Source organism: Chenopodium album, chromosome 8 (genome assembly GCF_948465745.1).
Source record: "Chenopodium album chromosome 8, dcCheAlbu1.1, whole genome shotgun sequence".
Taxonomy (NCBI): Eukaryota; Viridiplantae; Streptophyta; class Magnoliopsida; order Caryophyllales; family Amaranthaceae; genus Chenopodium; species Chenopodium album.
This window is the reverse complement of record NC_137841.1, coordinates 52,876,525-52,948,613: the sequence shown is the minus strand read 5'-3', so window position 1 is coordinate 52,948,613 and position 72,089 is coordinate 52,876,525. Positions and strand designations below refer to the sequence as shown.

The 72,089-nt window shown below is 37.4% G+C and overlaps 2 protein-coding genes and 1 non-coding gene across 3 annotated transcripts; 2 read left to right on the top strand and 1 right to left on the bottom strand.

Annotated features, from left to right (window-relative positions):
- The first annotated feature begins 32,818 nt into the window (after nucleotides 1-32,818).
- LOC145557026 (small nucleolar RNA R71) lies at nucleotides 32,819-32,925 on the top strand. The gene has a single exon (XR_014092108.1). It is a non-coding gene; the product is annotated as a small nucleolar RNA R71 (small nucleolar RNA).
- A 3,687-nt stretch (nucleotides 32,926-36,612) lies between these two features.
- On the top strand, nucleotides 36,613-51,810 carry LOC145556122 (ferredoxin-thioredoxin reductase catalytic chain, chloroplastic-like). Its single transcript, XM_081617787.1, has 6 exons — nucleotides 36,613-36,804; nucleotides 38,893-39,005; nucleotides 40,036-40,085; nucleotides 40,178-40,249; nucleotides 51,204-51,264; nucleotides 51,376-51,810. The coding sequence occupies exons 1-6, from the start codon at nucleotides 36,699-36,701 to the stop codon at nucleotides 51,418-51,420; spliced, it is 447 nt and encodes a 148-aa protein (XP_081473913.1). The 5' UTR covers nucleotides 36,613-36,698; the 3' UTR covers nucleotides 51,421-51,810.
- Nucleotides 51,811-52,801: 991 nt separating this feature from the next.
- On the bottom strand, nucleotides 52,802-53,903 carry LOC145556121 (zinc finger AN1 domain-containing stress-associated protein 12-like). The gene is made up of 2 exons (XM_081617786.1): nucleotides 53,701-53,903; nucleotides 52,802-53,320 (listed from the first exon to the last, which is right to left on the bottom strand). Exons 1-2 carry the CDS (start codon nucleotides 53,803-53,805, stop codon nucleotides 52,862-52,864), a joined length of 564 nt encoding a protein of 187 aa, XP_081473912.1. The 5' UTR covers nucleotides 53,806-53,903; the 3' UTR covers nucleotides 52,802-52,861.
- Nucleotides 53,904-72,089: the final 18,186 nt, after the last annotated feature.

Below are 72,089 nucleotides of genomic sequence, written 5' to 3'. Positions count from 1 at the left end.
TAAAGCCTCATAGGTCTTCGTCATCTTCGTCGTGTTCCACATTGATGATTGGATTTTCTATGGATTTGATTCTCATCGGCGAAGCGTCAATAGTGATTGGAATTCCTCCAACTATGGCTTTCACTTGTTGGTGGAGAGATGAAGGGACGGCCTTTAGATCATGGAGCCAAGGGCGTCCTAACAACAGATTGAATGAGGCTTTGATGTCTACCACTTGAAAAGTAGTAGCATGTTCTATTGCTCCTGCCGTCACATTTAGGGTTATTTTGCCAAGAGCTTGACGACGAGTATTATCATAAGCTCTTATTCCTTGTGTGGATGGAGTTAAATCCTCATCCCTTATGCCGAGCATCCTCGCAGTCCTAAGTGGACAGACATTGATAGCTGATCCATTGTCTACAAGGGTCATGGGAACATTCATCCTTTTGCAGACTACTGTGAGGTTTAACGCCTTGTAGTGTTTGTCACCTTCTGGGGGTTAATCTTTATCAGAGAAGGTGATTAGATTAATCGGACTAGGGAGGTCACTTGTGAGGAAGTTAGCTAGTCCCTCAGGAGTGGTGTTAGAATCTATCGCGATTTTATCCAAGGCATTCATTACAGCCAACCTATGTTCTCGAGATGTTGCCAGGAGCTTCCATACATTCATCTCAACTTTTGTCTTCTTAAACTATTTAACGATGTCGTTGTCTTCGATGATAGGTATGGGAACTTGTTGTATAGTAGGCATAGGTCGTGTTGAAACGGGAGGTTGCATTCTCCCGGATCTTGTGAGGACGTCTATTGATGAATCTTCTTCAGCCCAAATGTCGTCTGTGGTGTATGATACAGAAGGTGAAGGTCCTACCATGTCCTTTAAGTAGACATCTTCTTCATCACTGTCCCATACTCCATTAACAGTTATGTCCTCTTCTTGTTGAACTTGGATTAATTCCTTTTCATCAATCATTTTCTGCACCAAATCCTTGAATTTGAAACAGTTTTCTATGGTGTGCCCCCCTGACTGATGGTGCTGACAGTAATATCTATCCGTCCTTTTTAATGATTCAAATGGTCTCGGTTCAAGAGGTTTGACCTTGCCACTCTCGGATAGCATTTCGAACATTTGTGCATATGGGATCCCAATTGGAGTGTAAACTCTATTGCTCTTCTTGGGTTTTTCGGTGACTTGTAAGGGAAAGTACTTTGCCTCATAAGTCGTTCCCTTGCTAGCTAGAGGTAAAGAGATCTTATTAGCTTCCACAAGATCTTGAATGAGGTTTTGAAACCAGTAGCATTCATTTGTGGTATGACCGTTTCCTTGATGGTACTTGCAGTAGGATTTGGGATCCCATCTTGGAGATCGCTTTTCTGGTGTTGGATCCTCTGTTGGACCAAGAGGTTTAATTAGTCCTTGATCATAGAGGCGATCAAAAGTAGCATCGTAGGTCATTCCTATGGGTGTGAATTCTCTTTTAGGTTTATCCTTTGGACATGGAAGTTCATCATATTTCTTGTGAAGTTCGTTCACAACTTTGAGAGTTTCACGTAATAGTTGCAATGTCTCCCTCATAAACAGTGTGAGCAATTGTATGTCTTCCTTGTTTGCTGGTTCTGGAAGGTTATCTCTGATATCGAAAAAGATCTCTTCTTCTCCTTCTTCGACATTGGTTGCTTTGACAGGCTTAATGAGAGATGAGGGGTCAACTTCGCTTTCTTCATCGGAGATAGCCAAAGTATGAGCTAGAGGTGCATTGTCAATACTTGGCTTCTTATTGGCAGGGGGCAACGGCAAAATGTTACTGTCAATTAGGTCTTGGATAGCTTCCTTAAGCTTCCAACAGCTTTCAGTAGAATGGCCCCTACCTTGGTGATATTTGCAATGTGCGTTGGGGTTCCAGTTAGGCGACCTCTTCTCAACTGGTGAATCCCCGAATGGTCCAATGGGAGTTATAAGACCTTTTGCATTTAATCGATCAAATGCGGTGTCATAACTCATGCCAATAGGAGTGAAGTTCCTCCTAAATGGTTTCTTTTGTCCTTGGTTGTTCATGGCGAGGACTTCTCCTAGATTAAAGGTGCTAACATTATTTGAGTGGGCAGTTTTGGAAGAAGAAGGATTGTCGTTCTTCTTTCCTTTCCAGCCACTGTTGGAATTATTGTTGGCAGCTTTAGATTTAACCAAGTCATCTTCAATATTGATCCCAATATCATAAACAGCCTTAAAGGTATGAAGGTTATTTTGATATTTAAGATGTTTGGAATATTTTTCTTGGAGATTTTTAATGAACATTCTCACGGACTCTTTTTCACTTGGTACCTCGATCATTTTAGCTGAGGTTTCTCTCCACTTGTTAAAGAAAGCAGTGAAGCCTTCATTCTCTTTCTGTTTGAGGATTTCAAGTTCTCTATGGTCAGTTTCGACTTGAATGTTGCATTTGTACCTATCAACGAAAGCGTTTGCTATGGATTCCCAGGTAGAGGTCTTTTCTTTTTCGAGAGAAAAGAACCATTGTTGGCAAACGGTCTCCAGAGATAGTGAGAACAGAGAAGGGAAGACTTTCTTATTGATACCCTTGATACTCATTATTGTTTCAAATGCTCTTAAATGGAAGTAAGGGTTGTCAATTGCCCTAAATTTTGGGATGTCGTTGGCGCTGAACTTCTGCGGAAGAAGATCTTTATCAACCGAGACCCCTTGGGATATGAGTTCTTGAAACTTGTAGTCACTGGACAACTTGCTTAGGCTTTCTTGCATGAGGTCCATTTGTTGTTGTTTCACGGGATCATCGATCTTAAGTGCGAGAAGCTTCAGTGTCTCAGTTACAGTAGCCAGTTGGTTCTTGAGATCATTGACTTCTTCTTGAGTTGCCATTATAACTCTTGCTTTCCTCTTACGGGCTATAGGTTTGTCGAAAAGTTGGACTTGTACGAAGAGGTTATCTTTGATTAATCGTCCTTCCTTTCTTGACCACGCGCTGTAAATTAAGCCAATTTGCGTTTTAATTACTTGACTCGAATCAACTTGACTTTATGGTTTTTTTTTTAAAAAAAAAAATAAAATAAAATAAAAAATGTACATATTTTTAGGGAACTAAGTATTGTTATTTATTGGAGGATTAATATCCGACTTACCCCCCTTAAAAAAAATGACGAAAAAAGCGCGCACACAAGACTCTCTTAATCATGGTCAAAACATGTGTATTGGTGTGTGCATTGAGTGTAAGTGACATGTTTGGACTCTTGTGTAAGACAATGGGACTTAGTGCCTAAACTCGAACATTGATTCAATTAAGCATTATTGTCAGCAAAATTAACCGAATTAAACAGAAAACTGATTAATTAGACATTAAGTGATGACTCGACAAATAATCCGAACTGTCGGCCAAGCGACAGGACTGGCGTCGCATTATGGTGGTTGGCGCCAGATGATTTAGTAAATGTCTGGCGCTTCAAACTATAATGTGGCGCTACAGCTCAGACTTTGGCGCCAATATTGGAGTTTGGGTCTGGGACTGTTTTCGGTATTATTAGTCAACTGGGGTATGCCTAAATTCGTACTAGCTCAATTCCGATTAAAAAAAAAACTTTATTGACTCAAATTAATTAATTAATTGATTAATTAGGCAAAGTTCTTTAAGTCATTAATTTTAGTCTCAACACAAATCAACAAACGGTTAAAAGAAACATAGAATATATATGCACAACAAATAATGCACAATTCGTCAAGTAGGCACAATATGATGCAATGAGTTCGCAACCTAACCATGGCTCTAGTTCTCTAAAGTTCGGGATATGGTTTAGTCAATAGAGGGTCCATGGTTAAATGTCCGGATGCACCGCGCGGAAGCCTAACCGTGAAGGGTTGGCGCGAGTGGATGGGACACCGCGAGTTTTAGAAAAAACTCGCTTCCATGGTTTGGTGAATTCAACTTCTCGGATGTACCCTTTGTTGCCAGGAGCGTTCAATCGGGTAGATGGAGCATGAATTCCCAGAGGGTTATGTCCATATGTAGAACACATATGGGTTTCAGAAAAGTGAGAAAAAATTCAATCAGGAAATAGGATCGAGCAAACAATACGAAAAACCGGTCGAAATTAGAACGCATATTTCTGGCTCGGTATTGGGGGAAATTGGCGCCAGCAAACAGAGAATGGCGCCAACTTTTAACTGTAGCGCCTGACGCCAATACTGGCGTCTGGCGCTACGGCTATAAGTTGGCGCCAAGCTCTGGCCCCTGACGCTACTTCTCACATGCCTCAGCAGCTTTCTGTGCTCAATAAAATCTTCCAGTTTCACGCGGTGTTATTTCAGTCCTAGTTATGAAAGACATTTCCCAAATTTCCTACGTGTAAAATCCTATATTTTTTACTCATTACGGATGGTCTTTCCAATGAGAACCTTTTTATGCATATGACAATAATGTTAATCAAAATTACGCACATGAAATACTTAAAACTTTTCGAGTCTCATCCACTCATTCTAAATCATTGCCGAAACAAATTCAGGAATTAAAATAGAAATCCTCCCCAGTGGAGTCGCCAAAAACTGTAGGGAATAATTTCAAGCCTTTAAATCCCACTAGCTTGAACCCCGCTGTGATCATACACTAAAGTACGGTGGCGTCCAAAAGGGAAGAAGATAGAGCAAAAGAGTCGCCAACAAGTTTTTAAGGAACTTGTAAACCGTTCACGAGGATGAAGGTTACACCCCTTAACGATCCAAGAGATTGTCAACTCCATAAGGTCATGAACCAAATAAGGGTTCGGGGATGAAGGTACAAATTCAACCTAAAAGAGATTGAACCTGCCCTAATAATAGGCCTCTACTTTATTATGATCGTATTCATGTGCGCTTCCTGACTAACATGCAATCAATAGGTTAACCCTAAACCTGATTAATATATGTTGGTTGAATTTAATGCACAAATAAACTATTATTGGCGATCACTTGAATTATAATCACAATTAACCCTAACAAGATTATTAATTATCTTATTAAGCGTGATTGCAAGTACAAATTCCCTTTAACATGCAATAAAGGTGATCAAGCAATAAAGAATAAGCATCAAGCAACATAATCAATAATCAACATCATGAATAATAATTATAAATCATCATAAATAAAATAATCATCATCAAAATAATAATAAATTATAACAATAATATTCATGACCATGTTCATGTTAATATTAAAGCATAATAAAAATAGCAAGATCCTAGGCATGATACTAACAAGATTAATAACAAACCCTAGCATGTCACTAAGCGATAAAAATCAAATCTTTAATCCTAACATGATACTAACAATCATAAATATTAGGAAGAGCATAGGAAACATCACATGAATCATATTTAATATTAAAAATACCCTAGACATGATACTAGGAATATCATAATAACAATATAGACATGATGTCTACATCATAATATCAATAAATCAGTTAAAGTACTTACTTGGATGCCTCGCACCTCTTTCTAATAACAAAATACACACGTTAGTAACTTCAAGGAAAAATAATAATCAAAACAATTAAATTAAATAATTGAAAGAGATTTTTGGGACCAAACCCTCAGAAATTAAAACCTTTCACGTCTAGGGCGAAGGCAACTTCGAATATGGCTAGGTGTTTCTAGATCTAATGAATGCGGAATTTTGTATGTAAAAAGCAAGAAAGAATTGAATGCTAAAGAATACTTGAGAATGAGAGAATTGATGAATGATAGATGTAGATGATGAATGAATTGTAGATGAATCAAAACGGAGTTTTTGATACGATATTTATAGAGAAAATCAGCTAAAAAAGAAAATTTAACAAAACAGAGTCTGAAGATCGCAAAACAGGATTGGCGCCGACCCTAGCTAGCTGGCACCAGGCACCAGTGGCTAGCGCCTGGCGCCAAGCCTGGTTCCAGGCGCCAAGGCCTAGGGTTGGACGTCAGTCTTGATCTTAACGTGTTTTCGAAAATCCGATAAATTTCCCGTACTGGAAGATAAAATAATATAATTCCTTCGAAAAATGCTATTTGATCTTGATTAAAACTCTGAAAAGTCAACAAAGTCAACTTATCAATGCTAATTGAATAAGGAATGAAAAGAACCTTCTAGAAGATTCTAGAAGACTAAAACCATTCCTAATTGCATTAGGAATGATAAATTATATTAGGCCCTCCCCTAGATCATTGGGTCGTACATAAAGCTCAAACCGGGCCCAGTTTAGTAAATTGACCATAACTTCCTCAATATTCATCGGAATTGGGCTTATAATATATCGTTGGAAAGGTCTTTGCAAGCCCCATCCAAGTATACCACTATTGGACCCATATCATGGACCAACGAAACTGGATTGGCTGTTTTCTTAATATAAAGTTTTCCAAAACAGGGAGAAGAGAAAAGAAATAAAACTTTCCGCAACACTAGACCTTTCCACACTTTCATTTCATTCGATTATGATTCGACGTGAAAGGTACTCATCACCGGGTTTGGTTTTGGGGAGACACAAATGGGTGTCTACAATACCAAATCATAAATCTCCCCCAAGCTAGAATCAAACAATATCCTCATTGGCTCGGAAACTTGCCCAGCTAGCTAATCCTCATCCATGGAGCCGAATCCTCCACCGCTACCACCTTCACCTGAAGAGCTACCACCAAAATACTTAGGCTGAAACCCCCCCCCCCCAGCCGGTCCCCCAAAAGGTATGTCCTGGTCGTACCCGTGGAAAGATGAATAGTCAGTATAAATACCACGGGCAGTGGGATCTCTATCGTAGTCCTGTGGTGGGGGATGAAACCAATCAGGGTAAATAGCATCGTCGGTAATATTTCCCCGACGAGCATAATCATCATACATAGGATACAGGGCTCTACCCTGGTTCCTCTCAAGGTACCCTAAACGCTGGTCAAGGGAGCCTACCATCCTCCTAAGGTCGCTATGTGAATACTTTATGCGCCCTATGGCCTGACCTATACTCTGAAGATCCCAAACTGTCTCAAAGTCGCTGTGGGGAGGAGGTGATGCTGCATGAGACATGCGAGGTGGTGAAAGTGATCGCGGGTTAAAGTAGGTCGTTGGGACTACTAACCCTAACCAAATTAGAAATTTATAATACCTAAACTTACACTAAACTAGTTAGTGGTAAGTAAAGGGTCGAACCCAAAAGGACTAAGTGTATCAATTTGTGCTAACTAGACTAGTAGGAAAGCTTGTGAGATAGAGAGAGGTTCAACTAAACACAACAAAGAACAAATAACTAAAACTAGGGAAAGTGGAATCCAATTACATCAATACTTTCAATAACATCATACAATTAGATGAAAATGACCTTGATTAGGAACAATCAACACATTTAACTCACTCTCGCACAATTAAGCATGTTAATTATCCTACTAAACTAATTCACTCTCGTGCAATTAGCCTAGCAAAGGTATGGAAGAAATTAGGGCTCTCAACCAACTCACTCTCGCATAATCGATTGAAAGCACAATTAAGAACATAGAATCAATTAGCTAGAAATATTCTAATCCATAAAAGCATCATCCATACACACTAATCAAGAAACAATTCCATACTAATCACATTCAATCATTCAATTTATTAACATAACCTTCATCCATTTCCCTAGAACAAAATCTAAGCTAACATAATGAAGAAAGACATGGAAAACAAGGTAAAATAAGAATAAAAACAAGATTAAACAAATAAACTAATTAATCTACTCAAATCAATAAACAAAAGCAAAAACTAATTAAGCAAGAAATAAAGATGATCAAAAGTTAGAAAATGCTTATTGAATAGATGAGAAGAAGTTCCACAAAGTTGCTTCTTCAACCTCTCAAAAACTCCATTGAAATCCAAGCTTTCTGTCTCTACACTACTCCTAAACTAACCCAAAGAGAGAAAAAGTAAAGGCTAAACTAATCTAAAACTATCTAAAATAAAATTTTGATTGATAGTTATTGAAAATAACTCAAAGAGGGTATTTATAATACAAGTTAAAATAATATAAAAGAAATAAAAAAGAAATAAAACTAAACTAAAACAATTAAAATACTAAACTAAAAACCAAAAAAAAAAAAAAAACTAAACTAAAAATAAAATAAAATAAAAGGAAAATGAAAATAAAAATGAAAAGGAAAAGGAAAAAACCCCCAAAACCCCACTAAACCATCCAAACCCACGAAAAATACAATCAGACTTCCAAAACTCCCCTTTTGAAAATGGCTGCTTCCAAACTTTCATCACCAGCAATCATAATCACCACCGTAAATCAACATCATCATCATCTATCGTGGCCGTCCAATTTTCATTAAAAATCACGTGAAAAGCTCGTGATTGACCCACAATTGCGCGCCCGCACAGAAGATGCTCACAGGTCGCGCAAAGCTACTGCCTCGACTATGATTTTGGATTCCAATTGCGCGCTTTCTGACAGGGTTGCGCGGCCGCGGTGGTCTGGGTTGGGCGAATTTGGAGGTTCGATTGAAGCGGCTTCTCTGATTGGTGGGTGGTGTTTGCGTGGGTTTGGTTGGAGGTGAGGTGGTGAATTGGTTGCTGATTGTTGTTGTTGCGAGTGGAAACAGGGGAGAATTGATGGTGAAGGTTCGCAAGTGGTTGATGTTTTGTGTGGTGGTTGATTGGATTTGTTTCGGTGGTTTATTAATGGCGGTTTTGGCGGTGTCTGTGGAGGCTGTTGGGGTCTGCGTGAGGACACAGGGGAAGGTGATTGGAGGTGGTGGTTGATTGGTGGCTGACGGAGGTGGTTCTTGATTGGAGTGGAGTGTTGGTGCGGTTGTGGTGGGCTGATAGGTGGTGTTGGTTGCTGGCGGTTTTGGTGTTGTTGGGCTGATTGGAGTTGCGTGGTGGAGTAGGGGTTGCTGTTGTTGCGGTTCGTGGGCTGGTAACGGGGTTGAATTGGGTGTGGATTGGTGGTGGTTGATTGGTGGTGGTTGATTGGTGGTGGTTGATTGGTGGTGTTTTGGTGGTGGCTGATGCTGTTGTGGTGGGTTGCTGGGGCTGGTTTGGTATGGTGGCAGCAGCAAGGAGGTGATGAGCATTGAGCATTTGCCTCGAACCTCGGACCCCAAACACGATTTGAACTTGAAACCCGGAACACCTACAACCTAAAACACGAGGGTATTACCACGAAATAAAATAAAATAAAAATAAAATAAGATAAGACAAATAAAGTAAAATAAAAGGCTAAAACTCAATAAATAATAAAATAAAATGAAATAAAAGAAAATAAAATAAAACAAACTAGAAACTAAAAGAAAATAAATTAAATAAAATTAGAGAAGCGGGAAATTATTAACTAAAACTACAAAAATAAACTAAAAACTAATAAAAACTACTAAAATACTCAAAATAAAGATAAAAGGCGAGAATAAGCGAATAATAGAAATAAAGGATAAATAGGGTTAAATTATTGGAAAATAAGCCGGAAAACGACTCAATAAACACCCTAAAAGTGACATAAAAGTCACTTATCAAACTCCCCCAAGCTAAACTTTTGCTCGTCCTCGAGCAAATTGACATGAAACGCGAGAGAAGGAGAATGAATTATTCAAGCAAAACTAAGACACTAAAGGAGACAAGAATGTACACTAACTCACTTTCGTAGGAATCACGGTCAATTTTAGCAACTAAAGACAAGCCCTTTAAACCCCTAGATCGCCCTAGAGGACGAGTGTGCTCTCGTGAGGGTGTCTTAAGAGTTTAACCCACAACTCTAAATAAAAATCAAGGCAAGGCAATAAAAAGAAAAGAAAAGGAAACATAAAAGAGAAAGAAAACACAAATTCATATTTGGACGAGAGATAGGAACAAGCACCAATGAATGCAAATCTTTCTAAGTAGACAAATGTATGCACGTTCCAAGATGTCAATGGTTGAATGAAACATAACATATGGTAAGCATAGAGAACTAATGAGGACTCAATCCACTCTAGCCCCAACCAATCGGGCCGCGTTCTTTCCACTAGCTTCAAATCAACCCTTAAGCTAGCTTCTCATGATTCCACGAAGGAACCGGAAAAAGATAAAGAAATGAAAAACTTTGAGAAGGTAATCCCGACATCGCAACTATGCATACTCTCTCCATAGGTTTGAAGTCTATCTCCCTCCACCGTTCTTTGACCTAACCCCAAATGAAGTCTAAGGGTCTTTTATTGGGTTGTAACGTAAGGCTAAGGGTTAAGGCGAGGTAAAAATTTGAAAATTTTGGTGATATTTCCTAAGTGAAGCAAAAGAGTGGCCTACTCTCAAAAACAAACTCAAGAAGTCACAAAATATCAAACAAATATACCAATAATGCCATCTCCCCCAACCTTATTCAACACTAACACAATATATACCAAAAACGAAGTAACGCTCCCCCCCCCCCCAAGCTTGAACAAAGCATTGTCCTCAATGCTTAAACTAGGGAAGAAAACGAAGCCAAACTAAAATATTTTTGTGTTTTTGGTTTTCTTTTTTTTTTTTTTTTTTTTTGGAAAATGCTCTTATTTGATGTCCTTGCCTTTTTTTTACTATAGACGGCTTTTTCTTGAAACTTCATTTGATTTTCTTGAATTGCATCTTTTTTCTCAAACTTTTTTGCATTTTCTTTTCAAGCTCAATTTTCAATACCGTACTTAAACCAATTTACAAAATGTCTTGTTCAATTTCAACACTCACAAAACTCAAACCTCACATGCCAATGCTTCACTAACTAAAAGGGTTGGTAAACATATGTCATTGGGTTTGTAACGCGGTTTAAACAAGAGCGGGAAACATTAGTCTCAAATTGGTTAATAAGTAGGTCGATGCAAAATAGAAAACCAAATTTGTAACAAAACAAAAAGAAAATAAAGAAAAATGAGAAAAGGTTCCCTTTTCCTCCCCTAGAGTGGCTCGGTCACGATCTTGGGAGCTAAAGGTCAAAACAAGAATTAAGACATGCATAGTCAAGGATCCTAAATAGCTGCTCAACAAGGTGATGAAGGCTAGAACAAATTAAGCTCACAAGGTATTATAACCAAACAAATACCAACCAAGGGTTTCAAATCCACTATAGAGAGCAACTCCATCTTACCACATTCTCGTGAACTAAAGCTTCATGGACCCCTGTAGGCGTCGATCGAAGTGCGCATACATTAAAAACATGTGGTGAATATGCTTGGCACTCATAGGAAGTGGGAATTGACATAATACGATTAGGGACAAGGAAAGTAGGGAGCCGCCAACAAGTTTTTAAGGAACTTGTAAACAGTTCACGGATCATAAAAAGGCAACCACGATAAGAACAACGATAGGCAACAACGATTGACCCGTGAAGGTTACACCCCATTCATAATCCATGAGATTACTAACTCCATATGGTTCGGAACCACGAAAAGGAGGATCGGGGATGATGGTACGAAGTGAGTCATGGAGTCACATTTGCCCTTATTGGCCTCTACTCGATTCTTATGGTGAAAAGTGATTCCTGCGATCTCAAAGGCATGCAAACAAAGATTCAATTTGCTCAAAACTATTATTATGCTAAATTGGTTGAATATTAATGCAACATATTATTCTAAAATATTTGTGATCACTTGAATTAATTAACAAGATTAAAAAGGAACCTAAACCGGTTGTCCAAATTATCTTATTAGGCGTGATTTTCAATTACATATTCCCTTTAAACATGCAATATAGTGATCAATAAATAATATAGAACAAACATTAATATTGGAAGCAATTTAACCATAATTCCAACAATATAAAATCGTTAGAAAAATAATAGAAATAAAAGGAACATAATTCTTACTTTGATTCTGTTTTTTTGTAACTACAAAATAATAAACGAGTTAGTAACTTCAAGGAAATAATAATAAAATAACAATTAAATTAAATTAAATAAAGTAGAGTTGATTTGGGGCCAAACCCTCAAACAGTTCTACCTTTCACGCCTTGGCTTAAGGACAGAACCACGAGTAAAGTATGGACTCCTTTGAGCACTTGAAGAAGGAATTTTGAAATGAGAAGGGTAGGCTAGTGTTTAAGCTAAAGCATAGAAGAGAGAAAAATAAACTCGAGAATTAATTGATGCCCCGTACATCAGAAATGAGAGGGTATTTATAGGGAAAATATGCTGAGGGAGCACACGGAACCCTAAAATGATAAAAACCCTAAAAAAAAGTATCCCGCGACAAGGCAAACTGTACCGTGACACGGGAAATTTTCAGAAAACGGGGAAGAAAATGCGTTAAGGGTTTACGCGGAAAAGACACGGAAATTCCCGTGTCACGGGAAATTCCACCGTCAGACGGGAAGGATTCCCGTGACACGGTGGGTACCTGCCGTGGCGCGGGAATTCCAAGCCCACTTTTCCGTCTAAATACATTTTTAACCCTAATTTCATTCGGCATTTTAAGTGCCGATTGATAATTTCGGGCCTTTTCTGACTTATTATTATTTGGGCTAAAATAAGAAAATAATTAAATAAAAATAAATAAAAGGTTTGGGCCAAAAATAAAATAAAAAAAGGTTTTGGCTAAAATTAAATAATAAGTTTGGGCTGAAATAAAAACGATGCTTTTACCAAACATTAAGACTAATCCATGGACTGTTCAAAAATATGAATTTAATCAAATACGATTTTTTAAGTACTCTCGGGATTAAATACTGAACCCGACAAATAGTGGCGGTGAAAGGTTGTTCATCATCGGGTTTGGTTTTGAGGAGACATTTTTAGGTGTCTACAACCCCTAAAAGTTCTTAATCGATTACCTTAGCATATAGTATCCTAGAGTCAACCAATGACACTCTCAAACCGTGCACACATTTACCACTTAGGAAGAAAAACATTCAAGGATTCAAGTCCCAAAAAAAAATGTCAAAAATAAGAACAAACAAAACACATTTTGCCAAAATTACCTTGAAAGTAAACAAAAATCTTTTTGGACTTTTCAAAATAAAAGAAAAGACATGGAAATGCATATACTCAAGTGCGTGGCATAAATGAATCAACATCCCACCAAACATGATAGAATACCCTCCCCCAAGCTTGAATGAGAAAATATACTCAAACATAAACCAAATAATCCATGGGAGGGGAAAAGAAAGAAATCAATCCAACAAACCAACACACGTCCAACGAGTCACCAACCATTAGAGAAAGAGCTAAGAAATATATTACCGGATATAGGTGGGTGTAAATACCCGCAAATGTCCCAATTTAACCTTTCAAAGCCGATTTCCTCTTGAATTGAATCTCGATTTCCATATGCTAGCAAAAATAGGAGTCAAACTTCCTTGTTTCTTAATCCAAACCAATGCATAAGAGTATATCAAGTCATGTACCTAGCAAAAGGCACACAAACATTTCCATGAAAGAAAATCTAATCTAAAAAGAAAAGAAAATGAAAGCAATAAAAACCTCGGGTTACTTCCCGAGCAAGGCTTGTTTAACGTCCAAGCGAGACCGCTCTAGTAAATAATATTGCAACGAACGCAAGAGCTTATCAAATGCACTACTACACATTTCATAGGATAACAAGTAGGCAAATGAAGGAAGGATGACGTGCAACAAGATTATTGCACGTAAGTGAGGAGGAAGATGCCAAAAGAAAGAAGAAAAATCAAAAGAAAAATCAAGAAAATAAGAAGAGAAAGAAGAAGAAAAATAAGGAAAAGAATAAAAAGGCAAAACCTCCTCAAAATCTTTTTGGGTGGCACAATCACCCATTTCCTCAATAATAGGAGGATGAAAAGGGAGAGTCTCATCAAACAAGAGAAGGTCCTCAATAGGCTCTTTGACAAAAGAAGGGAGGAACATGGGATAGTAGAAGATGTGGTCAAATTTCCTTGAGAAAGGGACATGAGGAAGGGGAGGAGAAACAATGGTCTCACAAAGCCTCACATCGTCAACGAGGGCATGAAAATCAATCATAGAATCCTCAAAAGAACACTCATGACTCAAATCTCCCTCAAACAAAAACTTTCCAATAGAAATAACCTCATCTTCCTCTCAATCACAACGATGAACAACAACTCCCTCAAGATCCTCAAAGCCTAGAGTCTCTAAACCATGCATGAAAGGATAAAGGTTTCTCTCAAACTCATCCCTTTCCCATGAAGCATTGCCAATGAAATCTCTCAAAAGGCTATAGTGATTTGTTACACCTTCAATGAACATGCTAGCCATAACCTCAAATGAGTCCAAAGACTCAAGGATAGAAGGGTCACAAACATGCAAGGTAGACTCATCAAGATGGGGAAGGGGGTTGGAATCCTCAAAATCGACATTTTCTTCATTCACAACTCTTCCACCATCACTCAAGGGACTCTCAATCTCTCTTGATTTCTCAAACTCACCATCATCATCCTCGTGAACTCCCTCATTCAAACATGAAGATGGCTCACTCACATCCTCACCAAGGGAAGATCTCAAAGGGGGTGAATAAGGGGAAGGATGGCATTCAAGCTCAAATGGGGAATGAAAAGGATCAAAATCCTCAAAAATCCTCTCATCACAAGAAAATCTCCCTTCACCTTCACACCCTTTCCCTACATCATCCTCAACAACACTCTCACACTCCAAGTGAGGTGCCTCACTTCCATCTTGAAAGTGCAGCTGGTACTCAAGAAGGGGGGGTTGAATTGAGTACAGGGCAGTGTTAGGAATTATTGGATTTTCTTCTATTTATGTAGGGGGACCAGGTGATTAACTGGTCCTGCAGCGGAAACAGAAAATACAATAAATAATCAACACAAAGATTTAACGAGGTTCAGCTCAACTCTGAGCCTACGTCCTCCACTACCCTAATTACTTTTATTAATCAACTCTGAAAAACAAAAGCAATTACAAATGATCACACTCGTGATCCCCACACCTAACTCTAGGTGTCACTTCGCACTTGAACTCACAAGCACTTGCACTCACACTCGTAAATGCTACCCAATCACTAACCTCTTAGTGATTCAATACAAACCCTTTGTTTCCCTCTAAATGCTTCCACTCAAAGCTTACAAGAGATAATTACAAAACAATTCTTACTGTGTGCATAAATAGTTTGTAAGAGATGAACTAACTATTTCCCTTAGAGTGTATTTCGAGCTTTCAAAGATAGAGAATTTTTTTCAGAAAAGCTCACTCGAAATTCTGATCGAGTTTATGCTTTTATAAGGTTGGGAGATAAAATCTTTCGTGATCTTTTCAGATCATAACTTAGGTAAATAGAATATCTTTTATTTTGTAAATAAGAGATATTCTAAGATATTATTCTACTTTCCATAAATGGGTAGAATAATATATTCTAAGTTATATGCGAAATAATTCATCTCCAACTTTGCATAAACTGAATCAATTAGTTTAGTAAATATTCTCTAAGGATAGGAAATATATATTCCAGAAAATATTTACTGAACTAATGTCCAGGTTCATGAAACAAGCTACGAAGCAGCTGTTTCCTGACCTGTTAATGTCCTAGGGATCAGGTCAACTTTTCCTGATCTCTACAACACTAAATACTCTAAGTAAGGGATACAAATAGCTCACGTACAAACATCCATGCACACTTAACATTATAAAGACTACAAAGATCAACTATCCTAATCTAAGAGACTTCATAATCTTCAAGTCTTGACGGCCTTCCTTGATAGAACATTCTGATACAGATTTCTTGAATGCTTTGATTCAAAAGGACTTCATATTGCCTCAAGTACTTGGGATAGCTGTTCCTGTTCAAAATGTCAGTTGATATAATATAAAACCAACAAGAACCAGCTAGTCAGCTGTTTGTCATCACTCAAAACCTTAAGTGACTCAACAAATTCCCCCTTTTTGATGATGACAAACACTTTGAAGTTTCCTGCACCTGCACGTTAGTGAGAAACAGCAAAGTAAAGAAAGTTCTAATCTACACTTAAGAAGACAAGACTTTCTACACAAGGGATATCTTGTGTAAAAGACTTATGACACTGATGACTGACCAGGATAGCCATCTTTATTTAAAAGAAACAACTTGTTTTTGGATTTTTGTAAAAAGACACTGAAACAGTTAGTTAATCTAACTGTTCCCTCTATTTTAACTTGTTTTTGTGATTATCTGACTCAAGGAAATAAAAGACTCAATCTAATTGTCTAACAAGGCCTTTTCAGAAACTTCAACCTGCTTTTCCCCCTTTTGGCATCATTAAAAAGCATTCAAAAAATAGAATTGCACACCAAAATATCGCAAGTAAGCCAAAAATCAGTAGTTTCAACCACTGATCAATCTCAATGCTGCAGGTTAGCACAAACAGGTTATTCAATCACATAAAACTGAAAAAGCTTAAAACTGTTCAGGATTACACACCAGAAGGTTAGAAACATAATAGAAACCACACTGCATTAAAAACAGTCTAACAGTGTGGGGGAACAGCAAATATTATGGCAGTTAATGGAAGGGGAGGGGGAGACTGAAGTGATCATTCATCATCATCTTCATCCTCTTCTTCACCCTCTGGGTTGATCTCCTCCTCGAAGTCAGACCCTTCCTCATCTGTCTTTTCTTCTTCCTTCTTCTCCTTTTCTTCTGTTTCCTCTTTCTCTTCTTCTTCTTCCTCATCAGATTCATTTTCTTCTTCCTCAGAGCCTTCTCCTTCTTCAGCATCAGGACCCTTCTCACTGGAGGATTCCTCATCATCCGTCTCAATGATCCTACAGTGTGCAGGGTCAAACTGCATCCCAGACTCTGGGGGCAACAGGTGATCAATCACCCTGCAAATAGTGAGGAATTTCTTGTTGTTCATAAGCGTATCAAGCTTCCTTTCTTCTTCAGCCTGCACTAGACTGGCAGCCAACTTTGTTATCCTCTCATCCTGCCTTTCCAACTTGGCAAGAAGCATTGCCACATCCTCAGGAGTGATTTCCTCCTGGTTCCCTTCATCCCTTGGGCTACTTTCTTGACCTACAAAAGTCAGCCTCTTTCCAGAGTAGTCAATCTTCTTCTGAGTGAGTATTTTCTTGGAGAACAACTGAAGACTCACCACCTCACCAGAAAAAGAAAACTTGGGATTCTGCTCCTTGATGATTTTGCAGATAAAGAAACCATAGGGCAGGGAGTTGTGGGATGAAGCATGGCAGTACAGCATGTGCTCCATCATTAGAGCTGGCAGATTAACCTTAACCTTTTTCATGATCAGATAGATCAGGACCATGTCCATGATCCTAACAGTACCTCTGCCTTGACCCTTGGGCAGAAAGACCTTCAAACACATGGAGTGCAGAACCAACATAATTGCCTCCCTAAAGTCACTAGGGGAACCAGCTTCTTCCTTCTTTCCAAACAAAAACTGAGTAACCACCTCAGGTGTTACTCCTCCCATTAGGGGCCACCCATCACTGCTATATCTACCAAAACCATCTCTAGATATACCCAGCAACTCAGATAAAACAGACTCAGAAACATGTACAACACTACCAGAAACAGTTGATACCACAGACATATCAATGTTTTGCTTCAGATTAACAAAGAACTTACGAACAGGACCAACAAAAGCATCATTTAAATCATTAAACAGAGACATCCATCCTTGGAACTCAAGAAGTTCCTTAACTTGACTCAAAGCAAGAATATCAAAATATTCATTCTCAACACCACAACCAGATAACACAGTCCTAGAACTTAAAGAAGTTGCACCAGTACTGGGGGTAACAGGTTGTTTACCTTTAGCAGCCTTGGAGATACGGGAAACAGATGATGTTGCTTTCCTTTTCTCTCCTCTCTTAGGCTCAGATGGTGTAGTCTCCTTCTCATCTGAGCCCTTAATGACCTTTGAAGCAGCCCTAGTCTGCCTTTTCCTTACAGAACCAGTAGTGGTACCAGCAACCACCTTGGTCACCACTACATCTAGATCCTCCTCCATCTTCTTGTCCTCCTTCTCCTCATCCAATCCTTCATCAGCCACTTCCTCTAACTGTTTTTCAAGTTTCTTGGCTATCTTTTTATCAGGTTCCCCCTCAGATGGTGATTTGGGGTTTGAAGAAACGGTTTCAGTTATTTGAGTGAGGGTTTCGATGGATTTTTCTTTTGGGGCCTTTTTGGATTTGGATTTTTGTGGAGATGGGGTTAAAGTTTTAGTCTTTGATGGTGAAACAGGTTTTTCCTTCAAGACATTCTCTTTTGAAGGAGTTTGTCTCAAGGGAACGGCCTTGATGGGTTCAGTTTCAGAGGGGTTGATTTCTGGTGTTGCTTGTGAAGGTGTCTGCTCAGAGACGTTCATAAGAACATCCTTGATTGTTTCTTGAGATTTTGAAGAGGGGGAACTAGCCAAACTTCCTTTGGAACCTCCTTTCCTTCCTCCTTTCCTTCCAGTTCCAGCCTTTCTCACCATTGTTGCTAGTCTAAGCTTCGAAGAATTGATCTTGTGTAGAGAGAGAAGTTGAGAATTTTTGATGAATGATGAATAATCACGGAGCAAGGAAAGGGAAGCAAATATATAGAAAGAGAAATTATAGAGACAAACAGAAATAAAATCAGAGAATTAGAAGATATTTGGAAGTTATTTTGATTTGGAAATAACTTCCATAAATGAACAACTAGCCATAATTGCAACTGTCAGATCAAATTGCCGTCAGAGGAAAATAACTGCCATATTTGAAAGATTTTAAAATCAAATAAGAATATAAAAAAATATTTTCTCACGGTTTAATTTGAAATTAATTTCAAAATTAATCCGTTCGTATTTGCTGCTGTTTCCTCTACTGGTAGGGTTACTGAAACAGTTGCTTATCTGTTCAATATGACCTTCAATCCTGAAAGTGATTAGCTACAATATTGCTCACATAGAGATAAGCAATTAACATTGAGATAATAGACAGATTGCAAAGGTATGATGCACGCACACATTTAAAGAATACTTAATTAGCCAATCATTGGGGAAAACAGCTGAGAGAGGTCTCTTAGTTTGACCTAGTCAGACCTAACATGACTCTAAACTTGCAGAAAGACTCTTTACCCAATGGCTTAGTGAAGATATCTGCAATTTGTTCTTCACTGTTGCAAAAACTCAGCTCTACAAGACCTTTCTCAACATTATCTCTTAGGAAATGATGTCTTATCTCAATATGCTTTGTCCTGGAATGCTGCACAGGATTCTTAGAAATGTTAATAGCACTTGTATTATCACATAAAATAGGTACATTTTCATAGAAAATACCAAAATCTTTCAACTGGTTCCTTATCCACAACAGCTGGGAGCAGCAAGCTGCAGCAGCTATGTATTCAGATTCTGCTGTAGATAAAGCAACAGAATTTTGTTTCTTTGATCCCCATGAAATCAAGCAGGGACCTAAGAAATGTGCCATACCAGATGTGCTCTTTCTGTCTACTAGGAATCCAGCATAATCTGCATCTGTGTACCCTAATAGTTCAATTGAACCACCTTTGGGGTACCACAAGTACAGATCATCTGTTCCTACTAAGTATCTAAGTATTCTCTTGACAGCCTTTAGGTGAGATTCTTTGGGATTGCTTTGAAAACGTGCACACAATCCCACAGAAAACACTATATCTGGCCTACTAGCTGTCAAGTAGAGAAGAGAACCAATCATACCTCTAAACAGTGTAGCTTCCACACTCTCTCCTTTATCATCACTGTCTAGCTTTGCATTTGTAGGTATTGGAGTTGCATATGATTTACTGTCTTGCAATCCATACTTCTTGATTAGTTCCTTTAGATACTTCTGTTGATGTATCATGATCCCATCAACTGTTTGCTTGATCTGCAATCCTAGGAAGAATCCTAGTTCTCCCATCATGCTCATCTCAAATTCACTTTGCATCAGATCTGCAAACTCACTACACAAAATTTGATTAGTAGCACCAAATATTATATCATCTACATATATCTGTACTACAATCAAATCAAAATTCCTGGTTTTGATAAAGAGGGTCTTATCAACCGTTCCCCTTCTATAGTCATGTTCCATCAGAAAGTTGGACAGCCTTTCATACCAAGCTCTAGGAGCTTGTTTAAGACCATAGAGTGCCTTGTCCAGCTTATATACATGATTTGGGAATTGACTATCAGCAAAGCCAGGGGGCTGCTCAACATATACTTCTTCTTTCAAATAACCATTAAGAAATGCTGTCTTAACATCCATTTGAAAGAGCTTAATGTTCTTATGAGCAGCAAAGGCAATCAAGATCCTTATTGCCTCAAGTCTAGCTACTGGGGCAAAGGTTTCATCATAATCAATGCCTTCTTGCTGATTATAACCTTGCACGACCAGTCTAGCTTTGTTTCTGACTATAGTACCCAGATCATCCAATTTGTTTCTGAAGACCCACCTGGTACCTATGACTGACCTGTTCTCAGGTCTTGGCTCAAGATGCCACACTTTATTTCTTTCAAATTGATTTAATTCATCTTGCATAGCCAAAACCCAATCAGGATCTTTTAAAGCCATCTTGTAGTCAGTTGGTTCTATATTAGATAAAAATGAGAAAAATGCACAAAAGTTTTCATAAACAGCTCTCCTAGTCTGAATACCTCTACTGATATCACTCAGAATTTGTTCAGTAGGATGAGAAGATTTATATTTAAAAATGCTAGACCTAGGTGCATTCTCATTTAATCCATCAGAACCATCATGCATCCCTGGTTCATTTGTGCCATCGAATTGGTTTTGCACAGATGGACCAGTATGCTGAGATGTTCCCCCTACCTCCCTTACCTGGGTGGAAAACTTGTCCTGAAAGTTTTCTGTTCCCCCTGAGGTGTTGCTTTCTCCATTTACTTGGGGGCCTTCATCTCCATCCTCATGAGTATCTACTTGTTGAGGATCTCCTTCATTGTGACCAAGTCCTTCACCAGCAGCATCTGGTGAACCAGTAGGTGAACCTGGTTCTTCTAAGGAAACAGCAGTTGATTCTCCTGTAAAATACAAAAGTCCTATCTCATCTAAGTCATCAACCTGCACATTCTCACAACACATATTAAATTCATCAAAGACTACATGAACACTTTCTTCAACACACAAAGTTTTCTTATTGAATACTTTATATGCCTTACTGTGGGAAGAATAACCAAGGAAAACAGCTTCATCACTTCTTGGATCAAATTTATCCAAGCTGTTCTTACCATTATTATGCACATAACACTTACAACCAAAGGTTCTGAAGTATGCTATGTTTGGTTTCCTTCCTCTAAGTAGTTCATATGGAGTCTTCTTCATTTGAGGCCTTAACATCAACCTATTTAACATGTGACAAGCTGTATTTACAGCTTCTGCCCAAAAAGACTTGGGGAGACAACTCTCAATGAGCATTGTTCTTGCCATTTCTTCCAAAGTCTTGTTCTTCCTCTCAACTACTCCATTTTGTTGAGGAGTTCTTGGGGCAGAGAAATTGTGAGAAACTCCATGTTCCCTGCAGAACTCTATGAAGCTAGAGTTATCAAACTCTGATCCATGATCAGATCTTATGGCAGCCAGTTGATGATTGATCTTGTTCTGAACCTGCTTTACTAACACAATAAACTCATCAAAAGTTTCATCTTTAGAAGACAGAAATAGAGTCCATGTGTATCTGGAATAATCATCAACAATGACACACACATATCTTGAACCATTTCTACTTTGGACTCTCATGGGTCCACATAAATCAATATGAATAAGTTCTAGAGGTCTGCTGGTACTGATAGTTTTCTTTGGCTTAAAAAAGGATTTGACCTGTTTCCCTTTAGCACATTCTTCACAAACTCTATCTGCTTCAAACTTGATGTTAGGCAGGCCTATCACCAATTCTTGAGACCTGAGTTTGTTAAGAAGTCTAAAGCTGACATGTCCCATCCTTTTATGCCAAAGCCACTGGTCCCTATCAGAAACAGCATTCAAACAGATGGACTTGTTCTCAGGGATTTGGTTTAAATAAGTAATGTAAACGTTTTCATGTCTGAATCCCTGGCAGACAAGTTCATTTGTTTGCAAATTCACTATGTGACAAAGGTTGTCTTTGAACTCAACTTTATTACCTTTATCACATAATTGTGAAATACTCAAGAGATTATGTTGTAAACCATCAACATAATATACATCACTAATAGCATGGGAAAGTGACTTACCAACCTTACCAATTCCAAGAATGGTACCTTTGCTGTTATCACCAAAAGTCACCATTCCCCCTTCATGAGCTGTAAGTGAGAGAAACTGTTTCCTATCCCCTGACATGTGTCTTGAGCAGCCACTGTCCAAATACCAGTAGGTATTGTCTCTCACTTCAGCCTGCACAGGAAATTCAAACATTAGCTTTAGGAACCCAAATCTTTTTGGGTCCCTTTCCAACAACAGATTCAAGCAAGTCTTTTCTAACCCAAATCTGCTTAACATTTTTCTTATTTTTATCCAATCTACTTTTCCTGTCTTTACACTCATATTTCTTATGGCCATTCTTGCCACAATGATAGCACACATGCATGTCTTTTGCTAAGACATACTTACCTTTCTTATACTCCTGTAACCATGTAGTATCTCTGGGAGACCAGTTCCTCCTGTTCCCCTTCCCAGTATAACCAAGTCCCCTTCTACCACTGTTTCTAGCAGTTAAAGTTAACTGGTTCAATGAGTTCTGGGATTGGAGGACTTTATCCATTCTCTTCTTAAATTCTATGAACTCTCTGTCCTTTAAGTTCATTTTCTCATGCAGGGATAAATTCTGGTCAACAACTATCTCAAAGTCAAGCTTAGCTCTTTCAAGCTCAGCTTGCAATTTTGAAATATTTGAATCATGCAAAACTACAGAATCACATGAATTAGTCTTTCTAAGCTGGGCTAACTCAACCTGCAAGCTACAAATTTTAGCTTCACATTCATCATGCATATTACTAGAAACAGTTTCAGAACCAGTACTTTTGCTGTTCTTAACTAGGACATATGCTTTATATAGTTCCTCTACATCATCAACTAACAAGTTGAATCCTTCTAACAGTTTAGACCTATTTAGAGCACTTGCCCTAGATTTTATACTATCAAAGTCATACAAGTCATCACCACTATAATCAAGCACATTAATGACACAACTTGTAAACTGTTTCTCACATTCATCATCACTGTCATCACACAAACCCATATCAGATTTTATTCTCTGAATTTCAAGTTTGCTTTGATCTAAAGCAATCTCTAGTTCAGCTACTTCCTGCTTCAAGTTAGCACAGACACTTTCCAACAGATCACAACTTGAATTAGCAATATCATATTCTTTAGACTTTTCTTTAAACTTTCTCTTAAAATCATGATAAGCAATTCCAAGTTCTAAACATTGATCTAAAGCACTACTAGCACATTCCATCAAGTTTTCTCTATCATAAAAGAGCATATCCTTTTTGATCTGATCAATGTTTACCTGATGTTGATCCAAGGGGTGCTTCTTTGCCATGAGGCAATGGACATCTGAGCTGGTTCCTCTGCTATTCCTGGTACCTTCTTCTGAACTTTGATTCAGTATTGCTGTCATACATACATCTGACTGACTTGAATCATCTCCCTCTTCATCACTGTCTGTATCTCCCCAGACAGCAGCAACCATGGCTTTTTTGTAGGCCATCTTGTCTGCTTCCTTGGACTGGTTGTCCTTCCATTGAGGACAATTCTTCACAAGGTGTCCCTTCTCACCACACTTAAAGCATCCTGTTGCAGAGAAGTTGTTAGTTTTTTTATTTGATGCATTATTAAACTTACCCTTGATGAATTTTCCCTTCTGGTTTCTGAAACTTCTTTCAAACCTTCTAGCCATCATTCCTATCTCATCATTCTCATCTTCGACTGTTCCCTTTAGTGCAATTCCTTTTGCTGGTACCTTCTCTGACTTAGATCCAACCAGCATTTCATGGGTCATGAGGGAACCTATCAGCTGTTCAACTGATAGAATTGAAAGATCCTTTGCTTCATAAATGGCTGTAACCTTGGGAGTCCATTCACCTGTCAAACTTCTCAAAATCTTTCTAACAAGATCTTCATCAGTAAGGCTTTTACCAAGAGATTTTAAATCATTTACAATAGTCATGAATCTACCAAAACAAGTATTAATATCTTCATCCTTAAACATATTAAAAGATTCATATTTTGACATAAGTAAATCAATTTTAGACCTCTTTACCTCACTGGTACCCTCAAAGGCAAGTTCAAGGGTATCCCAGATCTCCTTGGCAGTGGTGCATGCTGAGATCCTGTTTGTCTCATTCTCAGCAATGGCCTGTTGCAGTATTGACATAGCCTTAGCATTTTTCTCCAGCTTTTTGTAATCAGTGGAGATGTATTCATCTTCAGTCTTTGGGACTAGCTTCCCTTCTGGATCAGACTTCTCAATGGTCAAGGGACCATTCTTAACAACCAACCAGCATTCATAATCAATGCCAATGATGATGTTCTTGATTCTGTTCTTCCACCATGCATAGTTCTTCCCATTGAACTTTGGTGTCTTGTTGTCATATCCCATAGCATTCATTTCCTGAGTACTCATGATCTACTTCTCTAGGTGTTACCCTTACAAGAAGCCGAGGCTCTGATACCAATTGAAAGTGCAGCTGGTACTCAAGAAGGGGGGGTTGAATTGAGTACAGGGCAGTGTTAGGAATTATTGGATTTTCTTCTATTTATGTAGGGGGACCAGGTGATTAACTGGTCCTGCAGCGGAAACAGAAAATACAATAAATAATCAACACAAAGATTTAACGAGGTTCAGCTCAACTCTGAGCCTACGTCCTCCACTACCCTAATTACTTTTATTAATCAACTCTGAAAAACAAAAGCAATTACAAATGATCACACTCGTGATCCCCACACCTAACTCTAGGTGTCACTTCGCACTTGAACTCACAAGCACTTGCACTCACACTCGTAAATGCTACCCAATCACTAACCTCTTAGTGATTCAATACAAACCCTTTGTTTCCCTCTAAATGCTTCCACTCAAAGCTTACAAGAGATAATTACAAAACAATTCTTACTGTGTGCATAAATAGTTTGTAAGAGATGAACTAACTATTTCCCTTAGAGTGTATTTCGAGCTTTCAAAGATAGAGAATTTTTTTCAGAAAAGCTCACTCGAAATTCTGATCGAGTTTATGCTTTTATAAGGTTGGGAGATAAAATCTTTCGTGATCTTTTCAGATCATAACTTAGGTAAATAGAATATCTTTTATTTTGTAAATAAGAGATATTCTAAGATATTATTCTACTTTCCATAAATGGGTAGAATAATATATTCTAAGTTATATGCGAAATAATTCATCTCCAACTTTGCATAAACTGAATCAATTAGTTTAGTAAATATTCTCTAAGGATAGGAAATATATATTCCAGAAAATATTTACTGAACTAATGTCCAGGTTCATGAAACAAGCTACGAAGCAGCTGTTTCCTGACCTGTTAATGTCCTAGGGATCAGGTCAACTTTTCCTGATCTCTACAACACTAAATACTCTAAGTAAGGGATACAAATAGCTCACGTACAAACATCCATGCACACTTAACATTATAAAGACTACAAAGATCAACTATCCTAATCTAAGAGACTTCATAATCTTCAAGTCTTGACGGCCTTCCTTGATAGAACATTCTGATACAGATTTCTTGAATGCTTTGATTCAAAAGGACTTCATATTGCCTCAAGTACTTGGGATAGCTGTTCCTGTTCAAAATGTCAGTTGATATAATATAAAACCAACAAGAACCAGCTAGTCAGCTGTTTGTCATCACTCAAAACCTTAAGTGACTCAACAAATCTAAATCAAACATAGCACTCATCAGTTGGGCAAGCCTCACTTCTCTCAATTTTTGTTCCTCTTTAAGCTCTTGGAGTTGTTGGGTGAGATATTGCATTTGAGAGAGAATTCGGGCATCAATGTTATTGGGTTGAGGTTCATGATCAAAGTCAAATTGCACATCATCAAAATTAGCACAAACCTCATCAAAATGAGCATAAGGGGGAAAGGTGTCAATTTTCATAATTGGATTATCACAAGGCACATAAGAAGTATCAAGAGAATTCATGCAAAAATTAGAAGAATCTTGGCATTGAGAATCAAAATAAGAAACATGAGATTCTCTATCTAAAGAATCCTTAGCAAGCCATGTGAAGAAATCCCACGCATCATGCATAGACAAATGACAAAATCTACCATTATTCATGTCCTCAACCATTCCCCTAGTATACTCATTCATGCCCCAATAAGCTATACCACAAGCATCACTAAGAGAACACCCATGGTAATTAAGGAAACCATCTAGTCTTTCAAAGTAAGCATGGTTCACCATCAAATTGAGGAAAAGATAAGCATGCCATTTTATACAAAGAACCAAAAAAAGCAAACAAAATCAAATAACATACAAGAACCTAGCTAATCTAATCAACACAAACTAATGAACGCCTTAGTCCTTGGCAACAGCGCCAAAATTTGATCGTGGGTTGAAGTAGGTCGTTGGGACTACTAACCCTAACCAAATTAGAAATTTATAATACCTAAACTTACACTAAACTAGTTAGTGGTAAGTAAAGGGTCGAACCCAAAAGGACTAAGTGTATCAATTTGTGCTAACTAGACTAGTAGGAAATCTTGTGAGATAGAGAGAGGTTCAACTAAACACAACTAAGAACAAATAACTAAAACTAGGGATAGTGGAATCCAATTACATCAATACTTTCAATAACATCATACAATTAGATGAAAATGACCTTGATTAGGAACAATCAACACATTTAACTCACTCTCGCACAATTAAGCATGTTAATTATCCTACTAAACTAATTCACTCTTGTGCAATTAGCCTAGCAAAGGTATGGAAGAAATTAGGGCTCTCAACCAACTCACTCTCGCACAATCGATTGAAAGCACAATTAAGAACATAGAATCAATTAGCTAGAAATATTCTAATCCATAAAAGCATCATCCATATACACTAATCAAGAAACAATTCCATACTAATCACATTCAATCATTCAATTTATTAACATAACCTTCATCCATTTCCCTAGAACAAAATCTAAGCTAACATAATGAAGAAAGACATGGAAAACAAGGTAAAATAAGAATAAAAACAAGATTAAACAAATAAACTAATTAATCTACTCAAATCAATAAACAAAAAGCAAAACCTAAGAATTAAGCAAGAAATAAAGATGAGAGAAAGTTAGAAAATTCTCATTGAATAAATGAGAAGAAGTTCCACAAAGTTGCTTCTTCAACCTCTCAAAAACTCCATGGAAATCCTAGCTTTCTCTCTCTACACTACTCCTAAACTAACCCTAAGAGAGAGAAAGTAAAGGCTAAACTAATCTAAAACTATCTAAAATAAAATGTTGATTGATAGTTATTGAAAATAACCCAAAGAGGGTATTTATAATACAAGTTAAAATAATATAAAAGAAATAAAAAAGAAATAAAACTAAACTAAAACAATTAAAATACTAAACTAAAAACCAAAAAAAAACAAAACTAAAAATAAAATAAAATAAAAGGAAAATGAAAAGGAAAATGAAAAGGAAAAATGAAAAGGAAAAGGAAAAACCCCCAAAACCCCACTAAACCGTCCAAACCCACGAAAAATACAATCAGACTTCCAAAACTCCCCTTTCGAAAATGGCTGCTTCCAAACTTTCATCACCAGCAATCATAATCACCACCGTAAATCAACATCATCATCATCTATCGTGGCCGTCCAATTTTCATTAAAAATCACGTGAAAAGCTCGTGATTGACCCACAATTGCGCGCTCGCACAGAAGACGTGCACAGGTCGCGCAAAGCTACTGCCTCGACTATGATTTTGGATTCCAATTGCGCGCTTTCTGACAGGGTTGCGCAGCCGCGGTAGTCTAGGTTGGGCGAATTTGGAGGTTCGATTGAAGCGGCTTCTCTGATTGGTGGGTGGTGTTTGCGTGGGATTGGTTGGAGGTGAGGTGGTGAATTGGTTGCTGATTGTTGTTGTTGCGAGTGGAAACAGGAGAGAATTGATGGTGGAGGTTCGCAGGTGGTTGATGTTTTATGTGGTGGTTGATTGGAGTTATTTTGGTGGTGTATTAATGGCGGTTTTGGCGGTGGCTATGAAGGCTGTTGGGGTCTGCGTGAGGAAACAGGGGAAGGTGATTGGAGGTGGTGGTTGATTGGTGGCTGACGGAGGTGGTTCTTGATTGGAGTGGAGTGTTGGTGCGGTTGTGGTGGGCTGATAGGTGGTGTTGGTTGCTGGCGGATTTGGTGTTGTTGGGTTGATTGGAGTTGCGTGGTGGAGCAGGGGCTGCTGTTGTTGCGGTTCGTGGGCTGGTAACGGGGTTAAATTGGGTGTGGATTGGTGGTGGTTGATTGGTGGTGTTTTGGTGGTGGCTGGTGCTGTTATGGTGGGTTGCTGGGGCTGGTTTGGTATGGTGGCAGCAACAAGGAGGTGATGAGCATTGTGCATTTTCCTCGAACCTCGGACCCCGAACACGATTTGAACTTGAAACCCGGAACACCTACAACCAAAAACACGAGGGTATTACCACGAAATAAAATAAAATAAAATAAAAATAAAATAAGATAAATAAAATAAAATAAGATAAGACAAATAAAGTAAAATAAAAAGCTAAAACTAAATAAATAATAAAATAAAATGAAATAAAATATAATAAAATAAAACAAACTAGAAAATAAAAGAAAATAAATTAAATAAAATGAGAGAAGCGGGAAATTATTAACTAAAACTACAAAAATAAACTAAAAACTAATAAAAACTACTAAAATACTCAAAATAAAGATAAAAGGCGAGAATAAGCGAAAAATAGAAATAAAGGATAAATAGGGTTAAATTATTGAAAAATAAGCCGGAAAACGACTCAATAAACACCCTAAAAGTGACATAAAAGTGACATAAAAGTCACTTATCAGAAAGCACTACCTCGGGCTCAGGCTGGGGTGGTGGAACTAGTGGTGCTTGCCCCCTAGCGTTGGCAACTAATAGGTCATACGTGTAAGACTCTTGCCCAAGGGGAAAAGCGGTCAACTCGGGATTAGGCAGGGGAAAGATAGGTAATGGTTGCTCCGACCCTGTCCTAATGGGAAAGATAGGTAATGGTTGCTCCGACCCTGTCCTAATGCACCAATGGGGAACTCTCTGGCTATCCAAACGTACCCAACCCAAGTCCTGTAGGTACCTAGCAATCATGTAGGTGTATGGTCCACAATTAGTGAGACCGTGAGGTCCACTCTCAAAAAACCCGGTCTTCTTAACTGCTATTCTAGTGATGAGGCCTCCTAGACGAATCGGTGTGGTAACATGGTGACTAGCCGAGGCATGTGTACTGAGGTGAAAGATAATGTATCTAGCAATGTTTAGCTTACCATACCCAAACATATAGTGTCCAATAACAGCTAATTCATTGGTTTGGGCATTGTGCGGCTCATTCCTACCCAAAAAACAAACACCTGCAAATCTTTGCCAGATTTTAGGTACAGGGTGATGGATGGGTCTGGCATTAGCATGTTGGGCGTTAAGCGCCGGTAAACCAATCAAAACATGATAAATATCTTCCATATTATAATTCTCATGCCATTGGTTGGGTAATTCAGAATTTAAATAAAAAATCTTACAAAAATCAACAAAGGTTGAAACAATATTTCTATTATTTAACCTAAACATTAATTTCGGACCATTTTTGCTATTTGCAACAGACAAAGAAGACAGGAATTCATTTGTTAATTCACAATAAGTAGGGTAGTGGCGTAGTGCATATCTACAAATATTCTCATCCCTATATCGTTCAAAAAACGTTTCATATAATCAAATAAACCATATGATTCAAGAGTAGGTCGGTGTAACCACCATGAAGGGATTACCTCACGCTCATAGATTCGTTCAAGCCGTTCTCTTTGATCCGGAGTAGCAATTCTGATGGTTGGCCTATGCGGAAGTTGCAATTCCGGATCGTATTGTTGACTTGAGCTAGAACTCCTCCCTAGAAATGTCCTCGACCTCTTTGATGCCATATTTCAAAAATGGTTAAGATTTTTTTCTGATTAGAATTTGGGGATTTTGGTATGGGAATGTAGAGTATGAAGAGAGGGTTACAAATATGTAAAAATTATTGAATTTGGATAAGAAATGGAGAAGAGATCTTAGAGAGAAGTTAGAGAGTTTAAGAATTTAGAGAGAGAAAAAATGGTGGAAAGAGAAAGAAATGAGAAAAGAAATAAGGAAGAAGAAGAAAAACCGAGCAGAGGTGTAGTCATGCCCGGTGGGGCGATCTGATTCTCAAATTTGGGGTCCTCTCGTGCCAGGTCGGGCGCCGTTCGCCCGGTCAGGCAAAAATTCGCTCGATTTTCCTTTGACTCTCGCGCCCGGTTGGGCGGGCTTTGCCCGATCGGGCGATCAAATGCTCCGTATTTCGTCGATTCTCGCGCCTGGTCAGGCGCTCTTCGCCCGGTCGGGAGAAAATTCTTGAATTTGAACCCTTAGTCTCGCGCCCGATCGGGCGGTGCTTTGCCCGGTCGGGCTCGAGACAACTTTAGTACGGGGGTATTTTTTTTCTCTTTTCTTCAAATTTTAACCAACTCTTTTCCTTAAAACCTATACAAAAACTCAATAAACTTATTAAACTCCCTCCTCTCTTTCCTCTCACAAGAAAAAGAAAGAAAAACTAGTCTTAAAAGCAAGAAAATACGGATTGTCTCCCGCAAAGCGCTGGTTTATCTAGGCCCCGCACGACCCTCTTACCAAGTATAAAAACTAGCACCCTTGGCCTACTGCTTGGTTGGGTGGTTTCTCACCCGGTCAAGCGGTGTTTAGAACACAACGCGGCTTCCTGAAATACCCTGTGGGACGCCAATTCACCTTATCCGGTGTATCCTCCTTGACTTGAACAGGGGGTTCTTTAATACTACACACTAGAGACCCCTTTTTGACCGATGGTTGCTTCAAATTATCACTAGATTGAGCAATTTCAACTCGATCCGGCGGAATACTTACTGTAAGCTCAATTGCTACAACTTGCTTATTTATTTCCACCTTCTCATCTTCAAAGCCAAGACCGACAGTGTAGAGGGCTCTTTCTATTGCATCAACTTCCTTTTTCCATTTGTCTATTTCATCTGTAGAAGATGCAACACAAAATACCGCCTCTAAGGGATCTTTTACAAGAGCTTGGGGCTTGTTAGAACAATTATGAACCACATTAACACTAAAACACTTCACCTCTGTCATGGGGCTTTTAGGGGTATTATTCAGATTGAAAGTAATTTTATCGTTCCCTACTAATAGCGTCAATTTGCCACATTTCACATCTATAATTGCTCCTGCAGTATTAAGGAATGGTCTACCCAAAATAATTGGGGTTTGCATATCCTCGGCCATATCAAGAACAACAAAATCAACAGGTATATAAAATTTACCTACTCTAATAGGACCATCCTCTAAAACACCTAAGGGATATTTAAAAGAACGGTCGGCCATTTGTAGAGTAATATTAGTAGCTTTTAATTTATCCATATTTAGCTTGGAACACACAGACAATGGCATAACACTAACGCTAGCACCCAAATCACATAATGCATTATCAATCATTAGATTGCCAATATGACAAGGGATAGAAAAACTATCGGATCTTTCAGTTTAGGTGGAGATTTATTTTGAAGTACGGCACTACATTCTGCAGTAAAAGCGATTGTCTCTACCTCACTAATAGACCTCTTTCTAGTCAATATTTCTTTCATGAATTTTGCATATGCAAGAATTTGTGTAATTAATTCAGTGAAGGGAACTATTACCTGCAAATCTTTAACCATCTCCAAAAACTTACCAAACTGCTTATTTAAATTTGTTTTCAAGTGACGATTGGGGAATGGAATTTTGGTAACTGTCTTTGGAGCATTACTGCTCTTATCTGGAGCTGCTACCTTCCCTGGAGTCATACCCTACAATGTATAATCAGAAATATTAGTACTACTCTTTAGCCCTGCAGGGTTATTAGCTACATTGTCAGGTTTAATGGAATCAAGATTAGCATTATTCATTAAAACAGGTTCATCATCTCTGGGAATAGGAGGCCCTTCATAGTGTGAACCACTCCTTAGAGTAATTGCAAAAACTTGATCTGTAGGCCTGGTTGGCTGTGCTGGCAGGGCTCCCTGTTGACGGGCTTGTAGAGTAGCAGAAATCTGCGCAATTTGATTATCTACAATTTTATTATGTGCTATGATCGAATCAATTTGGGCATCTCTACTCTCCATGTGCTTCTGCATACTAGCCAGCATCGCTCTAATTTCTGCCAAAGCAGGGTCGGAAGATGAGGAGGGTTGTTGTGGTTAGTTCTTCTGGCCATCATTGGGGTGGTAATATTTCTGCTGTATTTGTTGTGGCGCTTGTGATTGTTGTGGAGGTGGCGGATTTTGAACATTGGTGCTTCGGTAGGAAAGATATAGATGATTCCGGAACCCAGGATTGTAGGTGTTGGAGTATGGGTCATTCTGCCTATAAGCTTGAAAGGCATTGACTTGCTCCACGAAACTCCTGCAATCTTGCTCCCAATGACCTAAAATTCCAAAATTTTCACAGAAAGCCTCATTAACATTATTATTAATTGTAGAAACATTAGCTACATTTGCAGTACTAAGATTATCTAATTTTTGGCAAATAGAGGTTAATTGAGCTTGTAAAAAGGATACAGAGCCGACACTATGTTTCCCTTTGTTAGCAAAGCCTCTGGGATTCCCATATTGGGAATTATGTATTGCCATATCTTCAATAACTTGACCTGTATCATCAACATTAAGGTTCATAAACCTCCCATTAGCTGTAGAATCCAATATTATTCTAGATGAATTTCCAATCCCATTGTAAAAGGCTTGGATTAACTGCCACTGTGCCAGATTATGGTCGGGGCATTCTCTCTGTAGATCCTTGAACCTCTCCCAAGCCTCATATAGAGTTTCATCGGCCTCTTGGGAAAAGTACTGAATAGCACTCCTTAGTACATCTGTTCTCTCTACAGGATAATATTTATTATAAAAATTTTAAACAAGAGTCTCCCAGTTAGTTATACCAAGTTCAGTTCTATTTAATCCATTATACCATAATTTAGCTTTTCCACATAAAGAGAAAGGAAAGAGAATCTCCCTGATTTGGTCATGTGTGACCCCAGCTTGCCTGATGGTATTACAATACTGACAGTAGTCTGCAATATGATGATTTGGGTCTTCACCCTTAGCTCCACTACATTGCTTCCTTTCTATCATCGTGATAAATTGGGGTTTAATCTCGAATTGTACCCCATCAAGAGCCGGAGTGGGAGTAAGGTGTGGAAAATCTGTAAGCTTTGGTTGCGAATAATCACTGAGCTTCGTAGGTACCGCCATCTATGATTCTGGATCTGAAGATACCTCTGAATCGCTAGAATCAGTTGGAGGGTCTCGGCGATTATTGTTATCACCAGAACCCGCCAGGATTTGCCTGTAAAGATTCTTTTGTCTATGGAAAGACTGTTCGATCTCAGGATCGAATGGGATATAACCTGCTCTTGAACACCTGGGCATAAACAAAGATCTAAAAAGCAAATATGAGACTTGCCTCAAAGAACTACCGTTCTCAAAGATAAAAAGAAATAACCTAGACTACAGAAAACAAACAGAAATAAAAATAAAACCGTCTCCCCGGCAACGGCGCCAAAATTTTGACAGGCTAAAGTCGTAATCACCTAATAAAAAATAATACCTAAATCCACTAACTATGTAGATAGGGAAGTAGGGTCGAATCCACAGAGAAACAAGTCTTTCTATTCCTAATTAATTAATATAATCTAGACTATTAAGTAACCAAAATTGTTGTTGTTAAAAGGAACTAAACTAAGGAGATTAAGAGTAAGGAAAAATCAATAATAAAAGGCCTAGGGTCAAAGGTTCACCAATAATTAATATTTCGGGATAAAGCATAACAATCAATAATTAATATTGCACATATAACATGATTAACAGGATCTCACAATTTATTAATCAACATAGATCTAACAGGCTCTCACAATTTACTAGATCTAAGTTCCTATTGAAAATTGCCTTTAATTAAAATTAACATATGCTCGATTCATCAATTCAATATTGCTATACTTTTACAAGAAAATCACATCTGCTCGATTCATAATCTTGTTATAAAGCGTGAAAACAATTCAATAAGAAATTATCATGCAATATCAATAATCAATAATAACAAATTATCCCTTCATATTAATTATGGATTTCCCAAAACCCTAGAATTAAACTACTCACACATAATTAAATGTAAACTTAACAAAGTACTTAAAGAAGACATGGTTAAATTAATAAAGTAAATAACTGTGATTAAAGTAGAAGAAATCGTTACCAAAATAATCAGAATTAAGGAGTTGAATTAAGAACAAAGTTGTAGAGGGAGAGAAACTAATCTAAAGCTAAGTAGAGAGAGAAAGTCTAAGAGAAGAGGGGTCCTAATCGAAAGAATTAAAATTGTCTTTATATCTCAAAAACAATTACTCCTAATTAAAACTAAAATAAATCGCCGAATCAACACATCTAAAAAACTCGCGCCAGATCGGGCGAAGGGCCGCCCGATCGGGCCTGCCTTTTCTCTTATAAGTGCTTCTCTCGCGCCCGACCGGGCGCGAACTCCTCTTCCCCGCCCAGCCGGGCGCGCCTTCGGGCGGGAGCATACTAAGCCGGGCCCGGGCACTTGGGCATGTTTTGGACTTCGACTGGGCTCCGATTCTTTGGCCCAATCCGGATTTCCTCTTCGGGTCTTGAATACTCGATCCAAATGCCTCGGAATATCAAATGCTAAGCGCTTAATCACCGGTTATAATTAATGAAGAGATTGATAAAGAAGAACTTCGTGCCTTGGCTTAAGCTGAAAAGGCAGAAAAAGCCAAAGAGAAATTGGCCAAAAACGAAGCAAGACAGAAAGCAAATGAAAAGTAGTGTTACTTGTATATTACAATAGGTGGTACTTTTTACTGGGGTATTTGTTTTCACAGTAGGGGTTACTTGTGTTACTTTTATATGTAAGAGGATTACCTGCATGTGTAATAGAGGTTACTTGAATAGTATACTGGGTGATAGCCATTTTCTATTGGGGTTACTTGCATAGTATAGTATGTGTTACTTGTATTGTTACTAAGTGGTTAATTTCCCAGAAAAATAGAGTTTACTTTTATATATAATAAGAATTACTTGTATAGTATACTTGTTATTACTTGCATTCAATAGATGATTACTTATAAAAACAGATGATTGTTCCCTGGTAATTCATTATTCTTGTTTCTGTTATCTATACCGAGATTCATTAATGAATCACCTATTTCTTCTACCTCCATACTTTCTTGTGAATCTGGAAAAATTTCTAACATAGGTTGAAAATTTTCTGATTCTTCAGGTGGAAAATTTTCTGATGATTCAGCCATGGAAGCTTCGAGTTTGAAGATCTGGAAGAAAATGTTAGAATTTTCTGTAAATTTGTTTTGTAAATTTTTATATGTTAATGCGGCTGCTGTTTGTTTAGGGATTTGTGTAAATGTGGGCTTTTTTAACAAGTCAGCATTAGTTTTACTTTTGTCAAATGTATCCCGTTATTTTTGGGAAGTGAATCCCGTTATTTTTGGTATGGCAGCTGGCCACATGGTGAGGCCAGCCATGCCAGAGACCTGTCGAAAAATAAGATAAGGTGTGTTTTTACTTTTTAGGAAATTTTGTCTAGAACTACCCTAAACATAGGGTCATTTGTGAACAACTACCCAATTTTTTTTATTTGTTTAGAAATACCCACAAGTTACAAAACGTTTGGGTAACACTACCCATTAACGTTTTCCGTCCAATTAAGACGTTATTGGGCCCACTTTTTTATTTTTCCCACTTAATTAACTCCCCTAATTACCTTCTCTCTTCTTCCTAATTAACTTCGTTCCTCTAAATTCTCACTCAATAATCCAAAAGATTATACTCAATCAATTGAACACAAATTCTCAATTATTCAAGTAATGTTTCACACTTTCCTTTTAATTCATTGTTTATTGTATTTGTATACAAGTTTTAATTGAACGCAATTAACATAATTAGGGTGTAAATTAGGGATTCGGATTAGGGTTTATGGGTTCAAATAAATTTGGGGGTTTTGATTTCTAGGATTTAGGGGTTTAATTGAGTTCTAGGTTTCACTTATTTTGACTTTGAGAATGAATTCAATTGCACTTTAATTACTAATTGGCCATTGCAGTTGGTAGGATGTCTAATTGGCCATTGCAATTGATAGGATGCCTAAATTTGGGGGTTTTAATTTCTAGGGTTTAGGGGAAGTTAATTAGGGAAGAGGGAGAAGGTAATTAGGGGAGGTTAATTAGGGAAGAGGGAGAAGGTAATTAGGGGAAGTTAATTAAAGAAGAGAGAGAAGATAATTAGGGGAGTTAATAAGTGGAAAAAGTGGACCCCATTAACGTTTTTTTGGACGGAAAACGTTAATGGGTAGTGTTATCCAAACTTTTCTTAACTTGTGGGTAGTTCTTAACAAATAAAAAAAAAAACGGGTAATTGTTCACAAATGACCCTATCTTTAGGGTAGTTATTATAGACAAAATTTCCTAATTTATAGTATATAATTATTAATTATTGATCGATTGATTTTTCATCATTTTTTCAAGAGGGGAAAATAAAAACCCATTCGTGAGTTCATTAAAAATCCGGCAAGTCAAATTAGAAAAACTAAACAATTGTCGTCAATTTCGAAAATCACCATGAAAGCTCTTCAAGCTTCAACTTCTTACAGCTTTTTCAGTATTCCTTCTACCCAAATCCTCCGAACACGAATAACTCGTCCACAATGTGTCATTCTTTCAAAAGGTAATGCTCGTACTTCGTATTCATCATCAATCTTCTTCCTGATTCAATTGAATTTTGCCTTTTTTTTTTTTTTTTTTTAAATGTTAAATTGTCAATTAAAAGTATTTGATTTGACTTATAATTGCCTCAAATTCATGATTTAGGTATGAATTTCGGATTGTATTGATTTAAAATTTAATCATATGAAGCTATAGCTTGATGTTCTGCTGCATTTTTTTTACCAAGTCACAATCATTTATTTTTGTTGTTGATTGTTGTATGATTTCTTGTGTAAAACTGATAAATCATGATTAAATATGTTGAGAGCATATTTTGATTAATTGAAATTGGGTCTAATTTTGTAGTAGAGTGCTAATCTTTTTCAAAATATCTTCATCCATATATTTTCATACATAATTTTGAGAAAGAGGCTGTTTAGAAGTTAAGATTGAAATGGTGGTTTACTTAGTTGGAAGGCTACAATTATGGTGTCTAATGTTCACATTGTCTAGGATGGGCAGTGTATATAATTGCTACAAAAGGGACTTGAAGTTTCATTGACCTAATTTATTATAGTCTTGTGATTTTATATCCTCATTATCTTTGTCTGAGTATAGCTTTACGGAGTTTGCGTCTTGTAAATGTAGAATTGCAGTTGCCTATTCCCTTGTTGTTTAATTTAGCTTGCAGACTCAACAAACAAGTCATTTTGATATTTGGTTGGGTAAATCTTGAATAAACTTTGTCAATCAAGTTGGAATTACTTGCATGAATCAAATCTTGAGTGACAAGATTATTTGGACATCTGTGTAACTTAAACAGAGACCACCTTAAGTGGATTATACACACATTTATCTTTCGCTTAGAATTTTGTTTTGTACCATTTAAGCCAAAAAAATTATTTTAACTGTCTGCCTATTAAGAAACTTCAACTAACTCTTACATGGTGTTTTTTTTATAAAAAAAAAAAAATCTAACCCTGAGATAGGAATAGGAAGAAAAATAACTACATTTTCGTATTCAATTTTCGACAAGGGCCAATGTGCAAAATCACTAATGAATAATTTAAAAACATAAATGGAAATGGACGACACTTGTAGAACAGAAAAATGAAGAATCTCAATTCACACTCTCATTTTCTTGAAGGAGCTCTCCAAAAGAATTGCTTGATGTATCTCTCACTCTCTCATTCTCTAAAAAGAGTTTGTGAAAAGAAACTCTATTAACTCTTCCTCTCCCTAAACATTGATTGACTGGTAAAAACACATTAGATCATTTGGACATTTATGTAAAACTAACTTCGGTGGTGGTTAATAATGGAAGTTGAGGACATTTAGAAATAAATTTTCCCATATATAGATTAACATTGTAAAATTATGAACTTCTATTATTGTGGTGGATAACAAGTTGATCTTGTTCTTCATCCCGGGACTAGTTAGCAAGAGAATACTTTCCTACACTACTCACACACATCATTTGTCACTTGTTTTATGTAAAGTTAAAATTTCTTAGAGTGGTTGTCTTTTAAACTTGTAGTACACATTAGTTTTGAGATATATAGGAACATTAAGAGTAATGTGCTTGTATTTTAAGCATCTTGTATTGGAATATAGATCTATTTCCTTGTTATTTTACTTATATATTCTTCTCTTATCTCCTTTTAGTTGAATAATAAGAAGTATAATGTAACAATCATGTTATAAACTGTTATAAAATGACCAGCTAGGCTTTCAAAACAATTTTTAGATATGCTAGCAGACTCTAAGTCAACACAGTCATATTGGTTTATTGAACTTGATGAATTGTTTTTTTCTTAAATTACAAGGTACTCATACTTTTCGTTACAACTGATCAAGACTAATATGTAGCTGATGATAGGCTGATATACCTTTTATAACCAATATATAATTCATATGAGATTAATTACTATCCTTTATGCAAAACCTCTCTGTGATTGTGGCTACAGTTGCAATTCATAACCCTGCAATCTAGATTCCACAAGGTTATGTTTAGAGATTTCTTGTACTATTGATTAATTTCTTGATACTATTTTTTCTTTCATAAGTATGCATCATCTGATTGATTCTACCACATCCACTTTTTCTCCAGTGGAACCTTCAGACAAGTCTGTTGAAATAATGCAGAAATTCTCTGAGCAATATGCTCGGAAGTCAGGAACATATTTTTGCGTTGATAAAGGTGTCACATCTGTTGTTATCAAGGTATATTTATTTTTATTATTATTTTTTGTTTCTTTCTGGCTATGTGATTGCCTTATTGTGACACATCCATTCGGATATGTTGATATTTAGTGATGAATCCCCCAATCCCTTTTTTTCTCTTAAGATTATTCTCTTTAGGATGTCCTTACATGCGTGAAAAAATGTTATTATATTGCAGAAGATTCAGAGTAGTACAATCTAATTGGGAAATTTGAAGTAAAACAAAAAAAAAAAAAAGGTCCAACAGATCTTTAAGAAAAAGTTCTTGTATTTTAAAGAAGAATAGTAGATACTCCCTTCGTGTTTTTTTAAGTGTTACACTTACCAAATCCGGTCTTATTTTAATAAGTGTTACACTTTCTTTTTTGGCAAAAAAATACATTAAAATATTATATCGCTCTCCTCTCATGGTCCCCACCCAAACCCACTACTACTTTTTTTATTTTTTATTTTTTATTATATCTCTCCTCTCACATTCATTACTTTTCAATAAACTATTAATTCCACTATCTTTCTTTTACAATTTTTTAGTACTCCAACTACCCCACTTTCCTCTTATTTTATTTAAATCAATTAAATTGCCTAAACTATGTGCCTGTCAAACTGTAACCCTTAAAAAAACATGGAGGGAGTAGGAAGAATTATCATTATTAAATACTTTAATTTGCTCAAACAGTATGTCTGATGAGATATATCTTACACAATAAGCTATCCTAAGGTGGGTTGTTTTAACTTCATTTCTGAAAGTATTGTAAACATAGCTGAAGTTGAACTAAACTTAGTTTGTTTCACAGAACTTAATTGAATTTTGCTGGGATTTTCTTGAAACTCAAGCTATCTAATTTTTTAAATAAACTAAAGTTATCTAAACTTAACTTGATGTTATTATAGTTTAAAATTCTCTGAACTTAATTGAAGATATAAGAAAATTTGTTGTTTGATCGAATGCACTCTTGACAACTACGGGCTATAGTGCTTTAGATTTCCATGCCAGCCCATTATGTAAAGGTTTTAGTTTTGAATATGACAGGGATTAGCAGAGCACAAGGATGCACTAGGTGCTCCACTTTGCCCTTGCAGGTAAGCAATATTTTGATCTATTTGGAACGCAACGCCTTTTATTGTAGATGTTTTGATGATTTAACATTGAATAGTATTCTAACATTCTTCAGATATTATGATGACAAGACAGCTGAAGCTAGTCAGGGTTTTTGGAACTGTCCGTGTGTGCCCATGAGGGAAAGGTATGGGTCGCTTCCCAGTTCCCACCATAATCTGTAAATTATCAATATATATGCAATGTAACTTGAGAGCTGTTCATTACATTTTATACAAGCCAATTGTTTTGGAACTTGTGAAATCTTAATGCAATTACCTTCTTACTAAACTTTTATTGGATGAAAGATCTTGGGTGATGTCTTTTGTGGTTGGTCTCTGCTGGAATATGGGAAATTACATTGTCTTCATCTTGTATTTATATTGCTTTTAGTATCTATCAATGATGTTTTGAGCTGATGTCGCCATGTGAGGACATTAACTGATGTTATTAGTTCTCTAGCAGAGGCTTTTGACTTTTGAAGCAGTTAAATGATCCAAAACTCTTCCTATTGCCTTTATGTTTTTGAGATTTTTGCAAAGTGGTAGCTATTGAGGTAGTGAGTCAGCAATTGAGATGCATGATAACATCTATTCCCTTCATCTTCTGGTAAATGACTTGGTCTTTATGAAATTGTTGAATCTACGGCTGTCTATTAAGGACCTGTCTCTATCTGCCAATGAAACTTTTCCCTCAATCTGTCTAGTCTCTAGTGTTCTTTCTCTTTCTCATTTAGCTTTTAGTTTTCAACTCTCTAATTTTTGCTGTAATTTCTTGGAGATAGTTAAGGATTCAAACTTATTCAGATTGCTTATTAAATTTCATGAGTTCTGTATATCAGTACCAGTTCGTATTTTCTTTCTGCTTCTTGAGTCTAGTGACTGAGATGCACAATTACTGTCTGTTACTTTTATCCTTCGGTATTTGGCAAAGTTTTAATGAACTTGTTTAATTTAGGACGTTGTCAGGTATTTGGTTTAATCCCTCCCTCCAAAAAATACTGTCTTGTTATCCTGAAAGTGTGATGCTACCTCTGCTATACATTTCTGAGATCACCTTGTACTCACCTTGAACGGGAGCAACAAATGCTCTATACTTTTATCACTTCCACTCTTATTCATATTCTTGGTCTTCTTATTGAGTTAAATTCACTCAATGTATTCTCCGCTAATCGCTCATGATCAAATTATTCAGTCACACTTCCACTCGTTTTCAATCTAACTTTCAAGAAAATTCTATAGAATGAATCTTTTTCTCAAGAACCCAGAAAAATTCTCATCAATTTGATATGACTGTTGCTATTGCTGTGTGGCAAGGGAAACTGTTCAATCATTGAAGGTTCGTGCAAAATTTGGTAGAAATCGTGCCTAAAAGGCTAAAACACTTTTGCAAGTCAAATTACTTGGCTTAGTTCTCCTTCATTACTAAGGCTTTTGAGGAGATTCTTTTTTCAATTTCGATAACTTTTTGTCTAGTTTTTGCCTGCAAAATTTTAGACTTTATCAACTTGTGGAACTGATTGATCTTAATTTTATGGGTTCTTGACTAAACGATTCGTTTTTTAAGCTTTTCTTGAACTTTTTTGAAATTGAAAACGAGTGAATTTGTAATGATTGGTGGACTGTTTTTGTGACTTTACATTTGGGATGTGGAGCTTATTATTTTTAACGAAGGATAACAAACAACTAATTGTTTCTTCAGACGATTGCTTATGCCTTCTCGTGAATAGTTAATCAATTCACAAAAATCAAATGTTTAATATTGCAAAATTGAATTTCATTAATGAAATCAACCCAATTTAAAGGCATACATTCCATGCCTATTAGGATTTTCAAACGATCCTAATTAATCTAGAAATCTTAATTAATATCTTAAACAAGATAAATATTAGATTTTTTAAAATTAATTCCTAAACCCACGTATAACCTAAATATGAAAACAATTCGTGCACATTTATTTAAGGAAATAAAAACCCAATTCTATTATCCATGCGTAACTTTTGGATTGATGGATGAACAGAATTTATAGAAAGCAATTAAATCTTCAATCTTGAGGCTCCTAGTTCCTATCAATTCCGAAAACTCACTTTGTGTCACCCAAAACCCACCCATAAATTTAGGGGGAGTCTAGGTGAGGAAAGAGAGAAGGGTTGGAGTGGAGGAGAGAAAAGTGGTGGTGCTTGTTGGAGAAGAAATTGAGGCGGTGATGGTAGACTTGCAACTTGGGAATAGGGGTGGAGAACAATAGAGTGGTCATTGATTAAATAATTTAGACGTAGGTTAATAATTAGAGCCATTAAGGTTAAATAATGAACCACAAAAGCATGGGTTAGCTCATTTGAGGATAATTAGTGCACTACTTAGACTTAATCAATTCTAGGGGTTCACTAAAAAAAAAAACCACCAAATAGGAATTCCGAATATTGAAGACCTCCTTGCCAAAATAACTCCTTTGTTACTTGTCTCAATTGCAATTTTGGGAATTATTATTAAATTTATCTCTAGACAAAATCCTTGTTTAAGAGGTTCTTTAATGAGTTCCTCACATATTTATCATCCATTTTATTATGTCATGGAGCTATGCATGTCTAGGTAAATTGCAACTATATTTCACAAGAAACTTATTTTATTAAATGGTATCTCTTGATAGAATCCTTGCATTAGAGGTTCTTTATTGAATTCTTCACATATATATCATCCATTTTTATTATGTCATGGAGCTATGCATGTCTATAGGTAAGTTGCAACTTATTTCATAGGATACTTATTTAGTTAATATCGTAAGATAGGAATTAAGAGAAGGTTGCTTATTTTCCAATGAAGATCCTCTACTCTTTTAATGCTCCATCATGCATCATCTCTTTTGTTTCCACTTCACCTTCATGGCTTCATCTGGATCTTCTTAGACTTTTCATGTCTCTTCTGTAGTATGGGCACTTAGCACTTCATTTTACACTGAAAATGTTACGAAATATTATTGGAAAATATGTAAATAATAATATGAACTTTACTCCATTTTCTTTTAATAATCTCAAACTTTGGATTATTCTGGAATAATCCCAACTTTTGGGGGTGTTTTCTTTCTTCCATCCCAAACTGGTCAACAAAAGTCAATGACCTATAATATTAGGTTACTTGACACATGTCAAGTCCTATTTAGTCCAAAAAAAAAAAAAAAAAAACAAATAAAAACCAGAAAAACATCAGCCCTCCTCCCCTTCTCCCACTGGTCCACCTTAACCCCATCCTCACTGCCAGCCCGCCCGTCCATCCCTCGTCGGCCCGACACCCATCCCCCACCCCTAGCGTCTCCAATTACCCTCTCCCCAAAACCACCACGCAACCACCAAGCAAACCCCTCCCCGACTCCCAAAAACCCCAAACCGCCGCCCCCAAATGAATGGCATTCAAACTTCTCAATTTCCATTTCTCACCACCATTAACAAACCCATTTCTGCTCCATTCAAACTCTTGCTTCAACCTGTTGCTCGCAAGAACCCTTTTCCATCTTTTCTCAATTTGTATTAAATTAAATTCTCTGTTTTTATATTAATTATGACTTTATCTATGCGGGTTTTCATTTTTTATGAGTTTTGTAGCTTCTTTGTTTTCAGATTATTTTTTCGTGAATTTGTGTGTCAATATGTTGCATTTTCTGTGATTTTGATGTCTGCTTGTTATACTTGTAGATTATTTAGTATTTGTTAATTTGCTGCAAAAGTAAGCAAAAATTAAAAAGCATTGTCTTCAATGGTGGGGGAAAGTTGGAAAAGGACGGAAGGAGGGCAGTGAGGAGTGGGTCGCATCACCAGCGTGGGGGGCAGGGAAACCGGCGTAGAGGGAGTGTGATTAGCGATCCAGCCACAGCTGGGTGGGGACAGTCGGCCGACGTCAAAGTTTGGGTGGCTGATTGGTAGATGTGGGTTTGGTTGGGTTTTTTTTTTTTTTTAACACATGAAATTGTAATGTGTTATTTTAAAGAAATAAAAAAATAAAAAAAATAAAAAATTCAACAGGTAATCGATAATTGGGATTGAAGAAAGAAAACAACCTCCAAAGTTGGGATTATTAAAAGAAAATGGAGCAAAATTGGGATTGTTATTTACAATTTTTCCATTATTTTATTATTTTGATATGCAGCCAAGTCTCAAACTTGACACTTGGCTTCACCTAGGTTGCACGGAAACGGATTCGGGGACAAAAGCGGGTACGGATATGGGGACGGAATACGGCAAAATGAAATTTTCAAAAAACGGGTACGGCATGGATACGGCAAAAGTAATTTAGCAAAATATAAATACATGAAAAGTTTCAAAAAAAAAAAAAAAAATAGAAAAAAAATTCATACAAAACAAATTAAAACAAAAACCACTTTAATGTAATGTTTTAATCACATGAAAGTTAGATAATTTTAACCTTTTTTTTTCACATATAATTATTACCATTTAAAAAAAAAAAAAGAAAAGAAAAAAAATAACAAAGCACAAATTAAACGACAAACCTACTGACTTATTGGGGGCCCTATAATAAGATAACCATTAAAATGAAAAACATAATAACATTAAAAAAATGAGAAGTAAAACTGTAGTCAGTAGAAATAGAAGTAGAAGTGTTTCAAAAAAAGAAGTAGAAGGAAGTGGATCACAGGTCGCCGGCGAGAAATCGTGGCTTTGTGGGTCATAGCAGGTGGTCATCGGCAAGTAATCCAAGGAATTTTGGCTTATCAATTTCTAGGGTTTTGAAAAATCAACCGGATTGTAAGAAAAATTGGGGTTTTTTTTAACAAATGGGTTGGGCTTGTATTGGGGACGTCAAAATGCAAGAGGATCCGTCCCCGAAACGTTTCCGGAGCTCCTCCCAGCCGTCCCCAAAATAGCTTCCCGTACCACCTTTTGAGGGTACGCCATGGGGACGTATCTGGCCGTACCTGTCCCCGATACGTCCCCCGTACGGGAAACAGCTACCCTACGGCGTACCCGTGCATCCTTGGGCTTCACATGTTTGCGACTATGTGTGTCCAAAATTAGTTTAGAGTTTAAGTGATATAATAAAATATAAAAGTGTTTTTATTGGGAAATTGTACATTTGTACAATATACCCTCTAATTGTAAATTTGTAACAAGCATATGTGGCAGATTAAATCTTTAAAATTCATATATCGACTTGTGCTTGGTTATTTCTTGGTTGAATGCTATGAGCTTTGATCGTTAGTTGAACAACTAATTCCTTATGCCTAACAATCTTAAAAATGAAAGGGGAATCCCCCCCCCCCCCCCCCCCCCCCACCAAATTGCCAATATGGCAGTCAACGTCAACACCATTTTTTCTCATACTACACTGTTGAAGGTGTACAAGAATTATCAGGTTGTGAGGAAGAGCCAATACTATGTACATGACACCTTCTAGACGTGTTTGGCTGTTTGTTTATTACGAAGTGGTGCTTACTAACATGACTCAATAAATTTCATTGATTTGCCTCTGGACCATAAACGGGTGTTACTGTTAGCATTGCCAAGTTATCTCCGAGAACTTGTTTCCAGTTTGAATACTGGCGCGATATAAAATACTAATAGTTTAATGAGGTAGGGAACATGATTAACACAATTACACCTAACAGGCAAGTAGTGAACCACTAATACTATAATTTTCTCGAACCTTAAAAACACTATGTAGTATACAACAAGGTAGTCTTTCAATCAGGAATTTCACATTTAACTAGGTTTGCAAGCAGAGGCTCATTATAGTCATAAACTAAGTTAAACCAAGTTTAAAAACAATACATGGTAGGATGTTTTTGGATGCATAAGGAACAGCTATTACAATAGTTACAGTCTCAGCTTCATTGTCTTTACCCAATTCTGAAGTTTTTTCTATCATTTGTAAAAGGTCTAATGCTTTTGATTTCTGGTGCAACATTATCTAGGTAGAGCCCTATATTTCTTTCCAGTCAAAATAGGATAGGCAGACTGTGATTGATCTTAACTGTATCCTCTTAGAAAGAATTAGAACTAAAAACTTGCCAGATCACAAGTTCATTGAAGTATACCAAACTCTTGGAGAGATTAGCTGCAAAACGTGATGCTAAGAACTTTTAATTGCAAACTTACTATGCAATGTTCTTGATGTACTTGTGAAGACAGATCGAGTTAAATATTTTTCATGATTAGATCACTGTAATGTACTTAATGTGAGAATGATCAACCTTAAAATATGTGAGACTAATGTAGTCTATGTGAGTTAGGCAGTAGAGATTGGTGTAATGCAGATGCAGACATGGGAGTGGTTGGTGGAGCAATGTATGAAAAAGCTCAAGGTGCGAGCAAGAGGGGTTCTGCGTGCCTAGGTGCGCCTCTTTGAAGTGAGGCGCACCATATGTACAATTAAAAAATTTTGGCCGAAGTTTGCTTCAGATGCACCTCATGTGCACCTCGCGCCTCAGGTGCACTCCGCGCGCCTAACTTGCACCTAACCACAAACGCCTCTCCCAGACCAAGTTAAGCTCTTAACCCCTATCGCCTTGCTTAGGCGCGCTTTTTCTAACACTAGTAGGAGATCGAGTAGCAGTGAAAGAGGTAGAGGCAAGGGATAGTGAGAAGAGTGATTTGAGTTTTTCCAGGCTAGTGTAATTTTACTATTCCAGGATTTGAAGCGGTAGGCAATTAAATTTGGGACATTGGGTCCACTTTTTTGTCAATACCTGTGCAATTAGCTAGTTTGATCCTGGTGAGAATATAGGAACTTTGCCAATTCTTAAGTGATTCAGCGCTGTATTAGAATCAGAGTTGCTTTCCTCTATGCCCAGTGTACTGCGTATTATGCTCTCAATACTGACAATGATGCAATGTGATATACCCTTAAAGTGGTAATCCCTTCATTGCAGATTTATAGCCCATATACATGGAATTCTGAAAAGAAAACAAAAGAAATCCAAAACTTATGTTTTTGCCTGTAATTTTTATGTGCTCAGAGATTGTTGGTTACTTGAAAGTTTGTTTGGACTTAAAGATCCTAGTTTTGACCCTGGTTAGAAGCTGGCTTGATGTTAAATGCTTACTGTTGAAATGATCATGCATTGCAAAGTATACGTACTTAAGATTGTGGTATCATTATGTGGTTATTGATTAAGGGAGTTGGATTCAGGAGACTTCCAACTATTTGTCACTGGATATTGTGTCACTGAACTACTGAAGAGAAATACTATCAAACATTTTCACTTTGATGTGCTCATTGTCTGTGCACAATATAATGTAACTTTGTTACTGCAGAGTAGTATTGCACTATAATTGCTATCAGAGCTGGCATCATGGTCATGGTGGTAGTGTTGATGATTTTACTTGCTTCTTAGATTAAGGATCCTTCTTGCATCTCTATGTTAAGTGATCATCAGTTTTACTAGTATTAAGGATGACACATAAATTTGAGAAAAGTTTTGTCACATTATTTTTTTTCCTAAACTAGTTATGGTTTTTGAGTTAATACCTTAATATACCCTTAAAGGTCTAATGTTGGCTGCAGAATATCAAGTCAATCAACTGTTCTTTTTAGATGCAAACACAACTGTTCGAGGGTATTTTGGTTAAATTATGCCATGTCATTAATTAAATAAGTTTAGGAGAATGCTAATTAATTTGGAGGTATTATATTTTTTTCAAGTTCAATATTTTGTCCATATAACTCCGCCAGTGGGTTTCCCGCTGCCAGTCCCAAGCCTGGATAAAGGAGGAGGGTTACGGTAGGCCAGTGACAGCCAGTATAAAACTTCGTCACATCCCATGACATGAGCCAAACAGATATTTTCGTGGGGGCGTTCCCTACTCAGCGACGCGCTGCACTTCCTAGACCCGGGTGTAGTGATAAGTATGCAAGGGTTGCTAGGTCGTCGCCCAGAAGCGACGCGCCACATTGCCCGAGTGTGGTGTCAAATGAGCAAGGGCGTGCCATTGGGGCGTTCCCTACTGAGCGACGCGCTGCACTTCCCAGACCCGGGTGCAGTGATAAGTATGTAAGGGTTGCTAGGTCGTCGCCCAGAAGCGACGCGCCATATTGCCCAATTGTGGTGTCAAATAATCAAGGGCTTGGAGTTGGGATCAGGAGGGAGCGTGGGAGAAAAGAATTTAGTTTGCGGATTGGTTCTTGGAATGTGGGGTCTCTTACGGGAAAATCAGCAGAATTGGTAGAAGTAATGAAAAGACGACGCGTGAACATCATGTGCCTCCAAGAGACAAGATGGACAGGAGAAGGAGCTCGAGGCTTGGTTTTGGGGTATAAGGTATGGTATGTTGGGCAAGAAACGAGCCACAGAACAAGGAATGGTGGAGCTAGGAACGGAGTTGGTGTGGTTCTCGATGAGAGGTTGGCAAAAGAGGTGATCGAGGTCTATCGGAAGAACGATAGGTTGATAAGGCTGAAGTTGCTATGTGGCAAGGAGATTGTGAATGTTATCAGTGCTTATGCTCCCCAAGTGGGTTTAGATGCAGAAGAGAAACGACAATTTTGGGAGGACCTAGACGAGGTGGTGCAGGGTGTCCACCACTCAGAGAAGTTATATATTGGAGGGGATCTAAATGGGCACGTTGGGGCGAGCCGAGATGGCTATGAGAGTGTCCATGGAGGCTTTGGGTATGGGCAGAGGGACGCCGGTGGTGAAGCTATTATGGATTTTGCCCAATCATATGATTTAATTTTGGCTAATACTTGGTTTAAGAAGAGGGATTCACACTTGATAACTTTTCGGAATGGAGCAAATGCAACTCAAATAGACTTCCTGCTCACAAGGAGCATAGATAGACAAAGTTGCATAAACTGTAAGGTTATCCCAGGGGAGAGTGTGGTCACCCAACACCGGCTATTGGTAATGACTATTCGTCTGAAAGAGAAGGCGAAGAAAAAAGTTAGACAAGAAGAACCAAGGATAAGATGGTGGACCCTAAGGGATGCAAAAGCTAAGGTTTTTACAGAAAAGGTAATTGAAGAAGCGGATTGGGATGGAGAGGTGGATCCGGACATGACTTGGTTACGAATGAAGAACTGTTTCCTAAGAGTGGCCAAAGAGGTCTTAGGGGAAGTAAGGGGAAGAACTTCGGTACAGAGAGATACTTCGTGGTGGAATGAAGAGGTGAAAGCAGTAATTAAGCAAAAAAAGGAATGCTATCAAGCCTTAGGAAAATGTAGGAGTGATGAAACCTTTGCAGCGTATAAGGAGGCTAAGAGTAAGGCAAAGGCAGCTGTTCGCCAAGCAAAAGAAAAGGCATATCAGGAGGTTTATGAAAAGCTTGATTCCAAGGAGGGAGAAAGGATCATTTATAAGATGGCAAAGAGAAGACAAGAGGCAAGGAAGGATATTGGCATGGTGAAGTGTGTCAAAGATAAGAACCAAATGGTCCTAGTGCAAGAGGAGGGCATCAAGGACAGGTGGAAGGGGTACTTCGATGAATTATTTAATGGAAGTAATGGAGTTGTGATAGGAGATACCTCTATGAGTGATGAAGAAATCAACATGGAGTATGTGCGAAGGATTAGGAGAGTAGAGGTGGAGATTGCACTGAGGAAGATGAAACCTAAGAAGGCGGTTGGCCCTGATGGGGTACCGATAGAGGTGTGGAGGTGTTTGGGTAAGATTGGTATTGATTGGTTAACAAACCTTTTCAACAAGATATGGACGGCTACAAGGATCCCACAAGATTGGAGGAAGAGCACCTTGGTCCCGGTTTATAAAAACAAAGGAGACGCTCAAGATTGTTCTAACTATCGAGGAATTAAGCTTATGAGTCATACTATGAAGTTGTGGGAAAGGGTGATTGAACAAAGGTTGAGGGCATGCACAAGCATTTCAGATAACCAATTTGGTTTTATGCCTGGGAGATCTACTATGGAGGCAATCCATTTGATAAGACAAATGATGGAGTTTTATAGGGTAAAGAAGAAAGATCTTCATATGGTCTTTATTGATTTAGAGAAGGCATATGACAAGGTGCCAAGAGAGATACTTTGGTGGGCAATGTTGAAGAAAGGTATCCCACGAAGGTATGTAGACCTAGTTAAGGATATGTATCGGGATGTGTCAACAAATGTGAGGACATGCGGAGGGTTGACAAAAGATTTCCCTATTACAATCGGATTGCATCAAGGGTCTGCATTAAGCCCTTTTCTTTTTGCAACGGTTCTAGATGAATTAACTAGACCAATTCAAGATGAGGTTCCATGGTGTATGCTGTTCGCAGATGATATCGTTTTGGTGGATGAGACTAAGGATGGGGTTAATGTCAAGTTGGAGCAATGGAGGCAAAGGTTGGAATCTAGAGGGTTTAAGCTAAGTCGGAGTAAGACTGAATATTTGGTATGTCGTTTTGGCACTCAGAGGGGGACAAGCAATGAAGTGGTGAGTTTGGATGGAAAGGATTTGACCATGAGTGAATGTTTTAAGTACCTAGGGTCGATCATCCAGAAGAATGGTGACATTGATCAAGACGTGACCCACAGGATTAAGTCAGGGTGGCTTAAATGGAGAGCGGCCACGGGAGTGTTATGCGACCGCAGCATTCCCTTAAAGTTGAAGGGAAAATTCTACAGGACTGCCATAAGACCAGTGTTGCTCTATGGTACAGAATGTTGGGCTTCTAAGAAAGAGCATATTAAAAAGATGGAGGTTACGGAAATGCGCATGTTAAGGTGGATGTGTGGAAACACTTTAAGAGATAGAATCAGAAATGAGGTTATTCGCAAGAAAGTAGGTGTGGCGGGCATTGTAGATAAATTAAGGGAAAATCGTCTGCGTTGGTTTGGACATGTAAGACGGAGACCCGAGGGTGCACCGGTGCGAAGAGTGGAAGAGTGGGACCATGGAGGGATTAAACGAGGAAGAGGAAGACCAAAGATGACTTGGTTGGAAGGAGTGAGGAAGGATATGAAGTGCATGGATTTACGTGAGGATGAAGTTTTGGATCGTAAGGGATGGAGGAGAAAGATTTATGTTGATGACTACACGGAATAATCAAATTTGGTTCATGTTAGCCGACCCCACTTTTGGGATTAAGGCTTTGATTGATTGATTGATTGATTGAATATTTTGTCCATATATTGATGAAACATATATTGAATTGACAGGAAGGAGTGCCACTGCATGCTTTTCTTGACCCCAGAGAATGATTTTGCAGGCAAGGATCAGGTAATTTCTACTTGATATTACTGAGACATTATCATTATTGCATTTGATTTCTTCCCTATATTTCCCAGGATATTTAACCATCACTGCAATTTAACCACAAATTTCTCGCAGACTATTGGCTTGGATGAGATACGGGAAGTAACTGCAAACATCTAACGTAATGACCTATTCGTTACTGAATTGTTTGGGAACTTGCAATCAGCCTGTACATTTTGTATTTTTACAAGGAAGCTGGGTTAGTGTGTACTGTCTGCTCACCCATCAATGAACTTTATTTGTGTTTTGGATAGATGAGTATAGTTGATATATTGCTGTGACAATAAGCAATCGTCGCCTTTTTCTTATATTTTATTTGTAATTAGGACGATTTGCTTATATGTAAGCATATTTTTTTTCTTTTCAATGTTATATACAGAGCATCATGTTTGTAGAAGCGCAGGGTATCCTATTCCTGCACCCGTGTTAGTCGTGTGTACTGATCAAACTTTTAAAAGAGAATTTTTCGAGAAAAGGAGAGGGATCTCTATCCCTTCTTGATTAATATCATATCTTTGCATTTGTGTGGGAACCTACTATTTTCTCCCCGTTCATCCCCCCCCCCCCCACCCCCCCTACAGTTTTGTATCCAGAAATACAGTAAAAATAAGGAATTCACATCCTTTGACATTTACCAGGTAGTGCTTTTCTTTCCTCTGAATATGCTAGATTGCTAGCTTCTATCCTTGTGCGCTTTAAGGGGTTGTAACTTATTTTTCCTAGAAGAATTAGAACAATCGGCATAAACTTGAATCTGCTACTAATATTGGGTTGTTGATGTACATGTAGCGCAACAACTTTAAAGAAGTTGAATCCATCTTTGATCCTAACTTGTGTGTACTGCATATATATTCATATTGATAAAATTTGATAATTACCACCATCTTTAGTAGACAAAATTGGAATTACCAGGTTTTTTATTTTTTTGTTTTTTTATTTTTTATTTTATATATATATATAAATTACCACCTAGTTTTTTCTCAAACTTTTAAAACTTCCACCTGTTTGACGAATGACGTCATCATGGGGCCTAATTTTGCATTTTCCCTCTCTCTTGACTATTTCGAATTGAATTGAATAGTGCAATCAAGGTTTGGGGGTAATTAATTTGAGGGTTTTGCTAAAATTGAAAAATTAGGGTTTATGAAATGAAAATTGGAAATTAAACGAGTAATTGGGATGAAAATAAAATCAAATCATGCAATTTGGGCAAGGAAAACAAGGTAATTTGAGGGAGGAGAGAGGGAAAGAGAGGAAAAAAGAGATAAAGTCATTCGTCAAACAGGTGGGAGTTTAAAAAGTTTTGGAAAAAATTAGGTAGTAATTTTTGAAAAAAAACTTGAGGTTGTAATTTTAATTTTGCCTACTATACATTGTGGTAATTATCAAATTTTCCTAAAAATAACAAGTTGTTTACTTGTGGTATTACAAATTAGGGCATGCAAATTCACATGGAAGAATAGACATTACTTCCCTGTAAGTAATCTAATAGAGTACCAAATAGAACAAACAAATTTGTTAAATGTCACAAGCAATTCCATTCAATCACTTAAAAATTACATCAACAAGCTTCAACTGAGCGCGAACTGCTTGTAGCAGAAACCTGCCCACGATTATTCTTAGCACAATCTTTTCCGTCTCTTGCAGCAAAAGCAGCCAAAAACTTGTTTCCTAAGCCACCATTATCTGAAACTGCCGAATTCCTTCTCCTGCAAGCATGATCTGCAGGGAGCCTATGTTTGAGGCAGACCTTAATGTTGCAGCATTTACAAACTGTGGCATTAGAGAACGTCAAATTCTCCTTGCAACGTCTAACTGGACATCGCGGTTTCTTCTGCTTTGAAGGGTCACAGTCTTTTGACTTTTCGTGTTTTTCCTTCATAACTGCTTCCTCTTCACAAGATAGACCTGTGGTTTCCATTGATTTAGAGCAAATTTCACACACAATCACCTTCCTGCTTTTGTCGTCCGATTTCGGGCAATCATGTGACATGTATGTTCTGTGTTCTACGCAGAAAACCTGTAATAATATAATGGCTTATAACTTAGAATTACTCAAACTTTTTTTTTTTATAAAAAATAACCTTTATGTTTACTTCATATATTAGATATTAGTTGCAATTTAATGAAATTATTTATGAAACATAAAAAATTCTAAAATTTACAAATAATGGATATACAAATAATATGTAACAGAAAAACTATATACAATCCAACAAATATCTAATAATGTACTTTACTATAATCCGCAATAGATAAGTAATATACTACCTCCGTTTTATATTATTGACAACAATAAGACATTTTTCCTCTCTTATTTATGTCAAATCGTTGCAAATAATATGAAAAGGAGGTTGTAAATAGATTTTCAAACATACCCTGGATATTTAAAAGTTGTACCTTTTGGCAACGATTGCAGCCGAAGGGGAGAAAATCAAGCTGATAACAATCCGAGTATTGACAATGTCGTCCTAAATCTGGAAAAGCTTCTGTTCCTCCTCCCATCTTAATCCTCTTGTTTGTTTCTTACAGAATAAGAAAATTATGTTGAAAATCGAAAGATAAAACGTATGAAATTGGTGCGTTTATTAGGAAGGAAGGCTTGAATTTATTACTTCTATATAAGTTGCTTGTAGCTTGGAGAATAAGATAGATGCCCAAAAGAAGAATCGTGAATTTAGACTCTATACGACTTATGACGTCAGGGAACACGTTTTTCTTTTTTCTTTTTTTTTTAAAAGAAAGTTTTTCTGATGAATTTGAGTTTAACCAAACCTTAATGAGTGCATCTAGGCGCATAGGGCCTATGTATTTTGCATGCACATAGGAAGACAATCTGGAGTTCGGTGGTACATTTTCTATTTTATTTTAGTATAGTGGTACATTTTTGTGTACTACTATACATGTATAATGTACCATTAAAGCATAAGTTATTTAAATAGTATTTTTTATGTACTATTATGCATGTAATGGTACTTTTTATCATCAAAATTTTCACCTTTAGATTCGCATTATTTACAAAAATGCCATCCTATTTGCATCCTTAATACATAGGGACTATGCGCCTAGAGTTTTCCAACCTTAATAAAGTAGGAGTCGACCACTCCACCGGATGTTGATAGAGCATAGCCATTTATTGCCTAAGCTAATGGTGTTCATCTAATTTGGACTGACCTTATTTATCTTCTAAAAACATATTTATGTTTATCACAATGACAAACTTATAATCACTATCGGAGTTAAAAATTTTAATTTGAGGGACAATTACGAATTTTTATTAATCCGAAAAAAATCTGAAGAAAAAATATCAATCATACAAATTGTTTAAATTTGAAATCGCATAGTATTCTTATTTCTATATGGAAAAAGAGGACTATAGGAGTTTAAAAGTTACATCACATGTTAAGAAAATTATCCGTTCGTTTATAAGACCATCTTCAATGGTGAGATTTAACTTTGAGAATTAAAATATAAAATGAGTTGTTTTTCATACTCAACATTGATACTTAACTCACTTCTCAATTTTACAACTCGTAATATATAATTGGTTTTCAACGGTGAGACTCTATTAAGTATACTAATGTCATTTTCCAATATACCCTACTATATCCAATTAAATAAAAATTTATTCTCCCTCCATTTCATAATGTTAATCCCATATACTATTTGGGCGTTTCAAAAATATATACCCATATTGAATATATTTCATTTATAACTTGATTTTTTTTAATTAATAATTTGTGGATTGATAACATGACTCTAAATAAGGAAATCTTTACCTTAAATTATGCAATTATGACTTGTGCTTTCCTAGTAAAAAATTTAAAAAGTTAAATAAGGTAAACTAATTATGAATTATGTTGTACTTTAGTGTTAGTAACTAAATATATTTCTTTTCTTATTTTTATGTGATTGATTCCACATGAGACTAACATTATGAAACGGAGGGAGTAAGTTTTTACAAAAACATTAAAAGTTAAATAAATGAACCAGTATAAACTTGATACAAGCTCACTTTTTTTGTCAATTGAGACTAAAGATGGCAATGGGTACGGGACCCCACCCAAGCCAGACCCTATTGGACCCTACCCTAAATTACGAGTATATGTCTCTTTTTTTAGACCCTACGGGTACGCGTAGGGTATGGGTCTAGGCAGCATCGGATAAGGTAAGGGTCCGGATATGATGTTTTCAAATTCAGACCCTACCCACGAACCCTTAAGACCCATACCCCTTCCCAGACCTGTACATAGACCCGCATAATATATTAACTTAGGCAAATTTCAAAGTCGAGTAGAAAAAAATCTAAGGATGTTGATATTTTAGGATGTTAATGATGAAATAAAGTATGATACGAAAGACTATTATAAAAAGCAGGCTCTTAATTAACTTTCTAGTTGTGCACTTAATTTTACAAGATTTAAATTATAATGTGCTTATGGATAATAATAATAATTTGTTTATCTATAATTCTAATATTTTTTTCAGGGATTTTTTTGTGAAAAACTACCTTTTATATACAACTTTTTGTGAAAAACTACCTTTTAAAAAAATTGTTGTAAATGACTACCTGTTTTTTAAAAAATGTTGTAAAGGACTACCACTTGCCGGAATTTGGCCGTTGACTCCCTTTTCCGGCGTTGACCACCCACGTGCCAGTCACATGACCTTTAAAAATGTTGTAAATGCATGCACCACCAGCATTGCCGCCATCTTCACCACCGCCCCACCACCACAACACCTCAACCCACCTCAAAACTCCCTTACAACCGCCCCCACGCATCCCAAAACCAACCCCACCCCACTTGAAACCACCTCTACCCTGTCGAATCCAACACAAGCCCTCAATCGCTCCGCAATTCCGCGACCCTCAAACAACAACATCATAACTCCTCAATTGAGGAAAGAAAAGGAAGGGCGATTTGGTTTTTGAGGGGGTCGAAGGAGGGTGGGCGGGATTTCGAGGGTTTTTGATGCGTGGGTGAGATGAAATTTGACTGAAAATTGATTTAAGGGGTTGGTCGGAAATAAAGAATCGAGGGAAAGGGGAAGGGTTTCGAGGTGTTCGGGGGAATGATGAGCAGTAAATTGAAGGGGATTGGCAAGGAAAGGGCTGCCGGATTCAATGGAAGTGGGGGTAGGGAGGAGAGTGGCCGGAAATTGATAATTTGTTTGAGGCTAGGGCTGCAAGAAGGGTTAAGGAGGGCTAGGGGAAAGGAGCGCTACAGGGGGTGGGGGATGGTTGGAAATTGGAAAGGGGAGGCGGAGGGGCAGCAAGCGCGGCAGTCGGAAGTGTGTAGGGGTGGTCGGAAACTGGACAAGGGAGGGGAAGGTGACGACGAGGGGGTAAGGGTGCTCGAAAACTAGAAAATGGAGGAGGAGAAGGGGTGAGGGTGGTCGAAAACGAGAAAAGGCCGCCACATGGGGTGGTCAACGCCGGAAAAGGGAGTCAACGGCCATATTCCGGCAAGTGGTAGTCCTTTACAACATTTTTTTAAAAACAGGTAGTCATTTACAACAATTTTTTTAAAAGGTAGTTTTTCACAAAAAGTTGTATATAAAAGGTAGTTTTTTCACAAAAAGTCCTTTTTTCATTTAATTGTTTTACGATTTGTCAAATTGATGGATCAAGTTCTTATGTATTACTTCGTAGTTTAATTGTTTTTTGCACAATACATGCAATCATACAACGAAGAATAGAGGATTAAATAAATTTTGGGAAAAATTTTTAGTAAAGTACATATATTGGACCCTGGACTCTATCTAGACCTTGCTAGACCCATAAGATATAAGTAAGGGTCTTAAAATTTTAGACCCTGAGGGGGTGTTTGGTATGTGGGGATTTGGGCTTGGGAATGGGAATAGGAATTGAGGAGGTGGGAGTATATATTTCCTTGTTTGTTCTGTGGGAAGGGGAATCGTAGGTGGGATTGAGAATGGGAATAAAATTGCTCTATCAATTATTTTATAACCTAGGGGTAATAGAGATGAAAACTGGGAATAAAGAGGAAAATACCATTTTGCCATTAATGAAAGCATAAGGATATAACATTATATTAATACGGGTGTTATTTTATTCCCAATCAACTCCCTTCACAGCCCAAACGAGGGATTGTCAATATATTATTAAATTCCCAACTATAAATCTCAATCTCATTCCCAACCCTCTATTCCTCTAATCCCTAAATTTCCATTTCCATTTGTCAAACGCCCCGTAAGTGTCCGGGTAAGGTATGAGTATGGATTAAAAATTTCGGGTACGGGTCGGGCATTACTAGAGACGACCCATTGACATCCCTAATTAAGACTCAAATTTGAATATCTAAACTTGGCAACTTTCTTTTGGGGTATCAAAGTTTAGATACCAACTTATTGATATCCTTTACAAAATATACTCTTTTTTTCCTACAAAGTAAAATGCTTCAATGAGTCATTGGAGATGGTCTAAGTTGTAACCGTAATTCCAAAAATCAACATTATATAATCCACTAATTGGATTGATAAATTAGAACCAATTATCAAATAACTAATATATAAAGCTAAACTTTTAGGAAATAATAGCGTGGGATCAAAAGGGTAATTTTATAATATAATATATAATTATGGAGACATATTTAATTGTTTGTAGAAAAGAAGGGGGGGGGGAGAGTAGTAAATAGGAGAGAGAAAAAAAAAGTTGTGAAAGTGGGGTATGGGGTTGGTAGAAGTAAGAATTAATAGAATACTAATGGGTCCTTTAATATAAGAAAGTATTGTTAATTGCAATTATTATAAAACGGATATCCCCACCTTATAAAAAGTATAAGATTAGTCTTATGAATACTGTGATACTAATTATACACAAGGGCGAAGCCACGACGAGGGGGCTGGTGGAGGCCCGGCCCCCCGTGGCCCAATTGCATGATGATTCTTTTTTGTTAAAGGCTGGCCCCCATAATTGATTATATATACTGTAATATAGTACTTATATGCAACCTATTAACATATAGCTTAGGGCTTGTTTGACATTGTTTTTTGTTTTCAGTTTTCTGTTTTTTTGAAAACTAAAAACCAAAAACAGGAAACAAGAAACAAGAAAAAGGTGTTTCCACTTTTTGGTTGTCAGTTTTCAAAATTATCATAATTTTAATAAATTTGACTAATTTTTTATTCATTACATGATATATATCATATGATTTAAAAAAACAAAAAACCAAAAAACAGAAAACCACAATGATGCCAAACGAACCCTTAGTGGTTGTAGACATAGTGGTGTGTACACAGGTCTTGAGTTCAATTCTTGTGAGGGTTACATGCATATCATTTTTTTTTCTTTTTATTCTTTTTTTTTTAAAATTGGATTCACTATATCTTATACAAGTATTAGTATTATTTTTCCTTGAAATTCACTACTCTAATAGTATAGTATTAGTTTGTAAGTTGTTTTGATTTCAAACTTACTTTTATTGTATTTCTTATATTTCTAATGTACTAAATTAGTAAATTACATAACTTACATTTTTTTTTATTATTCTATTATTTAATTTTGTGCAAATGAACCAGAGCAATACAAAATATAAATGGGGAGGACATAGGAGATAATAAAGTCTATACCCTATATTATTGTACACAATCCCTTGGTTTTAACTGATTAGGCAAGATCTCAGAAGTTGTAATGTTGATTATTTTGATGAAATATTTTGTGTTGCTTAATAAACATAGTCAATCTATTTTATAATATCACAAATACCGCAAAATAAAATATTGTGCAATGAGAAAATTATAGGAAATACAATATGCTTAATAAATCTCGGCCTCCCCACATTTATATTCTTGGCTTCGCCCCTGATTATACATTTAAAAATGTGTAATTACACGTTTATCCTCATTAATACGTGGAGTATAACTTTTTTCTTTCATTATTGTTAATTGCTTGTTTTCTCATTAACTATTTAAAATAATGTAAGGACATTTATACCCCTAGCTAAAAAATATTTATTAGCATATTTTCACCAAATACACTTTAATAATCCCAACTATGGGCGATTTACTTTTAATAATCCTAAATATGGGGTATATTTGCCCCAAATAGTCCTAACCGGTCAATGACTGGTCAATGACCTGTTATAACAGGTGATCATGACACATGTCAACACATGATTGGTCCAAATTAAAAAAACATAAAATATAAGAAAAAATTCCCCCAAAACCACTACACAGCTAGTTAGCCACCGTTACCTCCACCGCTGCCAAACCTTAATCTCCACTAGAAAACGACCAACCACCCAAATTAACCACCAAAACTGGCCAGCATCTACCCCCATTAAACCCACCTCCGACCTCCGAAACCACTAACACAACCCACTTCGACCCAAAACCACCAACCTACAACTTGCATCCGCCGCTAAAACCCTCAAAACTAGATGTACAACTTGAATACACTGTCAAAACCGCCCCTCCTCCCCCCTCACCGCTAAAACGGCCAACATCGAGGGTGGGAGAAGGAAAGAGGGACGATTTGGTAGCGGAGGAAGGGAGATGGGTCGTTTCAAGGCTCGTCGCTTTGGGTTTCCTTGGGGGTCGCGGTGGGCTAAATGGGTGGTTTAAGGTGTAGAGGTGGGTCTAATAGGTGGTGGATGACTGACCGACCGTTTTCGAAGGTGAAAGAGGGGTGGCCAGCCGGTTTCCGGCAAGGTTAGGAGGTAGGTTAGGGTTTGACAATGGTTAGTTGGGTAGCTGGGATTTTGTTGTTTTAATTTTTATTTTTTTCAAAATTTCTTTAGACCAACAACATGTTGACACGTGACTGTTAAAACCCCAAAAAAAAATTAAAAAAAAAACTTGTTTAGTAGGTTGTCGTTCATTGGGGGCAAACATACCCTGTAGTTAGGATTATTAGCTAATAAATATTAGTTTGGAATAATAAAAGTAAATCGCCCATAATTGGAATTATTAAAATGTATTTTAACTAACAACTGAAAAATCTCACCTTACTTGACTAGTTATGGTCCACATATTGGGCGTTAAAAAAAATAGTGTTACAATGAAATGAAAAGAGTATATCTTATTACGATTTTGCTCCTAACTAAACAATGTGAAAAGATAGTGGTACCCTAATATTAACAAAACTCGTTGATATCAGACATCAACTTGGATTTACTCTGACTTAATGTGTGTATTGATAGTTAGTTCATTGAGTTGAATTATTTTTCAAATCTTCCCATACAACTTAAAAATTAAAAAAATATTTTTTTTAAGTAGTACTTCATACATAATTTTTTTGAAGGTTAAGACATATTTATAAGTAAATTCATTATTACTCATTAAATAATTTATTATCAAATTTATGTGAAATGAATATGAGTATCAAGATTTGTAAGTCGTGCATCGAATGGGTGCTATACTAGTTAATTAATAAAACATAAGTAACCCCATTTTTTCATTCGAACAACCTGTAGACACCCATTTGTGTCTCCCCAAAACCAAACCCGGTGATGAGTACATTTTGCGTCGAATCATAATCGAATGAAGTGAAAGTGTGGAAAGTTTAGTGTTGCGGACAATTTTTTATCCTTTTCTTTATGTTTTTGAAAACCTATTTTAAGAAAACAGACAATCCAGTTTGGTTTGGTCCATAGCAAAGGTCCAATAACAGTGTAGTTGGATGGGGCTTGAAAAGAGCTTTCCAACGATATATTATAAGCCCAATTCCGATAAATAATGAGGAAGTTATGGCCAAATTACTGAACTGGGCCCGGTTTGATGTTTATGTGCGGCCCAATGATCTAGAGGAGGGTCTAATATTGATTTATCATTCCTAATGCAATTAGAATTCATTTCTAATTCAATTAGCATTGATTAATTGACTTTGGTTGACTTTTTGGAGTTTTAATCGGAATAAAGGAGTGTTTTTAAGGAAAATACGATTTTACCCCTCTGTACGGCTAAATTTTATCAAAATTAAGAAAACGCATGAAATTAATGATTAGCGCCTGACGACAGGGATTAGCGCCTGGCGCTAATGCTTGGCGCCTAGCGCTAGCCTTAGCGCCTAATGCTAATGTCTGGCGTCTGGCGCTAAGTTGTTTTATTCTTTTCGAAACTCTGATTTTTTTTTTTAATCCGTTTGGCCGATTTTCTCTATAAATAGCCTCCTAAAATCTCCGTTTTCAATCATCAAATATCATCAACAACAATTAACTCTCTTATTCTCTCTAGCTTTCAAGAATTCTTCTCTCTCTCTAGCTTTCTCTACAAAATTCCGCATTCACAAGACCAAGAAATACCTAGCCAAGTTCGAAGTTGCCTTCGCCCTAGACGTGAAAGGTTTTAATTTCTGAGGGTTTGGTCCCAAATCTCTCTTTCAATTATTTAATTTAATTGTTTGATTTATTATTTTCCTTGAAGTTACTAACTTGTGTATTTTGTTATTAGAAAGAGATACGAGGCATCCAAGTAAGCGCCTTAATGGTTTTATTGATATTATGATATAGAAATCATGTTTAGGTTATTATTATGATTCCTAGTGTCATGTTAGGGTGTTTTGATCTTCCTAGTATCATGTTTAGGGTAACAACTATAATTTCTATTATCAAATATGACAATTGTGTTTCCTGCAATGCTTCTTATTTTCTTCCTAATATTCATGTTAGTATCGTGTTAGGGGTAAATATTTAATCTTTGATGTTTAGCGACATGCTAGGGTTTGTAATTAATCTTGTTAGTATTATGCCTAGGATCTTGCTATTATTATTATGCTTTAACATGATTATGTTAATTATGATTAATTTTATTATTTTAATTATGATTATAATTGATCATGGTTATTTTATGATGGTGATTGTTACTATTATGATTATTATGTTGCTTGATATTATTTATTGTTATTGCTTGATCACACCTTTTATGCATGTTTAAAGGGAATTGGTACTTGTAATCACGCTTAATAAGATAATTAATAATCTTGTTTAGGGTTAATTATATTATAATTCAAGTGATCGCCAATAATAGTTTTATTTGTGCATTATATTTCAACAAACATAGATAAACAGGTTGATTGTATGTTAGTCAGAAAGCGTACATGAATACGATCAGAATAAAGTAGAGGCCTATTATTAAGGCAGGTTCAACCTCTTTAAGATTGGATTTGTACCTTCATCCCCGAACTACCAGTCATGGTTCCAGACCTATTGGAGTTGACGATCTCCTAGATCGTTTAGAGGTGTAACCTTCACCCTATGAACGGTTTACAAGTTCCTAAAACTTGTTGGCGACACTTTTGCTCTATCTTCTTTCCTTTTGGACGCCACCGTACTTTAGTGTATGATCACAGTGGGGTTCAAGCTAGGGATAATGCTTGAAATATTCCCTACAGTTTTTTGGCGACTCCACTGGGGAGGATTTCTATTTTAATTCCTAAAATTTATTTCGGCAATGATTTAGAATGAGTGGATGAGACTCGAAAAGTTCTAAGTATTTCATGTGCGTAATTTTGATTAACATTATTGTCATATGCATAAAAAAGTTCTCATTGGAAAGACCATCCGTAATGAGTTAAAACATAGGATTTTTACACGTAGAAAATTTGAGGAATATCTTTCAAAACTAGAATCGAAATAATGCTGCGCGAAATTGGATAATTTTATCGAGCACAGAAAGCTGCCGAGGCATGTAGGAACTAGCGTCAGAAAACAGAGTTTAGCGCCAGGCGACAACTTCCGTCTCCAGGCGCTAAAGCCAAATCGTTGGCGCCGACCTCTGTTTGTTGGCGCCAAGTTCTTCTAATACCGAGCCAGAAATATGCGTTCTAATTTTGACCAATTTTTAGCACTGTTTGCTCGATCCTACTTCCTGATTGAGTTTTTCTCATTTTTCTGAAACCCATATGTGTTCTACATATGGACATAACCCTCTAGAAATTCATGCTACATCTACCTAATTGAACGCTCTGTGCAACAAAGGGTACATCCGAGAATGTTGAATTCACCATTGTCCCGCTCTCAGTACTTTTGTTCGGGTGCTGTAAGCCTACGGCCCCCCCAAGCATTCCCCATGGAAGTGAATTTTTCTTAACTCGCGGTGTCCCATCAACTCGCGCCAACCCTTCACGGTTAGGCTTCCGCGCGGTGCATCCGGACAATTAACCGTGGACCCTCTTTTGACTAACCCTTATCCTGAACTTTAGAGAACTAGAGCCATGGTTAGGTTGCAAACTCATTGCATCATGTTGTGCCTACTTGACTAATTGTGCATTATTTGTTGTGCATACTCTATGTGTTTTTCCTAACCGTTTGTTTGACTTGTGTTAAGACTAAATAAACAGATTTATGACTAAAAGAACTTTGCCTAATTAATTAATTAATTAATTTGAGCAAATAAAGTCTTATAATTTAATCAGATTTGACTTAGTACGACTTTAGGCATACCCTGTAGAGTAATAATACCGAAAGCAGTTCCAGATCGACGTTCCAGCAATGGCGCCAAGATTTAAACTGCAGCGCCACTCTGTGGAGCGTAGCGCCTGGCGACAGTCCTGTTGTCTGGCGCTACACTGCAGAGAGAGGCGCCAGTCCTGTCGTTTTGGCGACAGTTAAGTTTATTGCTCGAGTCATCATTTTGTGTCTAATTGAACAGTTTGCTAATCAATTCGGTTAATTTTTACCGGTAATAATACCATGTCAAGTCCTTAATCGAGTTTAGGCACTAAGTCCCATGGTCTTACACAAAAGTCAAAGCATGTCACTTGCACTCACCATATAAAGCACACACTAATGCACAGTTTGACCATGACTAAGAGAGTCCTGTATGCGCGTATTTTCCGTCATTTTTTTTAGAGGGATAAGGCGGATATTAATCCTCCATTTAAACTACTTGTTTGAACCGTATACTTAATTCCCAAGAATATACACCTTATTTTTGCCAAAAATATGTACCCTAATATGCACCCTATTTTTTCTTTTTTCTTTTTCAAAACCCGTAAAGTCAAAGTCAATTTAAGTCAAGTTATTAAAACAAAAATGGTTTAATTTACAGCGCGTGGTCAAGAAAGGAAGGACGTTTGATCAAACACAACCTTTTTATTCAAGTTCAACTTTTCAACAAACCAATCGCTCATAAAAGGAAAGCTAAGACGATAATGGCAACTCACGAGGAAGTTAATGAGATTAGGATTTAATTGATTACTGTGACTGAGGCGTTAAAGGTTTTAACCCTAAAAATCGATGATCCCGTGAAGCAACAACAGATGGACCTCATGCAAGAAAGCTTGAGCAAGTTGTCTAGTGACTATAAGTTTCAAGGAATTAGCTCACAAGGAGTCTCGGTGGACAAGGATCTTTTTCCGCAGAAGTTCAATGCCAACGACATCCCGAAATTCAAAGTGACTGACAACCCTTATTTTAATTTCACCTAAGAGCCTTCGAAACAATAATGAGCATTAAGGGTATTGACAAGAAGGTGTTTCCCTCTTTGTTTTCTCTATCTCTTGAAACCGTTTGCCAACAATGGTTCATCTCTCTTGAGAAAGAAAGAACCTCTACTTGGGAGTCAATATTAAACTCTTTCATTGATAGGTATAAGTGCAACATTCAAGTTGAAACTGACTATAGGGAACTTGAAATTCTCAAGCAGAAGGAGAATGAAGGTTTCACTTCTTTCTTCAACAAGTGGAGAGAAACCTCTGCTAAGATGATTGAAGTACCAAGCGAGAAAGAATTTGTGAGGTTGTTCATCAAAAACCTTCAAGAGAAGTACTCCAAGCATCTCAAATACCAAAATAATCTCCATACCTTCAAGGCCGTCTATGACATTGGAGTTAATATTGAAGATGACCTGGCTAAACTGAAAGCTGCTAACAGTAACTCCAACAGTGGCTGGAAAGGCAAGAAGAACGACAATCCTTCTTCTTCCAAAATCACACACTCAAAAAATGTTAGCACCTTTAATTTAAGTGAAGTCCTTGCTATGAATAATTAAGGACAAAAGAAACCATTTAGGAGGAACTTTACTCTTATAGGTATGAGTTATGACACCGTATTTGACCGACTAAATGCAAAAGGTCTTATAACTCCTATTGGACCATTTGGGGACCCACCGGTCGAGAAGAGGACAACTAATTGGAACCCCTACGCACATTGCAAATATCACCATGGTAGGGGCCATCTTATTGAAAATTGTTGGAAGCTTAAGGAAGCTATCCAAGATTTAATTGATAACAACAAACTGCCATTGCCTCCTGCCAGTAAGAAGCCGAGCATTGACAATGCACCTCTTGCTCATTCCTTGGCCATCTCTGATGAAGAAAACGAGGTTGATCCCTCATCTCTCATCAAGCCTATTGAAGAAATTCATGCTATCGAAGAAGAGGAGGAGATCTTTTTCGATGCCATGGATAACTTTCCTAAACCAGCAAGCAAAGATGATGTACGGTTGCTTACGTTGTCCATGTGGGAGGGATCAAACTTGCTACGTGAAGCTCTCGAGGTCGCCAAGAAACAAGGTTCCACCCACGAAGAAGAAACCCTTCTCTCTACAAGTAATTGACAGACCCAAGAAGAGTAATAAACTCTATACTCCAATTGGGATTCCCTACGCTAAAATGTTCAAAATGCTCTTCGAGAGTGGAAAGATCAAACCTCTCGAACTGATACCATTTGAATTGCTAAAGAGGACAGATAGATTCTACTGTCAATACCATCAATCAGGGGGTCACAATATTGAAAACTGTTTTAAATTTAAAGATTTAATTATGAAAATGATTGATGATAAGAAGCTAGTCCAAATTCCACAAGAAGAAGATATCAACATCAACGGGGTTTGGGACAGCGACGATGAAGACGTTTATCTTAAGGATATGGAAGAACCTCCACTTTCAGTCATATATCCAATAAGCGATTTTTTGGATGAAGAAGATTCATCTATAGACGTCCTCACAAGATATGGGAGAATGCAACCTCCCATTTCAACACAACCTATAGCGACTACGCAGCAAGTTCCCATACCTATCATAGAAGACAATGATCTTGTCAAACAGTTCAAGAAAACCAAGGTTAAAATGAATGTATGGAAGCTTCTGGAAACATCTCGAGAACATAGGTTGGCAGTGATGAATGCCTTGGATAAGATAGGGATAGATTCTGACACCACTCCTGAAGGGTTGTCTAACTTCCTTACGAGTGATCTCCCTAGTCCTATCAACTTGATCAACTTTTGTGACAAGGATTTACCTCTATAAGGTGAAAAGAATTATAAAGCACTAAACCTCACAGTAGTTTGCAAGAGAATGAACGTCTCTATGACTCTTGTAGACAATGGATCAGCAATTAATGTTTTTCCACTCACTGCGAGGATGCTAGGCATAAGGGATGAAGACTTAACCCCTTCAACACAAAGAATAAAAGCTTATGATAACACTCGTCGTGAAGCTCTTGGAAAGATTACCATGAATATAACGACGGGAGCGATAGAACACGCTACTACATTTTAAGTGGTAGATATAAAAGCCTCGTTCAAGTTACTGTTGGGACGCCCTTGGCTTCATGATTTAAAGGCCGTCCCTTCATCTCTCCACCAACAAATAAAGGCCATAGTTGGAGGAATTCCTATTACGATCGACGCTTTACCCATGAGGATTAAAGCTATAGAAAATCCCATCATTAATGTGGAGCACGATGAAGACGATGAAGACTTGTGGGGCTTTAATGTGGAGGTCTCCTTAATTGAGGAAGATGAAAGGACCCCTCTCTGCCACGACCCCCACTCTAATATGACAATAAACGCTATCCTAAAGAAACAAGGGCATTTTCCTGGAATGACTCTAGGAAAGAAGAAAGGAATAGCAAAATTGCTGGAATTAACTGGCCTCCCTAAGTTAGACACTTTCGAACTTGGTTACGAACCGACTCAGGAAGATCTCAAGCGAGCCCTGGAAAAGTCTAAGGCACGTAGGAACGCTCGCATCCAAAAGAAAGCAATCCCAATGGATCAGTATCCTCTTACTCTCAATGGAAATTTTATAAAAGAAGGAGAGGACTATCCATGCTACGAATTTCTCGAACCTTTTTTCGTAAATGGCATAAGGCAACCGGGGTTCGAAATTTTCCTAGATTGCTATTTTCTAGATGAAATCCCAACTCCTATCCTCAAGGAGAAAGCACCCCCATGCTTTGATTTTAATGTCATGGGATTACTATTTGGGAGAGAAAAAGATGAGCCAAAATACATAGAGGATAACTCCTCGCTCATCCAAACGGTCCTACAAAGTAAAAGCTTTGACCCCTCAAAGCTAATCACTCTAGCATAAGGATCACTACAAGGGTGGCGCAAGACAATCAAGGTGACTACTCCAAGTGGAAGGAGCATCTCCATTATGACAAGGCAAGGACCGATGTTCGAAGAGTCGTCTGAGTCAAAGTCAGAGTTAGAGTCCTTTCCTGTAGAGTCATCTATGTCCTTAGTTTTAGCACCCCCTTCTTCTATCTCTTCCCCTAGTATAGTTAGCAATCAAGTCCTTGAGGACATATCTCTTTTCGATGTAATGATTTTTGAGTTTAATAATATGTCTTCTTCCGCTTACTCCTCGTGCTTTTCTTTAACCCAAGATGACGAGCATTGCTTAACTAATAATGAAAATGGCAAAGAACTTATTAAATCAATGGAAACACTTGAAAATAAAACACCGATAATTGAGGAAACTGAGACGGTTGATATCTCAAATGATTCAACCATTAAAAGAGAAGTTAAAATCGGATTAACACTTAATAAACAAGAAAGAACCGATTTAATCAATCTACTTAATGAATTTATTGATGTATTTGCTTGGTCATATGAAGATATGCCAGGTATTAATAGAGAAATAGCTCAACACACCATACCGCTAATTCCAGGAATGAAACCTGTAAAACAAAAGTTGCGTTGAATGAAACCCAACGTAGCTCTTAAAATAAAAGAAGAAGTTCAAAAACAAATAAATGTAGGTTTCATTACGGTATCCAAATACCCCGAATGGGTGGCCTACGTCATCTCAGTCTCGAAAAAGGATGGAAGGGTAAGAATGTGTGTCGACTATCGATATTTAAATAAGGCAAGTCCAAAGGATGGATAATACAGCTAATCATTCACATTGATATGCACTTATTTTTGCTTTTTCTCTTTCAAACCGTAAAGTCAAGGTCAATTTGAGTAAAGTAATTAAAGCAAAAATGGTTTAATTTACAGCGCGTGGTCAAGAAAGGAAGGGTGTTTGATAAAAGAAAACCTTTTTATTCAAGTCCAACTTTTCGACAAACCCATTGCTCGTAAGAGGAAAGCTAAGACAATAATGGCAACTCAAGAGGAAGTTAATGAGCTCAGGAACCAACTGATTACTATGAATGAGGCGTTAAAGGTTCTAACCCTCAAGATTGATGATCCTGTGAAACAACAACATATGGACCTCATGCAAGAGAGTCTGAGCAAACTGTCTAGTGACTATAAGTTTCAAGGAATTAGTCCACAAGGGGTCTTGGTGGACAAGGATCTTCTTCCGCAGAAGTTCAATGCCAACGACATCTAGAAATTCAAAGCGACTAACAACCATTACTTTCATTTAAGAGCCTTTGAAACAATAATGAGTATTAAGGGTATTGACAAAAAAGTGTTTCCCTCCTTGATTTCACTATCTCTCAAAACTGTTTGCCAACAATGGTTCTTTTCTCTTGAGAAAGAAAGAACCTCTACTTGGGAGTCCATAGTAAATGCTTTCATTGATAGATACAAGTGCAATATTCAAGTTGAGACTGACTATAGGGAACTTGAAATCCTCAAGCAGAAAGAGAATGAAGGTTTCACCTCTTTCTTCAACAAATGGAGAGAAACCTCAGCTACGATGATCGAGGTACCAAGTGAAAAAGAGTCCGTAAGGTTATTCATCAAAAACCTTCAAGAGAAGTACTCCAAGCATCTCAAATACCAGAATAATCTCCATACCTTCAAGGCCGTCTATGACATTGGAGTTAATATTGAAGACGACCTGGCTAAGCTGAAAGCTGCTAACAGTAACTCCAACAGTGGCTGGAAAGGAAAGAAAAACGACAATCCTTCTTCTTCCAAAACCACCCACTCAAACAATGTTAGCACCTTTAATTTAAGTGAAGTCCTTGCTATGAATAATTAAGGACAAAAGAAACCATTTAGGAGGAACTTTACTCCTATAGGTATGAGTTATGACACCGCATTTGACCGACTAAATGCAAAAGGTCTTATAACTCCTATTGGACCATTTGGGGACCCACCGGTTGAGAAGAGGACAGCTAATTGGAACCCCTACGCACATTGCAAATATCACCAAGGTAGGGGCCATCTTACTAAAAATTGTTGGAAGCTTAAGGAAGCTATCCAAGATTTAATTGATAACAACAAACTGCCATTGCCTCCTGCCAGTAAGAAGCCGAGCATTGATAATGCACCTCTTGCTCATTCCTTGGCCATCTCTGATGAGGAAAACAAGATTGATCCCTCATCTCTCATTAAACCTGTCGAAGAAATCCATTCTATCGAAGAAGAGGAGGAGATCTTTTTCGATGCCATGGATAACCTTCTAGAATTAGCAAGTAAAGAGGATGTACGGTTGCTTACATTATCCATGTTAGAGGGATAAAACTTGTTACATGAAGCTCTCAAAGTTGCAAAGAAACTTCAGAAAAAGTGTGACGAGGTTCCACCCACGAAAAATAAACCCAGGAGAGAGTTCACACCCATGGGAATAACCTATGATGCTATCTTTGATTGTATCTATGATCAAGGATTAATCAAACCTATTGGCCCCACTTAGGATCCAACACCAGAAAAGCGATCTTCAAGATGGGATCCCAAGTCCTACTGCAAGTACCATCGAGGGAACGATCATACCACAAATGAATGTTTCAGGTTTCGAAACCTCATTCAAGATCTCTTGGAAGCGAACAAGATCCCATTGCCTCTAGCTAGTGAGGAAACGAAGAAACACTTTTCTTCGCAAGTAATCGATAAACCGAAGAAGAGTAATAGACTCTATACTCCAATTTGGATTCCATATGCTCAAATGTTCAAAATGCTCTCCGAGAGTGGCGAGGTCAAACCTCTCAAACCGAGACCATTTGAATCGTTAAAAAGGACAGATAGATTTTATTGTCAATATCATCAATCAGGGGGTCACACTATTAAAAATTGTTTTAAATTTAAGGATTTAATTCAAAAAATGATTGATGACAAAAGACTAGTCCAAGTTTCACAAGAGGAAGACGTAAATATTAATGGAGTTTGGGACAACGATGAAGAAGACGTTTACTTGAAAGACATGGTAGGACCTCCACCTTCGGTGTCATATGCCATGGATGACTTCTGGGTTGAAGAAGATTCATCCATAGACGTCCTCACAAGATCCGGGAGAATGCAACCTCCTATTTCGACACAACCTATGCCAACCACGCAGCAAGTTCCCATACCTATCATAGAAGACAACGATATTGTCAAACAGTTCAAGAAAACCAAGGTTGAAATGAACGTATGGAAGCTTCTAGCAACATCTCGAGAGCATAGGTTGGCAGTAATGAATGCCTTGGATAAGATCGGGATAGATTCTAACACCACTCCTGAGGGGTTGGCTAACTTCCTTACGAGTGATCTCCCTAGTCCTACCAACTTGATCACCTTTTCCTACAAGGACTTACCTCTAGAAGGTGACAAGCATTATAAGGCGTTAAACCTCACAGTAGTTTGCAAAAGAATGAACGTCCCTATGACTCTTGTAGACAATGGATCGACCATTAATCTCTGTCCACTCAGGACTGCGAGGATGCTAGGCATAAGGGATGAAGACCTAATCCCGTCAACGCAAGGAATAAGAGCTTATGACAACTATCGTCGTCAAGATCTTGGTAAGATCACTATAAATGTAACGGCGGGAGCAATAGAACACGCTACTACATTCCAAGTAGTAGACATTAAGGCTTCGTTCAATCTATTGTTGGGACACCCTTGGCTCCATGACCTAAAGGCCGTCCCTTCATCTCCACCAATAGGTAAAGGCCATAGTTGGAGGAATTCCCATTGCAATCGATGCTTCACCCATGAGGATTAAAGCTATAGAGAATCCAATAATTAATGTGGAGCACGATGAAGACGATGAAGATTTGTGGGGCTTTAATGAAGAGGTCTCCTTAATCGAGGAGGATGAAAGGACCCCTCTCTGCCACGACCCCCACTCCAATATGATAGTGAACGCTATTCTGAAGAAGCAAGGACATTTTCCGGGGATGACCTTAGGAAAGAAAAAAGGAATAGCAAAATCGCTGAAATCACATGGCCTCCCTAAATTAGACACTTTTGGACTTGGTTTCGAACCAAATCGGGAAGATCTCAAGCGAGCCCAGGAAAAGTCAAAGGCACGTAAGGACACTCGCATCCAAAAGAAAGCAATCTCAATGGATCAGTATCCTCTTACCCTTAACGGATAATTCATAAAAGAAGGAGAGGACTATCCGTGCTACAAATTTCCTAAACCGTTTGTCGTAAATGGCATAAGGCAACCTGGATTCGAGATTTTCTTAGATTGCTGTTTTATAGATGAAATCCCAACTCCTGTCCACAAGGAGAAAGCACCCCCATGCTTTGACTTTAATGTCACGGGATTACTATTATGAGCCAAAAAACAAAGAGGATAACTCCTCGCTCATCCAAACAGTCCTACAAAGCGAAAGATTTGATCCCTACAAGCTCATCACTCCAGCGGAAGGATCACTACAAGGGTGGCGCAAGACCGTCAAGGTGACTACTCCAAGCGGAAGGAAAATCTC

Excerpts from the sequence above, each read along its gene's own strand:
- LOC145556122 (XM_081617787.1), top strand. The coding sequence starts at position 36,699 with ATGAAAGCTCTTCAAGCTTCAACTTCTTACAGCTTTTTCAGTATTCCT. Across the intron at positions 36,805-38,892 it reads ATGTGTCATTCTTTCAAAAG|TGGAACCTTCAGACAAGTCT; the intron begins GTAATGCTCGTA and ends CTTTTTCTCCAG. Across the intron at positions 51,265-51,375 it reads ATTTTGCAGGCAAGGATCAG|ACTATTGGCTTGGATGAGAT; the intron begins GTAATTTCTACT and ends AATTTCTCGCAG.
- LOC145556121 (XM_081617786.1), bottom strand. The coding sequence starts at position 53,805 with ATGGGAGGAGGAACAGAAGCTTTTCCAGATTTAGGACGACATTGTCAA. Across the intron at positions 53,321-53,700 it reads GCTGCAATCGTTGCCAAAAG|GTTTTCTGCGTAGAACACAG; the intron begins GTACAACTTTTA and ends ATATTATTACAG.